The following is a 72089-nucleotide window of genomic DNA, read 5'->3' as shown; positions in this document are numbered from 1 at the left end:
AATTACCCCTTGATTTTTCTTTGTGACGCGGTTATTTTCCAAGTGTTTTGTTTGAACTGGGTGGAGCTAGTTTAATTTTTTTTAGGAATATGAGCCATTGTGTTGTGTTTTGAATTGAAGCAATATCTCTTGACTTTGTTATGCCTTGAGAATAGTGAGTACTTTGGCTGTGACGCTTAGGCTCAGTTTTTGACTCTTGTAGAAGTACCTTAAATTGTATGATCTTAACTTTGCTTAACTGCTTTGACTAGAGTATCTTGATGAGTCCAATCCTGAGTGAGTTATGTGCCATGTGTGTGTAAGATTTCATGTTATTCTATACGTTGCATTTTATGTCTAGAACTTATCCCGTGTGTTTGCAAAGTGAAATAGTAGTTCCGTTCAGTCTTGGAAGTGATATAGACGTTTCGTTTTTTAGCCATATATATATTTTACCCGCCTAATTATTATGTATCGTAGTTAACCCCTTTGAGCCTGTAACCCTGTTTCTTTGGCAACCACATTACAAGCCTTACCCAATTGTTTGAATTAACCATCTATTTGAACCTTTTCACCTCTAATGAAAACTTGAACTGTTATGAATTTTGTAAAAGTTTAAGTGTGAGGTGGTTGGTTCGGCTTTTGAGCGGAACTAATGAAATAAAGATAAATGTTCACTATTTTGAAAAAGTAAGAGCCACTTGAATTGAAAAATAAAGGGGGAAAATAGTTGTATTATTGTGAAAAATATTCTAGTGGTGACTCTTGATGTAATTGTGGTTAAAGAAGTAGGGAGTTAATATATATTGATGTCAAGGTGGAGTTATGGTTTGACATAAGTGTGGGGTTTTAAATGTTAGTGTATGTATTAAAGTGCTTAGGGAGGTATAGTCACTCTCATATCTAAATGTATCATACCCGTCCCGCAGCCTACATTACAACCAAATAAAGTCCTACTTGACCCTAGACTGAATGAGCTCGATTAATAGAGTAGTACACTACGGGCAAGACTATGGTGCATCTTTTGTGGCATATGAATGTTATTTCTGAGAGTGAGTGAATTCTTTCTATCGTGAGTTCCTAAGCGTTCTTAAATTTTATTGTGTGGAACTACTCTTTTTTGTTGTGTGAGGGCACTTGATTCATGAAGGAAAGGTAATGTCAGTGACCTCTATGTTAGAGCAAGTGAATGAGTTGTGAATAATGCATAGTACTTGTGAGTCAAATCTTGAGGTGAAGATGTTACGCTTTTGTGCTTAGTCTATTTTATATATTCTTGGTGTGATGAGTTAGGAGAATTGTGTAAAAAGGTCGTGTCTATATAAAGTGTAGTTTGATTACCCAAAGATGAGCAATGGTTTAACTGTAGGTGTTGATAATAGGCTATAATTACATATTTTAGTCGCTTATTACATTCTAATTTACTGCACTTTAATTGAGTTTAAACTTTAATCGCTTGTGTTTTGCACTAAATGTGTGTTTGATACCTTGTAGGAGTGATTCCGATCTATGTAGATGTTATTGAGTGAATTCAAGTTATTCTTGAGCTTTGAAGTCTGAGTAAAAGCCCAATGATTAAGTTGGGTTTGTGTTCGGGGATCAATGGATGATAGTGCACTTTAAGAACGAAACAAAGAATCGAGTAGGCATACTGCGCATTGTCCAAAAAAATGGACATAACTTTTTGTGCAGAAATCCGATTGGGATCCACAATATATCGTTGGAAAGCTATTTAAAAGGGATACAACTTTCATGTTTTACATTTTTTCAAATTTCCACAGCCGCGCTGCGTGGGGCGCCCGGTAGCGCATCGCAGCCGTGTAAATTGATGTTGCCCTCAAATTGCATGCTCTCTGAAGTTCCCCACAAGCACACCGCATGGCGCGTCGCCCCATGCGGCGCGCCTGTGCAAATTTTACGGAGCTAGAGTACTATTTCGTGCAGGAAAAGTGTTTTGTCTGGGCCCGACCCTACTTGGTATAAATACATGTAAAAATATTATTTTGAGGACTTTTAACACACTTTGGACCTAAGGAGGGAAGAACACATTAGGAGCAAAGTGGAGAATTCTTCTACGAGTTTTTTACTCTCTTCTTCATATTTTCATTATTGTTTATGAATTCTAGTATTGTAGTTATGCATACTATTATGAATAGCTAATTTGTTATATAGAGTTTTGATAGAACCTTTTGTAAGATAAATTCTTGTTATATTTTTATATAGTTGAGCCGTTGGATTTCTCTACTTGTTCAACTGCGTGTTTATTGTTATTGATTGAATGGCCATCAATTGACTGTGTCTATTTAGTATGTATTTCTTGGAAAATGGTACATATTTTGGTAGTTGTTGAACAACATCATTCCTAACGTATGTGGGGAATCATTACGAAGGGTTTAAAGGTGGGATTAGGAATAACGAAACATTGGTGCAATCTTAGTGAGCGGTAAACTAGTGCAGTTAGCATAATTCGGAAGAATATGTCTAGTAAATTGTGGTAGTTGCTCGGAAGAGAATTATGACACCCGAAGTACTCACGATCGGTAGAGAATACTTAGGCGAAATTATAGAAGGCATAGCGGGAATGATTCCGATAATTGGGGAAATTATAACTCTAGACCTCCTTAGTCTTGTCTCAAATTTCATCCTTGTTAGTTGATAATTTTATTGCTTTATAATATCTGTTAGTTAATTAGTTAGAAATAAATATTATAATCTCTATAATTAGTAAATTATTTGGATTTGTGTTTCTTAGCAATATTGAACAATTGTAGCTAAGCCTTAGTTCAATGTGAGATTCGACTCCGGACTTGTAAACTGGATTATTTGCAACAACCGCTAAATTTTTTTTATAAGGCATAATTGGGCGTGATCAAATTTTGGCATCGTTGCCAGAAAAAAGACAGGTTCAAGTACGAAAGCACCGACACAATAAGCATTGTGATGCGAAGAGCTTTACTAGCTTCCAGAATTCAATGGAATCTTCGTAAAGTCAAACATTACGAGTGTTACGGTTCATTCGATTGGCATGTCTGATAAATACAAACACTTTAGTATATTAAAAAATATTTCACCTCTTTATAACTTTTGTCTGCTCCACAAGATATTCAATATGTTTATTATAGTAAAATCATGTAACGATTTTATCTGTACGATCCGCACAATTCAATCACAAGCAATTGAGAATTGAGCTAAAGTGACTAGGGGTGTCAATGGATATTCGAAAATCGACTAAATTGACCGAACCGTACCGCACCGAATCGATTTTTAGGTTTCTTTTTAAGAAACCGTAGATTTTTATATAAATATATAACCGCACCGATAATTAGAGTAGGTTTTTTATTTTATAAAAATAAACCGAAAAAATACCGAACCGAACCGAATAAATTTTACATGTAGAAATTATATTTATTTAGTAAGTTTAAAAATAATAATGCATTAAATTTTCTTTGAGCCTTGGAATTATGAAAACTATTACAAGCCAACAAATAATTAAACTCAAAATACTAATTCCTAAAACCTATTATGCTACTTCTACTTAAACTAAGTTATTTCAAGTATCTTTATTAGCAAGACACAAAGTATTCTAGCGATTATGAGTAGCAAACTACAATGTATTGAATATGTTTCCTTTCATATAATTTAGATTTATCTTTTTGAATATTTAATCTTCGATTGACTTTATTCTTGAGTCCCAGCTTGGTATATCTTTCAACTCGTGTGATTAATATTTTCTTTGCCTTTGTTTGATTTCTTTTACGCTGTTGTAGAATAGTTGATGGATCTATACTCTAGTCATCTTTTTTTTTAATTCATCACCTTTTAAACAGTAAAAATGTCTAGAGAGTTTTGCTAAGTCCTATAAAAGAACGTATGTTATTGAAATTCTACTTCTACTGGTGATTTTTATATGATATTAAAAAATTACCGAAAATTAACCGAACCGTACCGATACCGAAGAGAAACCGACATGATTGGGACGGTTTCGAAAAGTCTAATTTTGGTTATACATAATAGAATAACCGAAAAATTGGTATGGTACAAATTTTATAAAATAACCGGCCGAACCGAACCATTGACACCCCTAAAAGTGACTATTGACTTATCATTTTTTTAAGATCACGTAATTGACATAAGTGTCATTACATTTTTATTTGCTTATTGTTAATTTTCTCTTGGTATTATCTATCAGTTGCTCTAAATATTGTAGAAAGAATTTATGCGAATCCGGATGCATGCACCAAACTATGTTAATCTACTATGATTGAGTGATAAATTAAAGTATGAATACATATATAAGTTTACCATGGCTTAGTGATAAACTTTACAGAAACATATTTGCTTGGCATATACATCGAATGCAAATACATTTCTACATATTTATAATTCTGAATTCAGCATTATAAGAAAGTGTTTAAATTAAAAAAAAATAATTAAGAGATAAATTCAAGATTACTTATGTTTTATCTCATATTTTCATATGCAACATAACTTTCATTTTCAAAATGTTTAGATATTGATAATTATTATTTTCTTTAGTTTATTATTGCCTCATGCCAAGTATTATTTTTTTTCCACACATGCTAATAAACCAAGTACGAAATTGAATAAAGTTGTATTATAGACCAACTAGTTAAATTACGCTGTTATAAACAACTAGTTAAATTACACTGCAATTATTATAAACAACTAGATCAATCATTCTTTCTTTCGCCTTAATTTTTTTCCTTGTTGGCCTTCACGTATAAAATTGTTTGTTGGGAACAATAATAACAACCTTCCGTTATCGTCCAGCGGTTAGGATATCTGGCTTTCACCCAGGAGACCCGGGTTCGATTCCCGGTAACGGAATTATTTTCCTTTTCGCTTTTTCCCTTCTCAAATAGTATTTTACTCTTTGTTTATTTATCCGATTAAAAGGGCATGTTTCCCAGTATGTTATACAGAGTATATACTTTTATAATTATTATTATATACTTTATCTCCAAATCATGTGAACAACGAACAACAACATGCCCAGTGATAGACCCTCAGCATGTGAGGAACGAAACATCTAAAAATAGAATAATCCAACAATAATTGTCACTGTATATAATTCTGCATTATAATCCATACAAAACTTGCCTGTGAACCAAACGATCTCTAACAGTTAATAATCAGTTTACATAAAAGGATAGTGGAAGTGTAGACGGTACAATAATATAATGTACAATATCAGGTAACCAGGACCAATTTAGTTACGTTTTCATATTTGCAGCACGTGAATCCTCCAAACAAAGGCTGAAAACTACCTCAACATCACCAAAAGGAATGAACTTAAGAGCACACCAAGAATAAGAAAATTGCATTTGACAGAAAGCCTCTTTCGCTCTCTCTTCTTTATATCGTAAGTTTCATAGACTGCACTTCTGAACTAGACACAACCTTGTCAATTCTCGCTTATTGCCTTTTCGATATCAGCCTGCAACAAAAATCAAGCAAGATTTTTTACTTAGCTGTCAACGCCATTTAGGAATGTACATGGACCAACTACAGGAACAAGCAATTAGTTCTCCAATTGGATATCATCAGACCCAAAAATATATGACATGAAAAACTTGAAGTATTAGACAAAATATAAAGACGGACTAGTTCATGATCTCTACATGAGATACCTGAAATGTAAACAAGTTGAAGACTCCTCAATCTACTTGGCACTAATATATGGTCTTTATTCCCTCATTCCACAACTTGACAACATCCCAAGGCGAATAAGAGATTCAGATGTAGAAGCTAATAAGAAGGGGAGCCTTGGAGCAACGATCAAATTGTCTCCGTGTGACCTATAGGTCACAGGTTCGAGCCGTGGAATCAGTCACTCACTGATACTTGCATTAGGGTAGGTTGTCTACATCACACCTCCTTGGGGTGCAGCCCTTCCCTGGATGTTGCGTGAACATGGGATGCTTTGTGCACCGGGCTGCCCTTTTTAGATATAGAAGCTAACAAGGTGGGGTTTCGGGAATCATTAGTATGCCTATATATCATAATCTCTGAAAGAAATTAAATGTATGCAAAGAAGAGATAGAACAACAACAACAACAACCCAGTAAAATCCCACTAGTGGGGTCTGGGGAGGGTAGTATGTACACAGACCTTACCCCTACCCCGAAGGAGTAGAGAAGTTGTTTCCGACAGACCCTCGGCTCAAGAAGACAAACGGCAAAAGGAGACAATATCACTACCACCACAGAAATCATAGGAAAAATAGAAACAGCATGAAATCCAGAAGAGATGCAAAGCAAAAGCGATAGCTAGTAAATAGGCCCGGCACTATGAAAAACGAAATAGTAAGACACAACAATGCCACTAGCGATCTTATACAAAAACCCTGCCAGACTAGTCTTACAAAGGTACGAAGTAAGGCAAGACTCAACTACCTCCTAACCTACAATCCTAATACTCGACCTCCACATCTTCCTATCAAGTGTCATGTCCTCGGAAATCTGAAGTCTCGCTATGTCCTGCCTAATCACCTCTCTCTAATACTTCTTAGGTCGCCCTCTACCTCTTCTCGTGCCCTCTACAACCAGCCACTCACACCTCCTTACCGGAGTATCTGGGCTTCTCCTCTGTACATGCCCGAACCATCTGAGTCTCGCTTCCCGCATCTTGTCATCAATGTGAGCCACACGCACCTTCTCCCAGATATTATCATTCCTAATCTTATCCACAAGAGATAGAACAAATGTCTTATATTTCTGTTCAAAACGGAAATTTATTAAGCTCTATAGTCGTTGTTCCTTTTTCCTAAAAAATGTGATACTGTTACTTTATCAACTATAGCATACTCTCGAGTTCAGTAAAATTCTTCTGAACAAACACTACTATCAGTTCATGGGCAGTTCTCTTCTTTTTTGTTCATTTCCTACAACTTCCCCACATCCCACTGTATGAAACTATAACTTGTGTTATCCTGCACGAGAAGATCCCAAAATATTTATGCCATGGTAACCAGGGCAAACTTAGGTTTTATAAGAAAGACAAAAACAACCATAGCCTGAGGAGTGGAATGGTCTAAAAGGCCAACGAAAATAAGATGGCTCTGCATAAATTTATCCAATCCTACTATGCTATACTTCAACCATGGCCACTTTATCAAAAAACTATCAACTATGGCCTCTGGACTAAAAGGAATGGTGACTGAGGGAACAACCAACATTTAGGTTTATTAGAGAACAAGTATACAGGATAATCAAAGAGGTTTCTCAGAGTTCTTGAGGAGAAGTGATAAGGTGTATTTACTCAAAACCACTGCAACAGCATTAAGGGCAAGAGAAGGATAACCAGACAAACTTCAGCATCAGAGAGAGAGACCTTGATTGATAATGGTGGAGTAGTTGAGCCATAGCGGCGGATAACTTTCCCGTCCTTATCAACCAAGAACTTGGTGAAATTCCACTTAATCCTGGAACCTAAAAAACCACCTTTGCTTGCTTTAAGGAATTTGTAGACTGGTGCTGTATCCGGCCCATTAACTCGCACCTGAGCATCAAATAGTTTGTGATTCCAGTTTGTTACCAAAACCTCTGTGTTTCAATCAAACAACAATACAAACTTTATTCATAGATTTGTTCAAAATCTTAATTAACAAGATTGAATGACATATAGTATGCAGAATGTTATCCCCCGCAAGAGGCTGCTTCCAGATTAGGGCAGAAAGACAAGAATATGTTCATGATAACTAGAAAACTTGATCTCTTCGATTAAAAATGAAATAACCTCCAAGCCTAAATTTCACCCTGGGTAAAATAAGAGCTTAATAGAGATATGACAGTTTTAAAGTTATTTCAGGTAGGATGTGAAAAGATATAAAATTGGACTCTTTAAGACTATAAGAATCAAAGCTTAATGAGACAACAACTCATTCTCTCCACTAATGTGGGACAATTAACAATATAAAACCACAACTACATCAACATAAGAACAAGGGACAATTTCAATCCAAACAGTGCAAGACCATCCTTGCTGAGGGAAACTAAATGCGGTTAGTAAATAATCAAAATATTTTAAGCATTTCAATATGTTGATGTACACTAGTGCTGAAGATATAACAATCTTGTGCTCGCTATAATAGTTTAAACTTTTAGAGAAGACGGTCACACATTTCAACATGGTACCAGAGTAGGCAGAAGTCCTGGGATCGAGTCACACGGCTACCCATTATCAAATTGAATTTTCACGTACTTGGCCCAAAAAAATCAGGCTCGCACGTGAGGAGGCGTGTTGAAAATATAATTAAACAAACAAAAGTGTACTCTCCCTAACAGCTTAAGTTTTTAAATAAGATGATCACATACCTCAAAATGAGCAACACACAAAGTCACATATATTTTAAAATTAATATCAATTGTTCACTTTAAGTATAATGTTGCCAAAAGTTAAAGTGAAATAACTCTAGAAAAAATTATTCAAGCAATATTTATTCAGAGAAGGAAAAAGAAAAAGGAAGGAGGGGGGGGGGGGGTGGCCTAAAAAGTAGGCTATCCAGAGAGGATGAAGCAATTATGGTCTGATATTTATGTCAAGAGATTTAAGCAGAGCCAGCCTAACTTTATAGTCTATATCATACAATAGTAAAGTGCATGGTGATAACGTATAGAGGTATTTAAACGATTACAACTACCGCTGCCATTTCCCAACACATATTGATCAGCTTATTGGTCGTTAACAAGATAACCAACGCTTTCTTCACTAGGCTCTTAACAGACATTTTACCTTGATCACTTTGCTCTTTTTTCTTAAATGATTCAGTAGTAAACCACCAAGATCCAAATATTATGCATAACTTATGGCAGAAGAGAATAATAAGCAAATAAACAGAAATCAGAACTAGGGGCGGAGCTAGTGTTGTGGCTACGGGTTCGGCGAACCAGTAGCTTTAGTTCAAATTTTGTACTTGTCTTGAAAAATTTGTTGATTAGTACAAATCGTTAATTTAGAACCCAATAAATTAAAAGGCTTAAAATTCTGAACCCATAAGCTTGAAACTCTAGCTCCGTTTCTGGTCAGAACTTCTAGTCATGATAGTACGTTAAGCTCGAGGAGTATGCAGCCTTTGGCAATTATGACAGCGTGTCACAATTGTCACTTTACGATTTGCTCCAAGTTTAATCTTTACTTTATATATTAGCCCTCCTCGCAAGTTGTTACCAGTGATGTCAACATGAGGTCACGATCATTGTAATCACCTATGCCTATAAGTTGATCTTTCGGTGCATTATAATATGCAGGATCAAAATGAATTACGCATCTTCCCATTTGACTTTTTCTTCGCCTTTTCAGTTTTCCCCTCTCCTTAGCTTTGCAAATACCGAAATTCTTTTTATGTTCCTTTGATTTGAAAAGGAGTTGTGATTACTTTGTCGAGGCAAAAACACTTATTTGCTAAAAGATTTAAGCAACGTGCGTTTGCCTTATGTTGCTAAAAAGTAAATTCCCGATACTAAAAAGGGCAGCTCGGTGCACTAAGCTCCCGCTATGAGCAGGGTCCAGGGAAGGGCCGGACCACAAGGGCCCATTGTACGCAGTCGTACCCTGTATTTTTGCAAGAGGTTGTTTTCACGGCTCGAACGCGTGACCTCCTAGTCATATGACAGCAACTTTACCAGTTGTGCCAAGGCTCCCCTTCAAATTCCTGATACTACTTTACAGAAATGTCACTCCAATATAAAGGTAAAGTGTGGCGGGCTGAATAATGGAGAGTATGCAGCTTCAATCTTAGGTGGGCATTTAAGAATTTTAAGCTATACAACAAAAACTTAGATTGGTGCGCTGCTTGCCTCAATTGCAAATGATGTTAAAAGATGGTTTAAGAATGTGACATTTGTTAGAAGAGCAAGGCTGAGAATGTAGATAATTCAATGCTTCTGCAGTCATACCTATCCCAAATAAAGCTTGGGAATACATAGCCATTGACATTATTGAGAGCCTACCCAGATCTTAAGGAAAGAAGTGGTCATGGTCATCATGGCCGTACAAGCAAATATGCACAATTTTAATCCAGACTTATCCATTCACTTCTATAAAAGTAGCAAAGGCATTCTCAGTTAAAAGCTTCATAGGCAGAGACAAATCTTTTTCTTTGCCTCATTCAGAAGGATTTAAAAAATAATGCAGGTTAACTTGTAGTTGAGCTCAGACTAAATAGATGGGCAAACTGAGAAGCTCAATAGGTATCCTGAAACTAACCTCAGATGTGTGATTGGTCATCAGACTATAAAGTGGAACAAATGGCTCTCTTTGGCTGAATATTGGTAAAAATTATGAATTGCCACTAAGCATAGCAGATAACACTATTTAATTCTCTATGAGTTTTGATCACCACAACTGTCTTTCAACTTGGTATCTTAGTCCAAGTTGACCTTAGTAGATCAACTCTTAAAGCAATAGCTTATGGGATAAGGTGTAGCGAAACAATTTACAAAAAGCACAAAGGGATACAAATGCAGGTGAAGGGTATTTTGCAATTAGCGATGAGATCTATATAAAGTTACAAAGTTATGTGTTAGAATATTCCACATTGATTGAGGGAAAGGAGTTTGTCTCCTTATGTGGTCTTGGCCGATTTTCACTTCATAAGCCAGTTTTTGAGATTGAGTTGGTTCCAATGTCCATTTTCTTTACATATTAGAGTCAGACACATCCCTATAGTTAGTTATTTTAACATGGGGAACCCATGTTATCTTGGCCACTCTCCAAATGGCCAACCTGGACGTGAGAGGGGTATTAGAATGTCTCATATTGATTTATGGAGTAGATCGTTTTCTCCTTATATGGTTTTAGTAAATCCTCACTTCATAAGCTATCTTCTCGGGTAAAGTTAGCCCCAAAGTCCATTTTCTCTACACTATAGGCAATCCTCAGTATCTATTAACAAGAACTCGAAGTTGTCCTCTGAATATTTTGGGTAATACCATATCATTCAAATATTGGAAGCAACCATCCAAATTTTTATTAACTGCTAGTACATTAAGAAATTCATCAGTATTCCATGTCTCACAGCTGAAGAAGAAGGTTGAGAGAATGCAACTCATTCGACTAATTTACCAGTTTGACAACCCTTATTCGAAGCAATGGCTATACTTGAACAGAGAGCGATAGTAAAGGGAACATAACAATTAATCAATTATTAGTTCAATAAGTGAATCTTTTAACAGAAGCCCACATGAGATAATTTTACTTCACTCGCAATTTCCAGAGTTCAAACTTGTTTGAAAGAGAAAGAAATGCATAGTACTTTATGGTTGAGAAAGAAGAAGAGAACATTTGGCAGCTAGAACTGCATTTCAAACTTTTGAACTTTCACTTTAGTGCCAGGTCACACATTATTTTTTATACTAGCTCTCATTGCAAGCTCTTACTAGAGTCTTCAGTCTGAGGTTGGGATCTTTATAACTACCTAAGCCTATAAATTGATGCTTTTGTATTCTAATGGCGGGAATGGGATTGAATTAAGCATCTTCTATTTGACCTTTTTTTCTCTCTTACAGATTTCATTCAGTTTCCTTCTCTTTTCTTTGCAAAATTGGCAGATCTTTTGGTTCCTTTGGTTTGAATTAGAGCTCTCATTACAGAGTTGCATGTTTCTACATTCACTACTTTCTAGTTCACTTGTTTTACTATCATGCCCAAATAGTTTCGAGTGATAACCAAAAGTTCGAATTGTGGATAAACACTTTAGAAAGTAAGTTTGTTTTAGTATAAGAAAAAGATAAAAAGTATATACGCAGCAGACAGCATAAATAGAGTGAAATTGAGGTGAGATTAGACGGGATTAAAGTATGTAAATTTAGAGAGTTCAGATATCTAGGCTTGATATTCATGGAGAATGGTACAACAGATGCAGATGTAACACATTGAATTAAATTGGATGGTTTAAATGGAAAACTGTTACCAGAATGTTATGGTATAGAAGGATACTTATCAAAGTGAAAGCAAGTTCTATTGAACGGTAGCAAAACGTCAAATGTTACATTACAGTTGATGTTAGGCCTCTGAGGCCCGAGATGAGTATATAATAGAAAATTGCACGTAAAGGATAAAACAAGAAAAGTTGGCAGTGGCTTGAGATGATTTCACCATGTCCAATGTAGGCTTTTAGATGCACTGGTATATAGGTGTGAACGCGTGAAATTGAAGGTGTTAAAAGAGACAGGATAGACCTAAAAACCACATCGAAGGATGTTATCTAGGTAGATTTACTGAAAAAAAGACTCTAAATTATTGAATATTGGATACAAGTTCAAATGAAGTAAAATAGATAGTGACGATTCATATTGAACATTCAAACAAGCTTGGAATTTAGGTGTAAGTTATTGTTCTTTACAAACTGTTTCCACAGCCAGCAGAGAATATGCTTATGACTTGTGTAAGCCAAAGCACATGTATGAGGATTATTCAGAGTGTAACAAGAAATAGTGCAAGTCATTGCGATATAGGGACAGGGCCATAAACTTCAAAATTTCTACCAGGCATACCTTTTGGAAAATGGGATATTCAGCCTGAAATCTTGTGCATGCAAATTCTTGAGCTTCCTGACTCGTACCAGGCTCTTGCTTCAAAAATTGGTTGCAAGGGAAGGCCAAGACCTCAAAACCTGAAAACTCAATTAAAATATATACATTAAGAGTCTGTACAGAGGCACCAATATATTTCTAGCAAGAGTGAGCAAACCTGCGAGAAACAAAATGCTGAAAGAACATAAGAGCACAAAAAGAAACAGACCAAGACATTAAACAGACCACCCACCTTTATCCTTGTATTGGTTATAGAGTTGAGTCAATTGAGTATAATTGGTACTTGTGAACCCACTGTTTCAGCCAATAAGAAGAAAAAACACTGTCACCATATGGACAAGTAGTACCATAAAAATTGTCATGGCAAAGAAACAGAGAACCAGTGGAAAATAGCTTAAAGTTGAACATTTGATTTGAATTGAAAAATGGAAAGAATAGTAGTCGAGGTATGCGGCCCAGACACTAGATGATTTCTTTCTCATCTGTCCAAGTCTTTTTGGTGGACAGAATTACCGGATACCTGTGTTGGTGAGAGGTAGCAGCTACCAAGGAATTAGTCAACGTGCAGGCAAGCTGGACGGGGTTATCAAAAAAATAGAAAAAGAACAAGAACTGAACAAGAGAAGAGAAGGAGAAAGAACCATTTGGAGGCAACATTAACGACAAGAAGCACTTTGCCTTTGTACATGCTAAGGTCTACATCTTTCCCTTTAATGTCCTGGAATATAGGATAACAAATAAAACACAAACCATCAAAAATAGAGCAAAATTATAAGAAAAGAGGCTTAACATAGAAGAAACCATTATAAAGGGTGACCTTGACAGTGAATTCGTGGATTGATTTCTGCGGAACTGATTTAGAAGCACCCATTTTTTTATAAGTCTACTGGAGAAATGGATTTAGGAATGGGCAAAGATGACATAGTAATAAAGAGGGGTTAATTCAAAAGATAACAGCTTTTGGCTAAAGGGATTGAAAATGGGTATCTCATATCTGGATTTCTCGAATGTGAATGCGGTTGGGAGTTGGGACCTTCACTTCATTTGCCACCTAATCTTTCGCGGTGTTATCACTTTTGCCCAAATCAGCAGTTATACCCCAAACGCGTGGCTCTCCCACTCAACTTGACAAACTTTCTCGGACCAATTTATGTTTGACCGAATTTTATGTGATTTATTTATGTCTGATCCTCTTTTTGCTTGTTGCAATTAATTTTTCAAGTTAAATTTGTATAGGTCAAAATCAGACCGGGGATTAAGTCGTGCAGAGTTGCACGAGGAGAGTGATTTGGAAAGTGTTGAGTGTGGCGTGGTCGTGGTCGGTCAGAAATCTCATGCGTCGAGTAGCTCGACAACTGGTCGTGGTCGTGATCGTGGTCGAGGTCGAGACGCAGAGCGAGAAATAATGGCTAATTTATATCGGAGTCCACAAGAGGGAATATTTCAGTGAATATTCTATCTATTTGTACTTTAGGGTTCCTAGGAAGAAAGAGGGGAAGAGGGAAAGATTCCACATGATAAGAACACTTGTAAAAGGATAAGCTCTCAGATATAATACAAAGAACTACTTTTCATTAAGATTGATCCCGTTGGTGAACTATTCTATTGTCTTTTCCATCAGATCCATGAAAGTGCATAATATTCTATCTCACTCATGTCATTCATCCTTGTCAGAGGAAGGAATCATTCACCCTCTTCAATGTTGGGCGAATCTTCCCATCTATTTACGTTTACTGCCATTTAATATTATTTATTGCTTGCTCTTTCTACATAGCATAACACTTGGTTACATTTATTACCCACATCTCATTTTGAGTACACTGTTATTCACATCATCCGTTGTAGATCTAGAATTATTAGCTTTATTTAGGATTGTCCCATCTTGATAAATCATTAATTAGTTTAACCAAGGATTAACTCATTTTTGGTCAAATAATTTGGCGTCGTATGTGGGGATTTTTTAGTCAAAGTCTTAGTTTTTCTAGATCTAAAAAAGAAGCCCAACACAAAAATTTCTTTTTCCTGCGTGCACATTCTAACATGAGAGATAATGGAGAGGAAAGATTGAAGGCGGTGGCAGGCCTTACTGCTAACCTCCTAAACCCCATCAACGACGTTGATGGAACAGACGAGGAGAGTGTGAACCAAATGCTTCCCCTAGACAAAGTGGTTCACCCCTCCCTCACGGCAGCGAACCTCCCATGGAAAGGGGCCTCTACGTCCACAACGGAAAAGGCACCACCAGCAGTTAAAAAGCTACTAGAAGCATGGCTAACGAGTACACTAACCAGCATACTCGACAAACCCGCCCAAAAGGCGAAAAAGAAGGATGTATGAGTCGGCATCACATTAGAGACTGATGAGCGGCACGACCCTCCTCCTGTGACAAGTATCACTCACCTGTTAATGATGCAGGTAATAACACCCTTACAGCCTATCTGAAGAAAATGGAGGAGATGGAGAACGAGAACAAAGCGCTCCGCGATCAAATGAAGGAGCACCAAGAAAGATTAGACAAGATACCGGGCGCCCCAAAGTTGTTACCAAAACGGGACGTTGACAGGTTCGGGGAACAATCGTATAGTGACGAAGCTGAGCCACACCTTATACCTAAAACATTCAAAATGTCGTCATACTTGAAGATGTATGACGGCACGATGGAACCTGAGGATCATGTCACCCAATACGTCACCGCCATGAAAGGCAACGACCTCGCCAAAGAACAAGTATCATCCATATCGCTAAAGAAGTTCGATTAAACACTAATTGGGGGAGCATTGACATGGTACTCACAATTACCTGCGCGGTCCATAAAAACATTTGAGGAAATGGCCGACAAATTCGTCACCGCCCATGCCGGGGCTAAGAAAGCAGAGGCAAGGGTAAATGATATTTTCGCTATTAAACAGTCACTCGACGAGGGACTCAGAGACTTCCTCGCCCGATTCAACCGTGTTAGAATGACACTTCAAAATGTGTCGGAGGGAATGACGGTAGTAGCTTTCCAAAATGGGATGAACATGAGCGGTTCGCGAGCGACTAGGAAATTGTTGAGCCATCTAATGAAATATCCCCTACCATTTGGGACGAGATACACAATGCCTATTGTGCCGAGGTGCAAGCTGACGAGGACGACCTCAGTAGACCAACCCAACAGTTGACATCAGTCTAAATAGAGTTGAGAAAAGATCGCAGAAATGATAACAGAAGGGACCATGCAGGTCCGCGCCTCAACCGTGAAAGACACCAACCATATATCAAAACTGCCATCATACCACCCTCCCGCCATGGCGATGGTCCATCTAGGTCGCAGACAGGGACTCACCGAAAGAGGTATGCCTCCACTACTATCTGCTCACAATTTTTGTGTTTCCCCTTTAGAGATAGTCTACGCCCTAGAGAAGCTCGGCCCAAAGGTGAAATGGCCACAAAATATGAAGTCAGATCCAAATACCAGAAAGTCCAATGCCCTCTGCAAATTATACCAGGAACGAGGTCACAAGACCGAAGAAAACATCGCCTTAAGGCAAGAGGTAGTGAACATGCTCCACCAAGGGCATTTGAGAGAACTGATGAGCGGCCGAGGAAGGGCGAACTTCACTCGAGGACAAGAACAACATCAAGGCCCCCCGAAGCCACCCTCTCTAGCCTACACCATCCAAATGATCATCGGTGGAGGCGGCGATGAGACAATCAACAACATAAAGTTCACAACCACCCATAAGTTGAAGCAATCAATCACCCATGAATGGTATGACGACCTCGAAGAAAGTATCATCTTCGACGATTCGAATACCCACAGTTTGACTTTTCCTCACTATGATGCTTTTGTTATTACTTTGCGTATTTCAGATACCGATGTAAAATGAATTATGGTAGACGGAAAGCGACGCGTGCATTATCCACCCTAGAGTTCTCACACAAATGAGGCTCGAAGATAGGATAGTGCCACGCTGTATCACACTAACAAGTTTTAACAATTTAGTTGAGCGGACTTTCTGGGAAATCACACTACCTGTTTTGGCCGGTGGTATCACTCTCGAAACTATGTTCCACATTATGGATCAAGATACGGCGTACAACGCCATCATAGGACGGCCTTGGATACACGCCATGAGGGCCATCCCATCCAGCTTATATCATATCATCAAGTTTCTCACCCCGTGGAGAGTATTCAGCATTTGCGGAGAATAGCGCACGGCCCAAGAATGCTACCGCATTGCCCAAGACTGCACATACACTCAACAGTTAAAGGGAAAAGGTGCAGAAGCATAGCAATTACCGAGGTCGAGGTCTGACGGTGATGAAGGGAAAGATGTCATCAAGGACCCCAAAGTTGAGGAGACTATGGGATCAACTGTGGAAGACCCCGACCCCATTCAGCTCGATAAAAGTGACCACAACAAAAAGGCATATATAGGCCACAAACTCCAAGAACCAGGTAAATTCCATCAAATTTTAGCTAACAATGCAGATTTGTTTGCTTTTTCTCATCCAGAAATGTCGGGCATCCGAAGGAATAGCAACACATATATTGAATGTCGACCCATTCCACCCCCCAGTACGGCAAGTTAGAAGAAAATTCAATGTCGCGATAAATGATGTTGTTCGTGAAGAGGTGGAGAAATTACTTGAAAACGGCTCTATCAGAGAGTCAAAATACCCTCAATGGGTCGCCAACGTGGTCAGGGTGAAAAATAAAAATGGGAAATGGCGGATGTGCGTGGACTTCACAGATCTAAACAAGGCATGCCCGAAAGACTCATTCTCACTGCCTTACATTGATTAGCTTATCGACGCAACATTAGAGCACAAGCTGTTAAGTTTCTTGGATGCCTATTCGGGTTATAACTAGATCCTCATGGAGGAAGAAAATCAGGAAAGAACTACTTTCATCACACACCAAGGGACGTACTATTACAGAGTTATGTCGTTCCGATTTAAAAATGCAGGGGCGACATACCAGAGGTTGGTAACCAAAATGTTCAAAGAATATCTCGGCAAAACCATGGAAGTATATATAGACGACATGTTGGTCAAGTCGAAAAGAAAGGAAGACCACATCGACCATTTGAAAGAAGCCTTCGACATACTCGGGCGAGACGGAATGAAATTAAACCCCGAGAAATGCGCCTTCGCAGTAACCTCGGGAAAGTTCCTCGGCTTCTTAGTATCGCAACGAGGCATTGAGGTCAACCCTGACCAAATCAAGGCTATAGAGGAATGTCAGAACACTTGACCAGCAAGAAATAGGTGCAAAAACTGACTGACCATATAGCCGCCCTGTCAAGATTCATCTCACAGTCCTCTAATAGGTGCCATAAATTTTTTGGCGTACTCAAAAAGCAAGATGGACTCCAATGGAATTCTAAGTGTGTCGACGCCTTAAAAAATTGAAGGCATACCTGTCTTCGCCTCCGTTGCTCGCTAAAGAGGAGCTCGGGGAACGTCTCCTCGTCAACCTGGCCTTGTCTGATGTCGCATTAAGTGCAGTCCTGGTACGAGAAAATAAAGGTACGCAGTCTCCCATCTACTACATTAGCAAAACTTTGGTCGACGCTGAAACGAGGTACCCCCACCTCGAGAAGCTAGCCCTAGCGTTGGTAGTAGTTTCACGAAAGCTTAGACCTTATTTCCAATGCCACCCCATCTTAGTGGTCACGACCTTTCCACTAAGGAATATCCTACATAAACCCGAACTATCAGGTAGATTGGCCAAATGGGCCATAGATCTAAGCTAGCACGATATAACCTATCAGCCGCGAACGACAATAAAGTCGCAAGTACTTGCCGACTTCGTCGCCGATTGTAGTGCAAAAATAATGTCCGAAGTCGAAAGGGAAGACACCAGTACTTTCACCAAAATGCACGACCAATGGGTTCTGTACACCGATGGCACTTCTAACGCGTCAGGATCTGGACCGGGACTCGTGCTCGAGGTCCCAACAGGCGAAATAATTTGCCAGTCCATACGGTGCCCTAATATGACTAACAATGAGGCTGAGTATGAGGTCGTGATTGTAGAATTGGCACTCATGTACGGAGCATGACGAGTAGTACTACGATGTGACTTGCAACTCGTCGTCAATTAAGTCACAAGGACTTTCTAAATTAAGGAGCAATGGATACACAAATACCAGCTCGAAATTTGCAAATTGTTATCCGATTTTGACAAATGCCAGCTCAATCAAATACCTCGAGCGCAGAACATCGAAGCGGACGGTCTCGCCAAACTGGTAGCGACCACTAAAAGCATAACCAAGAAGGAACATAGTCACTCTCCTCTATTCATCGATCGAACAAATCGAGGTACGGACTATAAACTTGACTTGGAACTGGCACAATCGTATTGTCTCATATTTGCAGGAAGGGGTGCTCTCAGACGATAAAAAAGAAGCCAAGAAACTTCGAATGCAGGCGGCCAGGTATAACGTCATCAATAACAACGTGTACAAAAGAACATATGTCGGCCCCCTAGCAAAATTGTTAGGCCCAAATCAGACGCGGCACATCCTCGAGGAAGTATACGAAGGTCACTACGGAGCTCATACTGGCAATCGAGCTCTCGTCAGATGCTTCATACGAGTAGGCTACTACTGCCCCATGATGAAAAAAGAGGCCGCCAACTTCATAAAAAATGTGAGCAATGCCAAAAGTACGCCCCCATGATCCACAAAGCGGGCAAGTACCTCCACTCAGTCACCTCACCCTGGACTTTCATCAAATGGGGAATGGACATCGTCGGACCCCTCCCAGTGGTATAAGGTAATGTACCATTTCTTTTGGTTTTAACTGACTATTTTTCCAAGTAGGTGGAAACAGTTTCATTCGCCCAAATACGCAAGCAAGAAGTTATCATATTCATATGGAGGAACATCATATGCCGCTTCGGCATTCCAAAGAAATCAGTTGTGACAACGGGCCCCAATTCATTAGGAAAAAGATCGTTGACTTCTTTGAATAATGGCACATCAAAAGAATACTCTCCTTACATATCACCCAGCGAGCAACGGTCAAACGGAGTCCTCCAACAAGCAAATATTGAACATCATGAAAAAGAAGCTCAAGAACGTCAAGGGACTGTGGCCGAAATTGCTACCGGAAGTGCTATGGGCATATCGCACAATGCCGAAAATGAGCACAGGAGAAACACCATACTCGCTAGTCTATGGGACTGATGAAATGATACTGGTCGAGGTCGGAGAACCAAGCCTGGGATATTCATACGAGAGCGGACCGACTAACGACGAAAGTAGGAGGCAAGACCTCAACGAGTTCGAATAGCGAAGAGACATGGATTACATAAGGATGGTCCCTCAGAAACAACAAGCAGAGCGATATTACAACCAAAAAGCCAAGGTCAGACCGCTCAAAGTAGGGGATTACGTACTCAAAGCCAAAACACATGCGAGTAAAGACCCACGAGAAGGAAAACTAGGGCCTAATTGGGACGGCCCATACAAGATCACGGCAGCAGTAAGCAAAGGGTCATTCCAACTAGAAACAATGGAGGGGAAGTTATTACCAAACAACTGGAACATCGCCCACCTCAAGTACTTTAACTTCTAAGAAAAAATGTTCTCCCGACTATACTCTTTTTCCCCCACACAAGTTTTGTCCCAACTGGGTTTTCTCGGGGAGGTTTTTAACGAGGCGACAAGGAGGACATCTCGAAGTTTAAGGTTCGAGCAGGGTAGATTACAAGTTGGCAAGTTCATTGTTTGTCCCCTCGAATACTTCTCCAGGCTGAACAATAAAGGGACTAGATAGACTAGGACTAGAATACCAGCTCGAAAAACATGTAAACTTTTATATATAAATGAAAGCAAAACATACGAACATATGATGCTCGCTTGTCTCCACCAAGTTTTAACTCCATGCTAACCAATGCACCACATTCGACCTCGTTCAAATCAACTAAGAGTCAATATTCGACCTTGATCGAATCGACTCATATTCGACCTCATTTGAATCAACTAAGAGTCAACATTCGACCTCACTCAAATCGACTCACATTCGACCTCATTCGAATCAACTAAGAGTCAATATTCGACCTCGCTCGAATCAACTCACATTTGACCTTATTCGAATCAACTAAGAGTCAACATTCAACCTCGCTCGAATCGACTCATATTCAACCTCGTTCGAATCAACTAAGAGTCAACATTCAACCTCGCTCGAATCGACTCACATTTGACCTTGTTCAAATCAACTAAGAGTCAACATTCGACCTCGCTCGAATCGACTCAAATTCGATCTCGTTCGAATCAACTAAGAGTCAACATTCAACCTCTCTCGAATTGACTCACATTTGACCTTGTTCGAATCAACTAAGAGTCAACATTCTACCTCGCTCGAATCGACTCACATTCGATCTCGTTCGAATCAACTAAGAGTCAATATTTGACCTTGCTCGAATTGATTGAGTTAGCATTCTCGCCCAAATCGACTCACATCCGACCCTCGTTCAAATTACCTAAACATTCGACCTCGTTCGAATTAACTCACATTCGATCTCGTTCGAATTAGTGCGTTCGACCTCATTCGAATTAGTAAAGAATCATATTCGACCACACTCGAATTCAACTCACACTCAACCTTACTTGAGTTTGATTTACAACTTCTTCTTGAGTTAAGTATGACGACATGCAACTTCACCCAAACTCAATCAATGATACACTCGTCCATGTTCGAAATAGCGCATACCAATACAATTCTTTTGAAGAAAAACATTCGAAGAAAAATAAGAAGGCCCAATAATATACAGCAAAAGGTTATGATCATTCCCTTCCAAAAAAAGGATATATCTTACAAAGGTCCAGAAAGACGCCCCCACACACAAAAACAAAAAGAAGAAAAACACAAAAGTTAAGTACAAAACACTACTCCATGTCGTCCCCACCTTCACCATCCTGCCCGGTAGTGCTATTTCCATCATCGCCCCCGTCATCGAAATACTTGCCATCATACCATGCATCTGATGCAAGAATCTTTTTCGCCATCGTCGGTCCCCGGCATAGCAGGATCATAACCGCAGGCAATCCTAGCATCTCACACCTTAACACGGGCATCCTCAAAATCGGCCTTAGAAACCCTCCCCGCCGTCATCAAATTCCTATATATGTCCAGTTGAGCCTCGGCGTGGATCCATATCTCGTATAAGTGCCAAGGAACGTCCGGGAAACCAGAAGTATCAGAGGAGGACGGTCGGGCCAACGGCCGCGCCTTCTCGACCTCAAGAGCGACAACTTGATCACTAAGGCTCGAAACATCTCTCTCGAGCCCACCAACTCGCTCATCAAGCCGTGGCTCTCTCAACACGGCCGTTTCCGCTTCACTCACCTGTTCAGATCTAAGCATGCGAATGCCCTCCTCCAATGCCGCCACCTTCATCAAAGCTGTCATCTTGGCCTCCTTGGTCTTTTCCAACTCTGCCACTTTCTCGATCAATTTGTCATTCAAGCCATTAGCTCTAATCGAGATCTGTTCAAGCTCAGCCCGCAAAGACGCCACTTGAGCTTGAAGGTCGACACACTCAGCCACGACCCCTTTGCTCACCTCGAGCTCATCCTCCTTTACTCTTATATATCCCTCGAGCTCACTACATCTGTCGATGAACCTCACGAGCTCATCATCCTTCTGCCCCAACTCATCTCTAAGGGAGTGGAAATTACCATCCGCACCAAATCGGGCACGCATCATACGGTACTTTTCACGATACCGACGATACTTCAAAACTATCTTCTTGAAAACCGCCTTCCGCTTCTCCTATCAGTGGGCACTCTCGATCTCCAAATAAGAGTCTAAAAAGAAAAATAGTCGAAAAGAGTCAGTAAGAATAAAAGGAGAAGAGACAAGGAACAAAAATAAGGATACCAACTCACCCGCAAAGCCATTCCAGACACGTTCAACGACAGATCAGCATCCTTAAATGATTGTAGAGTCCTGTTATTAGTACCAGAGCAAAGAGGGACCAAATAGGGGATCACGCTCTCCGTGTTGGCTAGCAGGTTACAGTCCAGAGGAATGACTATCGAATGAGAAGATCTATCTGTTCTCACCTCGATCCGAGTGAACCCCTCATCAAACATTATCTCCTCTTCGGGGTCGACGTCAGAACTGGATTCATCATCGTCTACGGCTACAGCTCTCTTCTTCTCTTCGGCGTAGGAAGAAACACCAACTCGCTCTGACGTTGATAGTTCGCTCCCCAGAATGACCTCGTTCACCTCTGTTCGCCCTTATCCTTCCACGGCGATCTCCGATAAAAAAAACCACCACATTTGAAGGGGACACAGTCTCCACGTCCAAAATCGTGCCGCCCTCAGGCACAACCGTGGCCAGCCCGGGATTAGCCCTTATTGGCCCTTCGTTCTCAGTTGTTTTGCTGTCAACCTCTATTCTTCGCCTTTTTAACGGAGCCTATTCCTCCTCGCCCTGCGATAACTCATCCACTAAATGAAACACTAAGGAAGCTAGAATCTCCACTAGTAGTGCACCAGCCTGACAGCTAGGTATATACGAGGCCGAGGTCCGAGAAGGAACAACAGTCTGAATGGATTCACCTACAGTCACGACGAGTAGAGGCCTAGTCGAAGCACCTAACTGACAAAAACCGGGAGTATGAGCCCTCGCCCTCCTCGGAGCCCTCCAACCTATCAACAAAGAAAGACGTAAAAAAAGGGGGGGAAGAGAAAAGACGATACTAAGGTCGAAGAAATTGAGGTCGAAACAAGATGACTCACTGGTCAAAGAAGGCTTACGACCGAACTTTTTGTTGAACTGCGACCACTCACGAATCCCCACCATACAAGGCAAAATCTGGCTCACCCTATCTCGAATATTGGCAACCAACATAAGAGGCTCCCTTTTGTCTGCACAAAAGAAAATGAAGATCAGTAAGATCGTCGACGAAACCAAATGAAACAAAGAGAATGGTTGATAAAAGTGTTAGTTTATATGACTCCACCAAACTATAGAGTACCTGGTCATCACTGTTGTCATCCTTGAAATTTACCTCATTGTTGTCATCATCTTCATCATCATCTGATTGAGCCATCAAAGCAAATATTGAATCATATTCATTTTCCTCACTTTCAACTACCATCATGGAGCTGTCACCTGCATCAGTTTCATCTTCAGACTCACTAGAGGAGTCTCTCTATGCTGCAAGAGCCTGTTTCACCACATTGTCAGTAGATCTCTTCCTCTTGAGGTCCTTGTCAGGAACCGGGTTCCTCTTGGTTGCTTTCTCAGGGTTGTACTTGGAGTACTCTTGCTTGAGAAGAGGACAGTCTTTGATGAAGTGCCCAGGCTTTCTACACTTATGGTAGAGATCATAGTTCTTTGGTTTGCTAGAGCTGCCCCTTTTCAGTATTCCTCCATTTCTTCTGATCATCTTCTGAAATCTTTTGGTTAAGTAAGTCATGTCACTGTCCTCCTCACTCGAGTCATTGCTATCAGCTTTGAGTACCAGGTTCTTTTCTTTCTTTGGTTCTCTTCTTTCACTGTCTATCTTCCTCTTCATCTCGTAGGTCTTCAGATTTCCAACCAGCTCGTCTATGGTCAGCTCGTGCAAGTCCTTTGCTTCAGTAATAGCATTCACCTTGCTTTCCTAAGAACTGGGCAGGATACCGAGAATTTTCCTCACTAGCTTGTTCCTAGGAATGGTTTCACCAAGTGAGTGTAACTCATTTATGATGGAGGTGAATCTTGTGTGCATATCTTGAATAGATTCATCGTCCTTCATCCTAAAGAGTTCATACTCGGTAGTGAGCATATCAATCTTAGATTGCTTTACTTTAGTGGTTCCTTCATGTGCTGTTTGCAGAGCTTCCCATATCTCCTTTGCAGTTTCACTAGCAGAAATTCTATTGTATTCATCAGGTCCTATTCCACATACCAAAATCTTTTTGGCACGAAAAGTTTTCTCCACAGCTTTCTTGTCTGCGTCGGTGTATTCATTTCTGTTTTTTGGCATTGAGAATGGAAGTTATGCAAGTGCCTTTGTTGGGATGTAGGACCATCACATATGACATCCCACCACTCAGAACCTTCAGCCATGATAAAATCATGCATTTTTGTCTTCCACCACCCATAGTATTGCCCATTGAACCTGGGTGGTCTGTACTTAGATTGACCTTCTTCAAAATTTGGTAGAGCAGCCATACGAACCCTTCATAGGTGTTAGCCTGATAGGAGGAACCCGTTCTGATACCAATTGTTAGTTTATATGAGTCCACCAAACTATAGAATACATGGTCCTCTATGAGTTTCCACTGAGAATACTAATGAAACAGTAAGTAAATAAGACACAGGATTTTTACGTGGAAAAATTCCACTCAAGGGGACAAAAACCACGACCTACACTTATAGGCTTTCAACTTCACTAACTTGTAAACACTCTATTACAAGACACTTTGTAATGACTCTATTACAAAGACTTCAACTCAACTAACTTGTGATACACTTACCACAAGCCACTTTGTCACTCACTAGTTACAAAGACTTTAACTTATGACTAACTCTAGTCGCAACACAAACTCAAAAAGTTTCTGATTTTACAAAAGGGTTCTTAAGCAACGCTTCTAGCTAAGCAATTTAGGAATTACAATAAGAAAAATCACAAAGTTACAACTCAACTAAGGACAACAAAATACTAGATTTAGGAACTGGTCCATAGTAGCGTTTAACTTTGTTCTTCAAGCTCTTGAGAATTAAGTTCACTATTTGCAGAAGACTTGAATGCTTGAAGTGAGTTCTCAAGTGTTCAAGTGATGTTTTGTTATAATGATCTTGTTAATACACCTTTGATGACATTACTTGAATGATGTAAGCACTTGGTAAGTCAAAGGCAAGTGACTGCAAAACTGTGCACTGTGTGCACTATTTCTGTGGCAGTCACTTTCCAGCTTTGCACAATTGACTTTCGTACTGCTATCAGGGAAACACAAGGGATCAGGTCCTTGTCTTGTTTCTCTATTTTCTACACTTACAACAGTTCACATTAGCTGGAGTCTAGGCTGGAATCTGTTCATTTGTAATGTGTAACAAGTGTGCCAGGTTCCCTATCTGGTTCTTGACAGTAAGTTTGTTAGATCATCAAAACATAAGACAAAGACATTAAAAACCCATCAAAAAGTATTCACGAGCAAAATTCCACTCCTCGGGAAATCCACTGGGATTCACCACCACGTGTTCGATCTTGACGTAGAAGAAGTGGAAATTGAAAGGATATTGGCTTTATCGTCCATCTTCACGACCAGCCCCTTGGTCCCACGATGTCGAAGATGCAGCATCGTACCTCTGAGGAAGTTTGGCGCGAAGAGGTGTAGCAAGTGACGAAGTTAAACCCCATGGTTGGCCAATTCGGCCTATTTCGCCAGCATCAGAAAAATCTTCTAGATATACGGGGAAATTTGAGCTGGGCAGACCTGGTAATACGGCAGAACTCCTCCGCCAGTGGAGGAAGAAGAAGAGAGTAGCCTATACGGAATGGGTACGTGTAGAAGGCGCAATACCCCGGTCGATGAACTTGAACCACGTCTCCTTCGGCCGGAATTAGGTCAATTTGGGCAGGAATTTCGTGTTTGACCCTTAGTTCGTCTAATCCGGCCTCGTCTAGTTCGAAGTGTACCGATTCAGGGTCTTCCGTCGGCGTTTTCGAAAAATTCGACCTGGATTTATCCTTACGAGGGATAATCTCGTCTACAGTAGGAAAGTTGTCGTTGTCATCAACGGTAGCCATATAGTCCTCATGAGGAGGCACCCTCACTGAAAGCGATATTGGATCAGACGAGACGTCAGAAACATGAGAGGAGGTTGCCATCTTCTGTTAAATGAAGGTATCAAGAATGTGGCCTCAAGGAGAAGGAGGAATTGCAGAAATCTATCGCAAAATCAACAACAAGGTGAAATTGGAATGCAGAAGGGAAAAGAGAATGATGGGAAGCAAAAGCTAGGAAATTGAGAGTGTGTAAAGTGTAACTCAAGGGGTTATCCTCTAGTATTTATAAGAGAACAGGCGCCTGAACCGAAACGCTAACCGTCGGTTGCACAAAAATCGAAATGTCAGAAGCACAGCAAACGATGCGGCGCGTTGGGAAGGCGCATAATGATGATGCCTACAGTAATGATGTCATCATAGGCTGACGTCACAACGAGTTGTGGTTCTCGAAGTGCCACATTGTCACCCCGTACAAACTCCTTTCCCACTCAATCTCGTCCCCCTAAATCTCTCAAGCACGACCAGTGATGTCCGCTCAACGAGACCGACCAAAGGACGACCTCGCTAAGCGGAGGGACTAAACTGTATGGGTCAAAATCAGACTGAGGATTAAGTCGTGCAGAGTTGGGCGAGGAGAGTGATCTGGAAATCGTTGAGTGTGGCGTGGTCGTGGTCAGTCAGAAACCTCATGCGTCGAGTAGCTCGATAACTGGTCGTGGTCGAGGTCGAGCAGCAGAGTCAGAAATAACGGCTAAATTATATCAGAATCCACAAGATGGAATATTTCAGTGAATATTCTCTCTGTTTGTACTTTAGGGTTCCTAGGGAATATCCCATATAAATAGAAAGAAAGAGGGGGAAAAGGAGGAGATTCCATATGATAAGAACACTTGTAAAAGGATAAGCTCTCAGATATAATACAAAGAACTACTTTTCATTAAGATTGATCCTGTTGGTGAACTATTCTATTGTCTTTTCCATCAGATCCAAGAAAATGCATAATATTCTATTTCACTCGTGTCATTCATCCTTGTCAGAGGAAGCAATCCTTCACCCTCTTCAATATTGGGCAAATCTCCACCTATATTTATTGTACTGCCCTTTATTGTTATTTATTGCTTGCTTTTTCTACATAGCATAACACTTGGTTACATTTATTACCCACATCTCATTTTGAATACACTGTTATTCACATCATCCGCTGTAGATCTAGAATTATTAGCTTTAATTAGGTTTGTCCCATCTTGATAAATCATTAATTAGTTTAACCAAGTATTAACTCATTTTTGGTCAAACAAAATTAAGTTAATTTAATTTAATTTAAACTAAAATTTATATGCATCTTTCTTTTAAACTTTTGCACATTTCTTGTAAAAAAAAAAATTAGCAACATTAATCATAAAAGTATTTGTTTAAAGTATCTTTTCTATTCATTGATATTTGTTACCCGTGGACAAAAAAAAAATGTTCCGACCATTAGTCATTATGTAATTCCATTACCACTGAACATGGTAAGTGATATTTATTTCCCAATTGGCTAACACTGACGTTTTTTCCTTTAATTTCCTGAGCCTTGTTTTTAGAATGAAACATCACCAACCTTTAAGTTTGATCCATTTTCTGTTTTTTTTTTTCTTGATTTAATCTAATCTGAAAAGTCAAAATTTATGAAACACGTTCACAAGTTTTAATTGGCTACCCTAAACTTGGTAGTAAAATATACTACTCCACTTTCAAGAGTAATACCAAAAATAACCAAACCGCATAAACCCAAACCAAAAAGTGAATCCGAACCATGCCGAATTTTTCGGTATGGTATTGGTATAACATTTTCTCAAAACAGAGTACCAAACTGCTATAACAATGGGTGAACCGTACACATAATGAGGGGTAGCCTGAAATGCCCTAACAATGCCAAAATGATGTTGACAAATCTCTAACAAGAGACTAGGAGAGGAGAGACCATATACCGATAAAGAAGGGAAGAAAAACACAATATAATAAATATACAAAACTTAGCTGCCTAGGAACATGCTACAGAGCTCTTTAGACAATGGACTATCCCCTGTGCAGTTGGAAAAGAACTCTAAAATACATATATACAAGCATGAACTTGCTGTTCTCTGCTTCAGCGCACCTCAGCGTACAAACTACTCTCGGATTTAGTATAAACAAGCCGCACTACCTGCAAGAACAGGTGAGGTATAAGAATGAATGCCTGAAAAAATGACATGAAACCACTGCCTAAACTGTTAAATTTGTCGGCAAAGTAGCAGTACCAGCAGCTATAGCTTCCTCTCTTGGGTCATCATCTTGGTCTCCAAAAGCCGGGACCTGCACAGCAAAATGACTGAGTTTTGCATAAATATTTCTTTAGAAGAAGAAAATCTTGTTGTTTACTTGCATTGAAAATAAAATAAAAAACAAGCTATAAATAGAAAAGCAACCAACAAAAAAAAAAAAATTGACACACCACTCCTCACACTTCTCTTTGGTCAGAACCTTCACTTGTTTATTATTGTTCAATTCCACAGAGAGAGGTCATATGCTAATTCGAGCCACAATGCTTATATGTTCGTGTTTTCACCATCAACTTCACCCTACCAACTTTATCAGTAAGCTACACTGTAAATGGGTTTTTTGGCTATTTGACTGCAAATGTAGTAAATAAAGTACTTAAGCAGGTGTAAAATCAAGGCCTGCCGCTTAATCTGCCACTTACATCAGTAGTTAGAATAAAGACTTCCTGTTAAGTTTCTGCCAAAGCTTCAAAAGAGAAAATTGATGCAGCGTGCAAGTTATGAACCCCAATGCCCCATCTACCAACTTAAAAGTGACTCACAGTTCCATTGGCAGGTTTGGAGAAAAATTAAATCTGATTGGTCAAAATCACTTAAAACGTGTAGGGTACTTCAAAACAGCATAGCACATGTTTACCAAGATCAGATGACAGTAGTACATTGGAAATAGCGCAATGGTATATTTAGTTTCCACATGGATAAAAGTATTCAACCTCTAGACGTAACCGGAATCGTGCGGTCGGGCGGCGGTCTGTGAGTAAAGAATTCCCTCCGATTCATACCCCGGGGAGGGTAACCCCACCTGTGGCTTGGTAAAGGCGGTTCATGTGGTACAGGGTATGGTTCAGCCGCATAGTGACCTCTGGAGCCATCTGGGTAGCATGGACCTGAAAGAGACAAGCAACAGTGAAACCAGAAGAAATAAAGACAATTCAAATACTTGGCATTCATTGCATGGTGGCAAAGGCCTCACCGGAATAATGGGATGGTGTCATCCAGCTCTCTCCAATTTCACGTTGAGCTGACTTCATTCTATTATGATCCCTCGAAAAACTTCTATTATCTGCATTCTGCATATGGAATACATTGGAATAAGGGGTTGCTGTATCCCTCCGCTGATCAGCCTGAACATAAGAGAACTGATTTGAAGGAGCGGGGTGAGGTGGGCGCAAATGGAAACCCTTGCTAGAAGCCCCATCAGGTGGCGGTACTCCATTTGACAAGCAGAATGGTGGGTGGGAAACAGCTCCATTGCTGGAAGGACGTGAACTAGCAGAGTCAAGCACCTTCAAAGGTCCCTCGGCATGAATCTCTCTGCCATCAGAGGGTTGACAATGAATAGCATCTGAGACTATCGGATGAATTTGAGGAGCTTCACACTGCTGAAAAACAGTTTCCTGCAAGTTGTCTTTAATGTTCTGCAGACCATGAACATTCAATCAGATTCCTGCATCTACAACGCACTAGCTTGATCTAACCAATACGGATTCACTAGAAAATTATTCATAACCAAAGAAAGGACCAAAACAAATGTACCTGTGAACCCACAGAATACTTTGACTGAGCACAACCAGGGTTGGAATTCGATATAGAAGATGAAAGTGGAAAAGAAGATAGTGCAGGCGCAACTGAGGCCGGAGGTGGTGGAGGAGGAGGGGATGTTGGCAAAGGAGGAGATGAGGGGGGGCCATCCCTCGGAAGTGGAGGATGAAAGGAGGCTCCAAGACAGCTCCCATCACCAGGACGTGAAATCCGAGCAGGATTCGTTCCGACACTGTAACTGACAGAAGCAGTTTCACTTTCACACACTGGAGACACATCTTCCATTTCAAGTTCACCATCAACATCTTCCAGGATATGTTTGCGCTTCTCAATAGCCAGGTTGGCCTCCTCTCCGTTGGGTTTTCCAGCAGGGTGTTCTGGAGTGACAGCCTCAAAACTCTCACCATCAGAATCACTTGCTTCTTCATCCTTGAGCATTGCAGGCATACGAAAACCAGGAAGTTGAAAACTTGAATTGCTGATGAAATACAATAAAGTTCAATACAACGATTCCAGACATCTCAAGCGGGAAAAGCCGAAATCATAAAGTATCTTCTTCTACTTTTACCAATAACATCTTCAAAGGGTACTAAAAAACTTACCTTCCATATTCATCAACCAGCATACCCTCCATTTGTCTAATTGGATCATCAAAAGATCTTTCTGTCCTTTCTGTCCTCGTGGGACGGCGAGAGAATGCACGACTCGATGATAAACCACAGAAGGATTCAAGTTCTCGTATGTGGGGTCGAATAACAGACTCTGGAAGAATCTTCCTTTCCTGCCAAACTCTCAAAACCTATCAAGAAACAAGTAAGACAATGAGATCTATGTTTGACCCAACGTTGAAATTTGGGTGTGCAAAAAAAGGAATAAAAAGGGAAACTCTTACTTTCAAACACTGCCTTCGATTTTCCTGAGAACTACTTCCAGGAGGAGCAGTTGCTACTACTAGACGTGGCAATACTCCCTGAATTGCGGAAGGATATATGCCACCAATGTGACCTACAATTACAAATACAAGCAGGGAATAACAGCCTACCAGGAAGAAATGAAGCATACAAGTGCAACGCCACAAAGCAGAAAATACTCATATAATTACCTTTCAATCCTCTGGAAAACTGTGCAATAGAATCAACAAGAAAAAAAAGATCCACCTTTTTATGCAAGCTTGATTCATTTTCTAAGTTTTGCGCAATGATCTCTACAACCTGAATCCATTCAACGCCAAAAGAAAGAGTTAGATTAACTTCATGAAACAGGACAACCATGCATATTAGGAAATAAAAGATACAAATTCCAATATTTCCCAATCCGTCAATAAAAACTCAAAACTTCAAATTCCAAATTCTATTTCCCTTCTTCCAGGACAGGGGGTGGGGGGTGGGGGTGGGGGTAGAGGTAAGGACTTGATCAAATACAGCTAAACTTAGGGCATCAAAACCGAAAATCCCCCCTATTCTGACAACTTACGTCAAGATGAAAGAAAAAAAGAAGCAATTGACCTTAGTTAAAACTAGGAAATTACATTGAACATACATCTAGGAATCCAAATTAGTTCAATATTTGCAGGAAAACGCAGGATACGAATGTTACCCAGGTTCAGGATTATCCTCACCTTACACTACCAGTAGATTTTAGTTTATTTTTCTCAGAAAGGACACATTAAAAACTTTTGATTGCATTTCTCAAATTCTGTCTATACAATATATCACTTGTTAAACTTGAATCACCTTAAACATCTATATTAATCAAACTTCAGCCAGCAAAACAACATAAATGGTCGTCGAATAAATACCATACAATCCTCTTAACTTCATAAACAACCTCCTCTCAGTCCTCACTGTTACTGCATAAACACCACCTCCCCTCCTTGAAGGGAATAAACATAGACCTCCTAGTCTCTTAGGAAAAATAGAACAAAATTATTCTTTCTGCATACTGAGGAGGTGACCTGAAAGCTCATAACTAACACAATAAACGGACAGGATCAAAGCTCAGCAAATTCATATCAATAACACTCTTTCTAGCAGAAGATAAACAACCAAGCAACAAACTTCCTTTTCTGTCAGACCACCTTTTTCCTCACCTGGTGAATCAAGCAGAAAGCCAGATAAACACTAAACAAACAAGCTGACAACTTGTAAACTGCCCAAAACATAGGGAACAAACACATAACGAGCTTGTGAAAGTAGACAAGGGTAGGTTCAAGGAAAACACCATTTTTATTCATCTGAGCTACAGACAGTTATAAGAAGCAGTACAGGGGGAAAAAGGGAACAAATCAAGAAGATTCAGCACATCAGATAACACACCCTAACAAACTATTAAAAACAAAAGTTGTGACGAAAAGTATGTAACACTACCTTAGAAGCAAAACCAAATTTAGCACAGTCTAAAGCAACGCGTGTGGCTCGACCAATGCTTTCTTTTGTCCTTGTTAGTATCCCAAGAGTGGCCTCAAAGGAACCTAAAGCAACATTGGCTTCTCCTCTGCTGCTCAATTTTCCAACAGTCCTTGGCTTGTCATGTAGCTGATGGGACAAGGGACTAAAGCATCCATTACTTACATACACACTACTATCTACAGTAGACATGTTGCAAGTTAAAGTATTGGGTGTAGAAACCCTAGCAAAGGAGTCCATCCCATCAGTAAGAGAGGATGACGAAAGGGTGGCTGAGACAGCTTTATCGCCCAACTGATCATCAGATACAGAGCTCAAACCAGACATGTGCAACTCCTTGAGTGACACGTCCCCAACTTTTTCAGGACTTGAAGATGAGGTCGCACTAATATTCTTTGATGCCGATCCAGCTTCTTTCATATTCATGGACCTAACATGAGGCATGCAAGACAAAATAAACACAAAACCAGCGGATATAGGAACAGAAAAGGAGATACAAAAAAAGAAATGTAGGCTTGACCTGAAAACACCAGGTTCAACAGATTAGGGACCATGAGCAAATAAGATGGAAATTAATAAAAACAAAATTGAGATGGAATGACAGAGATAAATAATTTATGATGGGAAAATACGAAAATAACTTACTCTTCATTGTCTAGACTGCACCCACCTAATGAAACTTGGCATAAACTGTTATTTTTACCACATTCAGCCTCCGCACTACCGAAACCCATAATGTCACCTTTTCCCGGTGAACTTGTTATTACCTCATCATTAGATCCACAATCAGCAGATTTCCCTGAAACTTCAGAAATTGGATCTTCTAAATGTCTTTCTAAATCAGCAACTTCATTTTCACAATTTTCATCAGATGGCATGACTGGCCCTGGTATGGAATGTTGACATTTGAAGGTATCCTGCAACTCGCTATCTGACTTGGCACTAGCAGAATGTGCAAGAAAAGCGCTAGAAGGGCAGTCATTTGATGACTTCACTCTTTCAGGTGTCCGTATAGCAGCGTCCAAGACTTCACATTTATCTTCACAGGACACCTTTGCTGCGCTGTCATCCAAACCTAAAGGGGTAATAATAGCTGGCACCTCTGATAAATGTTCCAGGCCTTCCCCAGCTACCAATGCTTTAGCACTCACCATAAATTGAGTAGCATCTTCATGTACAGCACTAGCTGGGCTCCCCATTCCACCCACATCAGAGTTGTTCTCAAGTTTAATCCCTTCAGACAGCTCAGAGTAAACCTCCTTGGAACTCGAGCAACATCCATTCATAGATGTCTTCATTCCACAAAGCCCATCCACATCTTTTTTGTCATCATCAGCAGCATAAGCTGACATGGCCTCCAAGGCACGATGAAGTCGTTTTGATGGGGGTAAAGCAGATTCACCATCCAGCGAACCACCAAACTGTTTCCGAATTTCCCAAAATGGTGGTCTCATTGGAGAACATTTCTTAGACGGGGATGAATCATATGCATCACTTTTAACAGAATTAGAGGTCTGAAGGAAAAAACCATCTCCCCCAGGTACCTGTTCCGAAGACTTGTCAGAGGCTCCTGGCGATTTCGCCTCACTCCGCACCTCATTATCTAACACCTCCCCTTCAGGTGCTGATCTACCCATACGCGCCCTGGCTCTCTTAAGCGGCGGTAAGTGCTCATCACCATCTTCTTTCAATTCCTTGGAATTTTTTTCATCAGATCTCACAGGGTCACTTGGCAAGACATGTGCAGTTCTAGTCGTCAGTGTCTCAGGAGCTGTTTCTTTGTCTAAACCAACAGTGGACTCGGTTAAATCTGTGCGCAGTCTCTTTCTGTTTGGCTTCCGTTTCTTCTTGAGTATTACGGCACTACTTTGGAACTCAAGTCTCTGACTCAACTCAACCTCCGATTCACACTGCACAGCACACCTATACACAGGTTTACAACCAGATTCCACACTGCTGCCTTCATTTAAGCTCAAGCTGCCAGAGTCAACAGTAGCAATTTCAGAATCACTCTCTTCCATGCTGCCATTAGAAACAAAAGCAGGTTGTTCCATATCGTTCCTATCTAAACAATTTGATGGCTTTTCATCCATTTTATTCCTTCTCACAGATCTATCCCTTACTGTATTAGCACCATATCCTGCATGGAAAGAGGGAAATGCACGATTTTGAATTATTTCAGGATCGGTTCTCAAAGAACTTCTCAACCTACGTTTAGGTGGAGCCCTTCTCTCTATATCACCATTTCTTAACCTTTCACCAACAGTTTTCCTCCGGGTAGAATAAGTCTTTGCAGCTGGCATATCCATTACCTCCACATTTGAAAAAGGATCAACTGACATCATTTCACCATCCTGGGAGGCATCGTCCTCGTCCTTTGCAGCAACTGCACCAACCTCATTTTCAGAGTCTGGTTCACTTTCATCTCCAAGGTTCTCTTTTGAAGAAGATTCAAGCGTGTTAAGAGCTTCACCCTCGAAATGAGTTTTGGTCAATTCAACAACCATGGTGTCACTCCTAACAGCAGCTTCATTGGTAGAATTACAGTTGACAGGTTGCTCCTTTTTCAGCTTCTCAAAGCAATCAATAATCTCATTCACAGCACGAACAAAATCAGCACCTTTTCCACGACGTTTAACAAAAAGAGATTGTTTCTTCTCTTCGGTAAATGCTTCGACATCCACAGGATTGCAGAAGGCTCTGAATTCAGAAAATAATTACCAAATATCAAAGCCATGGAATCAAAGACTAGAAAATAAATGATGTCACACATGCAAAGTTTTCAGACAAACCAGAATTAAAAGGCAACACTGCTCCAACAGTAAGGGAATATAAAAGAAACATATGCTATTACTTTCATATGGTAAAAAAAATGGGGATAGTCGTCGAAAAACCTCAGTTTTATTCTAGCTCCTTAGCTAAAAATAGAGTTAGATTATTGTCAGTAAAAACTATCTCCTAACATATTTAGCTCCCAATACACCAAAAAGAGCAATGAATCAAGAATTGTACTAAGTGGTGTATCTGTAAGATAATACCATCCTCGAATTCCTGACATACAGTAGACATCCACAAAACATTATTTTTCTTAATTTCAAGGTATATATTCTTAATTCTAAAGTGTGCTTCAACAGTGAATGCATCTAGTGATGATCACTATCTTACCAAAAACATAGATAATACAAACTTAAGCAAGGAGACTTGATTAAAAAAAAATCTTAGCAAGGAGACAACTTCATTCAATCAAGTTAGTAGATGAAAGAGGTTCAACCACACAGAAGTGACCAAGGATTAGAAGAAAAAATAACATTTCACGGTAAAGAAATAGAGCACTCACATTTGTTGGGTTCCAAAAAAGTAAACTAACACTTTCTTCCGGTCTCTCGAGTAACCCCACTTCTCTGGCTCACTCACCTGTCATAAGCAACAAAAGCATGTTTAGGCTTCTTTTTCCCGTTCTCACATCTGTTAATCAAATGACGGGCTTCTTTTTCCCGTTCTCACATCTGTTAGTCAAAAGCATGTTTAGGCTTCTTTTTCCCGTTCTCACATCTGTTAGTCAAATGACGGGCAAAGAAAATAGATAGAAAGCGGCAAGGTGCTTCCAGCCATCATGTGAAAACACATAATTAAGATGAATCTTATAAAAGAACACTTCTTTGGATAAGTAACTTATTAAACAGAGGTCTTTTATAACTGAGAAATCACCAAGGCCAGGGCACACGGATAGAAACTCAGTGGATTAAGGGCCCGCCCTCTATCCTTCTCCAATAAATACCGAGCTTCTGCCTATGGCAGGATTCAAACCCGTGAACTTACTAAACAGAACATTAACTAGTCTGTTTGCAACGTCAAGAGAAAATGTAAGGACAAAATTATTCGTTATATATGTCTTACAGAAAAAGCCCATAAATTGAGCTTAATCGATGATATTCGTGCAACATAGGATATTAATTCCTGCATTACTTACAAGACAGTCCCAGTTATTGCTAGAAAGTATACACTAACAGATGTTGCTAGTAATATTAAAGGTAACCTCTTGACTATCTAGTCCTCTGGCATTGAAATGTTTATTAGAGTTTAAGTTGCAATTTATAAAAACAAAACAAAAGAAAAAAGTAACATAAACCAATGAATAAACAGATTATTCCATAAATAGACAGTCTTTCACTAGATAGGCCACTATATGTGCTTGTTAAACTTACTTGATGGCAGCATTCCCAAGGGTGTGGCCTAGTGGCCAACCAAGTACGTGCATACCTTGAAAATAAAGGATCATTCCAAGTGGAGACTGAGAAGAGACATAAAACACTAGGTGATATTTTTTAATCTACCTAACCTTAGTGGCCAGAGTTACTCAATACATGTACTAGTAGAAGGCAGCATTAACAGGTGGAATCGTTAAGGTGTGCCCTAGATGGGCCAGGTACCACCGTTATAAAAAAAAAAAAAAAAAGGAAAACAAATTAACATGATGGTTGTGCAGTTTTTCTTTCTTCTCTTTTCTTTTTCCCCTTTTGTTTGAGGGGTAATTACGACATTTTACACTTACTAAAAGTGTGTATACAAGCATTTGCTGTTAAAAGCACAATTACGCCCAAAAACTATTGTGTCAAACATACTTTTGTTGTTACTAAATACTCCCTAGCTCCAGTTCATAATTATTTCCTTATTAGTTTAGCTTGTTCAATAAAAACGACATATTTCTATAATTAAGAATAGCTTAACTTTAAACTTCTCATTTTACCTTAATGAAATGTTGTTGAGCCAAACAAACGTTAAAGTATGCTGAAGACCACAAGTTATGGCATATTAAAGACCACAAGTTTTAAAACTTGTTAACTTCTCTTTTCTTAAACTCTGTAAGAGCCAAACTCACATAAAAGTTTTACAAGATACTTTTAAGTTTTAGCAATACTGATCAGGTAAATTTTCGATCGGAGCTTTATTTTCAAAGCATAGACCAATCAATATGGGAAACTACTAGTGAGCTAATATGTCTCCAGATGACAATGTACACACCCTACTTGACTATTTTAGACGATAAATTGCACACAGATGAGTAAACTCTATGATGTACCATACTACAGTAACCTGTTAAAAAGAAAATTCTATGCTATAGTACTGTGGTCAAAGATTAAAAAATCTGCGAAGCGACATCAGAAGCACCTTTTAGTTAAGTAGCTAGGAGATTAGTTCTTATTTGCAATAACAGTGGCATTTGGGGCACCTTGTGGCACCTCCACCATATACCTGTTATATTTTACCAACACAAATTCGGATAACTTCACTGACCACGACTTACATAACATATATCAAGTAAAAATTCATCAATCAAGCTTAAAAGCTTTCAAACTTTTATTATTCAGATGCAAAAATGAAAATTTAAGTTCCCATTCAAAAACCAATTGCCAATTTTCTTATGCTATATTTCAATTTCCCACACTCTATACCAAAAATGTTCATCAATAACATTTTCTTAACCATTATAGTACCGTTTGCTAATCACACTTAGTGTTCGGTGACAATTTAGAAAGACAGACTCTACGTGCGCCGTAGCGTGTGCACAAAATCGACACCTAAATGAGGCAAAACACCGCCTGCTTTTCACCAAACTACAGGGTGTATTCAAGCCTCAAAAATGCCTTGAACAACGAATGGTCGACATTCTCCTACCCTCGCTACTTCACCCAATGACTCTAATAAATATTCACCCTAATTTTGCTTGTAGAGATTTAGTGCCTATGCAAGCATATGTACTACCTCTGGTTCAATGTTTTAGAGGCTAAGCTAAGGGGAGAAGTGTACTGTATCTCCAATGAGGCATGCAATTTTTCACCATGAGGAACAACTTCAAACCCCTACGACTTAGCATACATAAGTTTTTTTACTTTTGGCCCTCGACTTTGAAAAGGGGCTCAATTTATAAGGAATAATAGAGTTCACAATCACCTATTTCAGTTTCTTCGTTGATATGAGGTAACAAAAGTCATTGTCGTTTCACAGCTATAGAGAGGATAATGTAAGTTAAGACTGTCTAGACCAAATAAGCCAAAAATGGAAGAGCTTAAATCTAATACACTTACAAATGGTTCATTTGATTTCATCACTTTTTTACTGGAGTCTTACCCGAAAAAAGACTTTCGAGGCCACTATTCTTAGGAAATGATGCAAAGTTTAAGCACTCCTAATGGTAATTATCTATAAAGAGACACAACCACAATGTCTCAAACCAGCAACGAATATAACCTGATGCTTAAAAGAAATTTTCATCCACATAGCAAATCAAGCCTCCGTGCTCTTTATTTCACAATTCTACTCATAATGATCATAGGTAAATTCATTACCTTAGTATTGCTTTTGTGTATCTTTTACATTCCACTACTAATGTCATTAATATCTTGAAAGTTCTACAACCAAGAGAACTAGAGATTGGCCAATTATGACAACACGTGTGCCCCATGAAATCAGGATACTAGCTCTCTAAAACAATTCAACAAATGCACCAAAATAAAGAGACAGCAAGAACGAGAAATGAAACCAAATTAATCAGTCACCCCCAAACCAATTAAGCAAACATGATTTAATTTATAGTCAGATACGTTTTTTTAGCTAATTCATATTAAGATCATTTGAATGAGCAAATAATATATCAGTCTACATAAAGGTTGGCTCACGGCGCACTTAAGCCCTTTTGCTACGTGCATAACAGGTTGAGCGGTTCGGAAAACAAGATTAATTCGCGCGTCAGTGCAGTCACCCGTGTGCAGGGCATAAACCTCAAAACCAATGGGTAGTTCAGAACTATCGCCGATTTCAGTTTCCTCGTTGAATGTTTGATAATAAAAATCATTATCATTCATTGCTTTAGAGATGGTAATGTAAGTCAGGACTTTCTACACCGGCTAGCCAAAAATGAATGAACATAAATCAAATACACCTAAAACTGATCTGTTTCGATAACATAATTTTTTTTTACTCGAGTCTCATTCGAAAGAAAACTTCCAAGGCCACCTACTTTTTGGAAACAATGCAAGTCCAAGCACGTCAAATGATAATTATCTATATCTATAAAGAGACAAGCGCAAGCAGTGTTATAAAAAGCACAAAAAAATTCTAAGGTTTGTTGGGGATTTAAGCGCAAAGCACGAATAAAGCGTGGACTTTAATGAAAAAAGGCGCAATTGGAGAAAAAGTAAAAATATATGTAGTCCAAGACTAATAATTATAAGCATGAACAACAAATATATGGACAAAGAAATTTAAAAAAAATTACAATAAAGTGAAATATCTATTGTTTAATGTCGCCTTTTCAGGATTACACTCACTAACAAGGAAAAGTATGCCTTAGAGCCTTGATGCGACATTAAAGCGCGCTTATGCGACACTAAAATGCCCACAAGGCGAGGCGAAGCGCTCAACATATTCCGCTTCAGGGCTTAAGCGCGCTTTAAGCGCGCCTTTGACAATACGGGCGCAATGTCTCAAAACAACAGCAACTATAACCTGCTGCTCTAAACAACTTTTCATCCACATAATACAAGATTGCTTAAGCAAATCAATGTCTTTTTCCTTTCACATTTCTACTTAACGGTCTAAGGTAAATTCATCATCTTAGTAATCTTTTTGTGTATCTTTTACCTCTAATTAATAATGTCATCAACAACCAAGAGGCTTTGACATTAGCGAATTATATTGTCAACATGTGTGCCCCATGTAATTACCTTTTCCTTGGATACTAGAACTCCAAAAGAATTCAACAAATACACCAAAAGAAACGAGATAATAAGAATGAGAAATGAGGCTAACTAAACAACCATCATCAAAGCAATTGAGCAAAAAACAAGTTAATTTAGAAGTTTTTTTGCTTCCTGCATCCTTATTAGTAAAAAAGGGGCTCTTCAACCAAGAAGGCATTCTGGTAGGAAGGCCGACCACTACATAAGTCTCCATCCGTCCAAGAGAACTCTACCCCAGCCTCACTCAGACAGCGTACTATCCTAGACCTCTGTCTATCTAGACATTGATAGAAATTCATAGTTCTAGTACTTGCATTGAGGGAGTGGTAAATTGAATTTTCGTAATTAAGGACCTATCTATTGTTTTTGGTGAATATTTGGTGCATACACAATGGGCATATTAGTCCATATGATTAGATGGTATCCGTAGACAGTGTACTATCCTAGACCTCTGTATATCCCTGTATATCCGCACATTGATAGAAATTCATAGTTCCAGTACTTGCATTGAGGGAGTGGTAAATTGAATTTTCGTAATTAAGGACATATCTATTGTTTTTGGTGAATATTTGGTGTACACAATGAGCATATTAGTCCATGTGATTAGATGGCATCCATAGCAAACCATTTTTTGCATAAATTGTCTGCCTTTTTCCTATACTACTTGTATGATAGTATTTCCTCGCAACATCATTACATTATTTCTTTTCAAAGAATGACAATCTAAATTCTATTCCACTTGAATGCCAGTGCTGTCAGAGGCTCATTTGAGATGCGCTTGAGACATGAAGCTCAGATAAGCTCGGGATAGGCGCTTCGCCTCACATAGGTTACACCTCAGTGTAGGCAAGGCACTAAGGCATGTGCCTCATTGCCCATAAGCTCTATCTTGAATAGGCTAGTACTAAATAATGAATGTGATTTGCAAAAACACATTAGTTGTTAAGAAAATCATTATGAGTAAAGTTGTTACTTATTCTTGCATTACATATATGTTTTTATTTTTTCTTCATCGAGCCTTTTTTAACTAAAGCCCACACTTCAATTTCCCTTTACGCTTAAAGCCCCATAGACCCGGAGAGCTTTTTAACGCTTTCGCCTTTACCAACACTGTTGAACGCCTTGTACTTTAATACTTGGTCGTTTGTTCCTAGATCCTTCCCACTCTTATGTCATTCAAAGCAAGGGTCAGGGACAAAGTGGAACAACAAGCATCATTTTCACCAAAAAGTCTTGATGCACCGTATGGAAAATAGAGGCAATCATGCAATATAACTAGATTGGTGACTTACTACCCAAAGGCTACGTAATACTTGTTATATTTCTCAGTCGGTGAAAATGTACAATAAATGCCCTTTGTAAACACTATACAACTCTTTTCTTTTTTCCTTCTCAAATTCACAATAGGGCAGGATAAGAGAATTAAACTTTTTAATGCTTTTAACTTGTTAAATAGCAAATGATTCATTTTCTCGATTAGATTAGAGAACAAATTTTGCGATTACATAATCGTCTAACAAGGATAATTTGACTAGTTCACCCCTTAATTCCCAACTAAAAGAAAAAGATAGCAACCTCAACTTATTTAAAGTGAATCATCACTTCCAAATACTAATTATTGAAATTTTCATAACCTCTGAATTATTCTATGTGCACTAGTCTCAGTTTTGCCTATGTTATTCTAAGAGCACTAAATTCAGCTTCGCCTTGTGTTATCCGAAAGTTGATATTGAACTCCTTTTGGTTGGGTACATCTACACCTAAATGATAAGATCAGTAAATGCAAAAGGATTCATTTTAACAATCAAAAGAAAGATCTATAAATGCAAAAGAAGAATGCCAAATACAACTGCAACAACCACTTAATATATGAGAAAGCAAAGTCAATAACGACATTAATCTAGGCTATTTTATAATCATCTCAATCTTTATTTGGCATAGTCCAGATAGGTACATGCACCATACAAGCTTTTGCACTAAACCAGCCAAATTCTTCATTTCTGCTACTTCACTGATTTTGCATATTTATTTAGGAATGATAGCATGTAAGTGAGAGCAACTATTGTATGACTTATTGGTGTAGGTTCCTATAAAAAGTGAGAGTTTATTACCATATAAAGGCACATTTCCACTTTAAGTCCACTAATCTCATAAATAAAAACCATAGTTCCTAAGATTCAGCAAAATTATGATTAAAATGTAAGTTCAAAATCAATTTAAATTCCTGACTCAAATGCAAACGTGTAGTTTTAAGTGTAAATTCAAGTTTTGCGGCCATCTTCCCTATACTAGATTTCTAATTTCTTATCACCAATAGCAACACACTAATTATAATTACGATGATTGGTTAAGACTTAATACATATTTTTCCAGCTATACTAACAACTAATGCACGGGTTTGAGTCAACCGCAACTAGGCAACCGCAAGAAAACACGAGTATATGACAAATGACAACTAGTACGAACGAATACATAGGACAAATTAGGATAAAAGACAGGTATGCAATGATCAACTTAAATTTCTTATTCAAGTACAAATATGCAGTTTTAACTTTCAAATTCAAGTACCGGCTTTCAGATATGAATTCTACTTTCCTCCTACAGTCCTACTAGTTTTAAAGAATCAAAGATAAACCGTTGATTAAGATAGGCAAAACCAGTGTTATTGGAAGTCATCAGTTATCGCTTAAGGCGATGAAGCAATGTGAAGCGAAGAGTGCTTGCTACAGAGGCGAATCAATGGGCTTCAAAGAAGTTTGCTCTTCATATAATGGCACACAGTTCTCCCAATGAGATGCGCACAATTCTTTAAATATCAACTTTAAGGAGTTGGATTAATATCAGTGTTGTAATATATTGGATGGATTGTGAATTTATTTATTTTAATTGAAATTTGAATATTATAGTACTAAATTCACATATGTTTGGTATTTTTTAATCTGTTACAAAATTGTGCATTTCACTTTATTAAGAACTCGCTTTTCGTTTCAAGCTTCGTAGATATTGTCACTCTGGACGAAACTTCCCACTTGCACCAGGGTTTTCTCACTTTTTATTTGTTTCATCTCTTCATCTTTTCTGACCCGTCTCTCTTTATCAAGCAATGTACCCATCCTTGCTGGATTTGGCACAAATCCCATATCATAATGCAATACGGTATAACTCAAAAGAAGGTGAAGCTATGCAACACATGTTTTATTCAATTAAACCTTCAAGCTAGCGTGCTTAAGTTCAAGTGGTAAAAATAGGTAGTGTTGGTGCAGTCCAAAGAAGAAGCAAGACCGTAGTAAAGGAAAAACGTAGAAGAGGGTCAGAGAGGAAACAAACAAGAGATATAAAGAGAAAGAAAGACGGTTCAAGGAATCAATATAGCTCAATCAAGAAAAAAATATTCATTTATTCATGAACATTGGAACACTTAGAAAACACCTATGCAAATGGAAATAGACTAGACAAAACTTGAGACCCTGAAATGAGATAATTTCCAAATTAAATTTCACAAATATCAAACTGACTTACAGCCAACCGTATTAGATTTCACAGTTATCGCTTAAGGCGATGAAGCAATGTGAAGCGAAGAGTGCTTGCTACAGAGGCGAATCAATGGGCTTCAAAGAAGAGTGCTTCACAGTTATCGCTTAAGGCGATGAAGCAATGTGAAGCGAAGAGTGCTTGCTACAGAGGCGAATCAATGGGCTTCAGAGAGGAAACAAACAAGAGATATAAAGAGAAAGAAAGACGGTTCAAGGAATCAATATAGCTCAATCAAGAAAAAAATATTCATTTATTCATGAACATTGGAACACTTAGAAAACACCTATGCAAATGGAAATAGACTAGACAAAACTTGAGACCCTGAAATGAGATAATTTCCAAATTAAATTTCACAAATATCAAACTGACTTACAGCCAACCGTATTAAATTTCACAGTTATCGCTTAAGGCGATGAAGCAATGTGAAGCGAAGAGTGCTTGCTACAGAGGCGAATCAATGGGCTTCAAAGAAGTTTGCTCTTCATATAATGGCACACAGTTCTCCCAATGAGATGCGCACAATTCTTTAAATATCAACTTTAAGGAGTTGGATTAATATCAGTGTTGTAATATATTGGATGGATTGTGAATTTATTTATTTTAATTGAAATTTGAATATTATAGTACTAAATTCACATATGTTTGGTATTTTTTAATCTGTTACAAAATTGTGCATTTCACTTTATTAAGAACTCGCTTTTCGTTTCAAGCTTCGTAGATATTGTCACTCTGGACGAAACTTCCCACTTGCACCAGGGTTTTCTCACTTTTTATTTGTTTCATCTCTTCATCTTTTCTGACCCGTCTCTCTTTATCAAGCAATGTACCCATCCTTGCTGGATTTGGCACAAATCCCATATCATAATGCAATACGGTATAACTCAAAAGAAGGTGAAGCTATGCAACACATGTTTTATTCAATTAAACCTTCAAGCTAGCGTGCTTAAGTTCAAGTGGTAAAAATAGGTAGTGTTGGTGCAGTCCAAAGAAGAAGCAAGACCGTAGTAAAGGAAAAACGTAGAAGAGGGTCAGAGAGGAAACAAACAAGAGATATAAAGAGAAAGAAAGACGGTTCAAGGAATCAATATAGCTCAATCAAGAAAAAAATATTCATTTATTCATGAACATTGGAACACTTAGAAAACACCTATGCAAATGGAAATAGACTAGACAAAACTTGAGACCCTGAAATGAGATAATTTCCAAATTAAATTTCACAAATATCAAACTGACTTACAGCCAACCGTATTAGATTTCACAGTTATCGCTTAAGGCGATGAAGCAATGTGAAGCGAAGAGTGCTTGCTACAGAGGCGAATCAATGGGCTTCAAAGAAGAGTGCTTCACAGTTATCGCTTAAGGCGATGAAGCAATGTGAAGCGAAGAGTGCTTGCTACAGAGGCGAATCAATGGGCTTCAGAGAGGAAACAAACAAGAGATATAAAGAGAAAGAAAGACGGTTCAAGGAATCAATATAGCTCAATCAAGAAAAAAATATTCATTTATTCATGAACATTGGAACACTTAGAAAACACCTATGCAAATGGAAATAGACTAGACAAAACTTGAGACCCTGAAATGAGATAATTTCCAAATTAAATTTCACAAATATCAAACTGACTTACAGCCAACCGTATTAAATTTCACAGTTATCGCTTAAGGCGATGAAGCAATGTGAAGCGAAGAGTGCTTGCTACAGAGGCGAATCAATGGGCTTCAAAGAAGTTTGCTCTTCATATAATGGCACACAGTTCTCCCAATGAGATGCGCACAATTCTTTAAATATCAACTTTAAGGAGTTGGATTAATATCAGTGTTGTAATATATTGGATGGATTGTGAATTTATTTATTTTAATTGAAATTTGAATATTATAGTACTAAATTCACATATGTTTGGTATTTTTTAATCTGTTACAAAATTGTGCATTTCACTTTATTAAGAACTCGCTTTTCGTTTCAAGCTTCGTAGATATTGTCACTCTGGACGAAACTTCCCACTTGCACCAGGGTTTTCTCACTTTTTATTTGTTTCATCTCTTCATCTTTTCTGACCCATCTCTCTTTATCAAGCAATTTACCCATCCTTGCTGGATTTGGCACAAATCCCATATCATAATGCAATACGGTATAACTCAAAAGAAGGTGAAGCTATGCAACACATGTTTTATTCAATTAAACCTTCAAGCTAGCGTGCTTAAGTTCAAGTGGTAAAAATAGGTAGTGTTGGTGCAGTCCAAAGAAGAAGCAAGACCGTAGTAAAGGAAAAACGTAGAAGAGGGTCAGAGAGGAAACAAACAAGAGATATAAAGAGAAAGAAAGACGGTTCAAGGAATCAATATAGCTCAATCAAGAAAAAAATATTCATTTATTCATGAACATTGGAACACTTAGAAAACACCTATGCAAATGGAAATAGACTAGACAAAACTTGAGACCCTGAAATGAGATAATTTCCAAATTAAATTTCACAAATATCAAACTGACTTACAGCCAACCGTATTAGACACACTAGCAAATTAGCTGCTCACTCTCTCTTAAGGCTGTAAGACTATTAATACACTCCACCTCAAAAGACAGTGTGGAGAAATAAGAACATATTCGAACAGCCGAAACTCACTACAACAAGATAGGAGGAGCAACAAAAGGTAGGATTAGGAAGTCTTAGGTCAAGTTCCCTGCTCCCCTGCTTTTGACACATCATGTCAGACATCATCTTACAAGATCTTCACATGTAGATCAGCCAATGCATCATAAACTGGTGGTTCAAAAAAATGTATATTTTCACATCAAAACGAGTTTTCTGTTGCTATATCATTCCAGAGATCCCAATAGAAACATATTCTAGCTAAAATTCAACTTAGCGAAGCTGTCTAAATCCTCATGGAGCTCTAATGCCAATCTAACTACCAAAGAAACTCACTTTACTTGAAAGAATTGAGATATTAGATTGTGAGATTAGATAGTTATTAGATATGACTAATAGAGGAGATTTTTATGAAAACAATACTTATCTTTTTAATTCAAAAATTACTTTATGATTTTTTAGTTGAGCCCATCAAACTTGACAAACTAGGCAAACTTATTTCTTGATCCTTTTCTTGCTCTGAATTGTTCTGAATTTTTCATTCAAACCGCAGAAAGAGGAACAAAAAGGAGGAACAGAAAACATAATCCCCCTCCGTTTCAATTTATGTATCTTACTTCCAAAAAAACTGTCACATTTCTAAAATCAGTAAGTTTTTTATTCTTACATTCCCATTTAACCTTAATGACACACTTATAGGAATGACATGACACAATTAAGACTACAAGATTCAAAAGGTACTTCTGATATGTTATACACACCTTTGGTTTAAGGCTACAAAATTCAAAAATCTTCTTTACATGCTTAAATTTCGTACCACGTCAAACTAAGACACAAAACGAGGTGGAGGAAGTAACATTTATCAGTGCTGTCTGGCTAGAACAGACCGCAAAGGGGATAATTCAGCAAATATTTTTACCCCGAACTGATTCGACAGACATATAATTTCAAAAAATATCTCTCCGCAGAATTTATAAAAGGATAGAATAATACAAAATTTCCACAGAACACCTGTTACTGATCCCAAAAAAGACACAAATATTGCCAAGGAAATTATAAGATAAACTCAAATTCAAGCTTCCAACTCCAATAGTGTGATATACAAGCCAATATCAAGAATTCACTACCTAAAGCAATAATTCTAACGGAGCGAAGAATCAGAGTTTAACAAGAAAAGGCAGATCAAAATTTACGGGATATTTAACTTCTGGTTCAGGGAATATCAACATGATAAACTAAGCATACGGCCAAATAGTGAACTCACAAAATTTCAACCCAAGACTTCTTATTTTGATGAAGGTGGTGTCTGTGCCAGCTTGCACAAACCTAGACATTCCATCGGACTCCCACAAACACACGTACCAAGTAACTCTGGGCACCAATGCTCAGGTGTATAGGGAACAAATCAATTAATATTTTTTCCCTCAGCTGGGATTTAAACCTCATTTTTACCATTTTTAACTACAGTGTTTTTTATGAATCATTTTTAACTACAGTGTTTTCGCATTTTCCATAGCTTGAATACCCTAATCTAGTAAGAAAATGTGCATTTTTTTATAAAACCATCAGATCCACGACTTACAACTGTTATAAAGAGACCCAAGCACTAATCTCATGAAAACAAAGAAAGAACAACAAATACCAAAAGTGCCTACCCACAAAAGTAAGGGAAAAGAAAATGGAAAGTAAAAAAGGAGAAAAACATTCACATACCGTAGCAGGCCATGCCGGAAAGCCTTTAACCTTAGCAAGCACAAGATCACCGACTTTCCACTGACGGCAAGCGGCAGCGGCAGCCGCTGCTTTACTTGTACCTTTTCTTCGACTGGGCGCCATAGAAAGCTAACCAATCAAAGCAGCGAAGGAGCAAATTTTCAAGGGATTCCTGAACGTAAAGGAACCAAAACCACCCACTTGTCCACACAATTTGATAAGTAGATTCCGAGGCATTGATTGATAGGTCATACACAATTTAATAACAGAAAATTCACGAATTGAGAAAACCCTAACCCTACTGCTACAGACGAGAGAAGCAAAGGGTAGAAGAAAGAGAGTGTGGAATTAGCGGTGGGCTTTAAAACCCTAACCCTAATGTTACAGAGAGGAGAGAGGAGAGAGGGGGACAAAGGGGTAGAGAGTTTTATGGCGAAAGGAACACACATGAAAAAAAAGGAAGTGTAAAAAGAAACAGATACGAACGGTGGTATTTGGGGGGGGTTGCTAAAGTGCGCCGAAGGGGTGGGTGTCAGTTAAGACTTTGAAAACGTATATTGGCTATCGTGCACGTGGTGGTGATATTTGCATTCTGCTTTAGATACGTGTAGGAGCACGTGACTTACCAACTTCTTCTTGACACCTGGGCTGGATGTGACAGATGCTCAGTAAAACTGTGATGGGCTTAGAGCCCATATATTTGGGTCTGAACTTAAGTTCTAAGAGAATCACACAGTCTCCATTTTCTCGCTAAGGCCATTTTTATATTCCTACGTTATATATTAAACTATATTATCATTCATACTTAACTTTTAATATAATTATTTTTTATATATCTAATTACTATTTATGTATATTTTAGGAGTTTTAATGATATTAATTAATCTCCTAATTTAACTCTACCGTATATTCACATTCCCCCAAGTTTCTCTCTCCAAATCTCACCCTCTTACCCACGTATCAAACCACACCCCACAATTTCTTCTTCAATCACCCACTATTTCCTCTTCTAAAACCAGCGAAAATCTATAACCCCTCCACCATTGACAACCATTAAAAAGTTTTGAAGCTTTGAATTCGAATTTGGGTTTTCAAAAGACATTATTTGTTTGGATTGGAGTTGTTGCAAAGAATTGAGAATTCTCTCTACGTCTCTCTATCTCTCAATCCCAAATTTCAGTAATATAAAGCAAAGGAAAAGAGAACAACAATTCCACCATTGACTGCCATTAAAAAGTTTTGAAGCTTTGAATTCAAATTAGGGTTTTCAAAAATCATTATTTGTTTGGATTGGGTGTTGTTGCAAATAATTGGGAATATGGTTTGAATTTTCTATCTCAATTTTGAGGGGTTTTGTGAATATTAGACTTGGTTTTGGCTGAATTTCAGATTGAAACTCGAAGAAGAAGAAGAACAAGACATGACATACATTATATTGCAGAAATTGTAGAAAAATTGTATTCTGTTATTTATTTATTTTTCTTTTATTCATGTAACTATTGTATGAAAGTTGAACAATATTGTATAAAAATTATATTTAAGTAGTATTATATTGTAGTTGTATATAACTGAGTAGAAATAATGTACGAAAATTGTAGATAAGTTGTATAATATATAATTAGTTGTATGAAATTTGTTTTTACTATGTATAAATCAGATACAAAATATACAAAAGACATATTGTATAAAATTTGTATTTAAGTTGTATGTTATTGTAGTTATATTTAACTGGGTAGAAATAATATGTGAAAGTTGTAGATAAGTTGTAAATAAATTGTATAAAGAGAAGTTATGGTTCTCAACCCTCTAGGAACAGAAAATAGAGTGAGGGGACTTCTTCCTTTGAATTCTTCAAACAAAATTTTTATTTTTGTGATCATGTTATGTTTCCTCCTAACAAATTTTATGCTGCACTTTGTACGCAAACCTGTTATATAGGCCAACAAATTTTATGAAATACTTTTCTTATTCTTTTTTTTCCTTCAAACCTTATATTACGTTTGTTGCATTGTTGCATAGTACCATAATCTTTGGCTGATGCATTGACCGTCTCTTAGTAATTGTATATCTTTGAATGTTATCATATTCAGCTTGACGTGAGAGGGATGTTGGAGCTAATAATTGTACTCCAGATTCCAGTTCAACAACATTACTCGCAACTCTGGTACTAACAATTTGTTCACTCGCAACTTTGGTTATCACTAAAATGAGGGAGAAGCATATAGTACGATCTAGGATTGAGTGATAGTATTAAATTAGTTCATCGTTAATCACAATAAATGAACTTTGTTTACATGAGTATTATTCACAAACTATACTTCAAAAGCAAAATCTAAACCTGGTTTAGTATCAATTTCATTGTGCATTAATAGTTCATGGAAAAATGATAAGGAAAAAAAAGAGGTTCGTTGATATTGTTGCTATCGTTTCTGTAGTTTTTTTCCCAATCTAAGCTGCATTTATCTTACAGGGGATCTTGGTCAGAGTTTTGATTCAAATAGGACACTCACACATTATGAATTAAATCCAATCAAGGGGCAGACAGTGTTGTTTGTTGGTGACGTATCTCCCGAAGATATAGGGAGAAAGAGAGAATCTAGAGAGAAAGGGGGAGAGAAGAGAGGAAAAAAGGAAAAGGGTGTAACTAAAGGCATAAATAATGGATTGAGAGCCTTTTAAGGCGGAATGTATATATTTTGTAAACAAAACTTGTGTAGGCATGGTAATTTATTAAACATGAACATTTAGGGTAATAAAGTTTCCAATAGTGTATAGGAATGAAAAAATCTCTTCTCTCAATTGGAAGGGTCATTGGGTCTAGGCTCGGGCCGCGTGCTAGGGTAAAACGCCCTATTTGGTCCCCATTTTACCTGTACTTATTTTTTTTTTTTTAAAATAACTAATGCCCAAAGTTTAAATAACTTCACGCCTTTTTGTCCTCTTTCTTTTTCTCCTTCTTCGCGTGACAGTGATTTTATATGGTATTTGTGAATATATTTTAAGGTAGTTTATGATGTTTTACAATGGTGAGCTGTTGTGGCACTTTTTTTTACTATTGCTTAAAATTTATTCTTCTTCTTTTTCTTAATTGCAAAATGGCGTTAGATTTATTGTTGTTTTGACAAATTAATAATTGGGGTTTATTCTTCGTGATACTTGGAGGTTATGCTTCAAATTTGAGTTCATTTGGAGTAGATTTAGATGTTAAATCTCATATTGGATTGTTGAAATTCGAAGAACAAATTTTTGTTTCTGGGCAATTTGCACTTCATACCTATTTGGCCTTAAGTGCAAGAAAATATTGGTTGCACTTCAGACATATTTGGCCTTAAATGTATCTGAAATATAATCTTTTCACTTCATACTTATTTGGCCTTAAGTGCATGAAAACATTAGTTGCACTTTAACCTATTTGGCCTTAAATGTATCTGAAGTGTAATTTTTTTACTTCAGACTTACTTGAGCTTGAGTGCATGAAAATATTTATTGTACTTCAGACCTATTTGGTCTTAAGTGCATGTAAAGTGCAAAATTTTTTTGCACTTCATATTTAATTGGCCTTAAGTGCATTGCACTACAAATTATTTGTTTTTAACTTCAGACCCGACAAATCTGAAGTTGATCCTAAAATGGGTAGACTTACAATTGATTTTTTCAAAGTGGGTATAACTAATTGTGATTTCAAAATCGGGTATAGATGCAAATACCCCTTATTTCCCGACCTAGCAAGGGGTTTTTACATCTATACTTGATTTTGGGGTCACAATTGAAGCTACACTCACTTTGCAAAAACAAAAATTACTAGTCTACCTACTTTACGATCAACTTCTGATTTATCAGGTCTGAAGTTAAAAAAAAAAAAGTCTAAAGTGCAATGCACTTAAGGTCAATTTAGTTTAAAGTGCAAAAATTGTACCTAAAATGTACTTAAGGCCAAATAGATCTGAAGTGCAATAAATAATTTTATGCACTTAAGGTCAGAGAGGTCTGAAGTGAAAAAATTCCACTTTATATGCACTTAAGTATTCACTAAATAAGTTGGAGAAGTGAGGGAGAGGCCTAGTGTGAAGCAACATCATTGGTAGTATCGGTACTTACATCCACAATGCAGATGCAACGCTATTGAAAAAAGAGTGTGGATGCAATATAATATGCATTCAGTATGCATTTAGACTCCATCACACATAGAAAAGGGCATGGTGTAAAAAACCAATGTGAATTGAAGATGCAATTCAATTTTGAAATACCCATTGTTGTATTGGTAAAAATAAATATTACACGTGGATTTATATTTGTGGCTGATGTGGCAAGACACGTGGATCACTAAGAAAGCGACAGCTGGAGGGATGCATTAAAAGAGGCACGAGTCGTAATAGGTGCGAGCAAATCACCCACGAGATAAAAGGGGTATGGTCACTCGAGTTTGAATTGCTATGTGAAGAGACACAACATAATGAATCAAGACAGTAAAGAAGGAAGATTCATGAATCGTCAATTAATGTGCATGAATGATCATAGACGCTACAGAATCTTCATGAACAGTTACGATTGCCAATTATAATGTCTCATTAATGTTCATAATGATTCAGCCAAAAGGAAGAAACGTTGTACTTATAAATTTCTATATAAAGGAAGGGTATTTCACTTGTAAGGATATGTTCTGATTATTATTGGAATACAATTACTTTCTTTTGCTTTCTATTGATCACTTTGCTATTTCACATTCTAATTTCCTTTCTTATCACTGAGAATATTGAATTTATTGATTATCAGTAGCCCGAGTACTTCTTAAAAATAGGCTTTGACTGAGAATCTAATTCTTTGGTTAAACAAATTGGTTCTGTTACCGAGAATCTGATAATCTTTTCACTATCCAAATTCATTTTTCTGTCAAAAAATTATGTCGACCGCTAACGACAACAACCAACAAAACCAGCAAAATCAGTTGAACCAACTGAATCAACAAGAGAATGAAACTCCAATCCTTTCACCCCAAAATTCTCCTCAACATACCTGAGAAGGGTCACCAAACAGATCAACATCACATGTGAATGACCAATAAGGGAAAAATCAAACTGCTGAAGATGCATTGAAGCAACTAATTGCAGAACACATCAACAATGATCTTCAAGCTTTTGTTAGTGGGTTGCCAACTGTACCACCAACTCCACCTCCAAATAACATTGCAATCATAGATAATCCACGCTCGGGACTTGCTAATTCAGGCAGTGGAGGAACTCATGCAAATCTCGCGATGGAAGGTCAGGTATTCCAAATAATTTTGATTTACAAAGTTTAGTACTAACTTTGCAGAAACAACTCATAGAGCAGAATGATCGCATAGAGCAGATACTTGGTGTGCCACCCATGATTAAAGGAGTGGATATCGATAAATATTTTCAACAACCCTGGAAGCCAAGTGTCGCTCCCTTGCCTATTCCAAAAAATTTTAAGATGCCTGATATTCTTAAGTATGATGGGACAACTAACCCGTGAGATAATGTAACTGCATTTACAACCGGCGTGAAGGAAATGCCTTGACCAAACAAGAAATTGAGTTGGTGCTGGTAAAGCAATTTGGTGAAACACTCACAAAAGGAGCACTGACATGGTATTCTCTTTTACCAGAAAATTCTATTGATTCTTTTGCTGAGCTTGCAGATTCATTTATAAAAGCACACTCGGGAGCTCAAAAAGTTGAAAAGAGGATGGAAGACATCTTCAAAATAAAACAAGGAGATACGGAGCTACTCAAGGAATTTGTGGATAGATTCTAGTGTGAAAGAATGATATTACCATGTGTACCTGATAATTGGACGGCTATGGAGTTTGCAAGTAACCTAAATGAAAAAAGCTCAGAAGCCATGAGGAGACTCAAAGAAAGTTTACGAGAATTCCCTTCAACAACTTGGAATGATGTTTACAACAGGCATAGCACGAAGCTGCCGATAAAAGAAGATATTATCACTCAGTCACAAGGAGATGAAAGAACAAGTTCGAGGCGACCAGAAACCAAAAAAAGTTCCGGTAAGAACATGTACGAACCATACATGGGACCGGCAGGAAGGGATTCACGTTCAAAACAAGAGAACCCGAGGTACGGTTCCAGATCAAGGGACAGAGATGCGGGTTCGTCATCCAAGTTAGAATGGAGCAGGATACGCGAGACAACGACATTAGTTCAAAAGCAAAGATTGGTGATTACAGTTTTAATAATAGCACATCTGAATTAGTAGTTGTTTTAAGAAGTATGGGAGATAAGGTGTGTTGGCCAAAAGAAATGAGATCGAACCCTAGCAGAAGAAACCCAGATTTTTGGTGCGAGCTTCATAATGATCACGGTAACAAAACAGTGGAGTGCAGATTGCTACAAGGTGAAGTAGAGCAATTGTTAAAACCAAGTTATTTAACCGATTTGTTTAGTGAGAAGGGTAAGCAAGCATATATGAAGAATAGACAGGAGCCAAAACCTCCGTCACCGAAAAGAACGGTTAACGTGATAAGCGGAGGAGATGAGGTCAACGGTGTGATATATACGATTGCAAAAAAGGTGTCAAAAGTCACAGTTACCCACGAAAAGCGAGTTCGCCAAGTTTTGGAAGAAGACAGTATAACATTTGATGATGCAGACGCAGATGGCATGATAATCCCACCCAATGATGCACTGGTAATATCTTTACTTGTACATAATACTAATGTGAAATAAGTTTTGATTAATCCAGGTAGCTCTGTAAATATCATTCTTTTGAGAGTGGTAAATAAGATGCAAGCTGATGACAAATTGGTACCCAAAGCACCTTCCTTATCTTGATTTGACAATTCAAGAGTTGTTACAAAAGGGGAGATAGTGCTCACCACATTCATAGAAGGAGTAGTCAAAGATACGAAATTTTAAGTGGTAGATATGGACTTGGCGTACAATATGATCCTCGGCAGACCTTGGATTCACGAGATAGATGTTGTTCCATCTACTTTACATCAGGTTATTAAGTTCTCATCGTAATGGGGAATTAGACAAATCTATGGTGATCAACATACTTCTAGAAGTATTAATTCAGTGGCAGATTCAAGCATAAAAACGGCGTTGTAGACGAAAAATAGCAATTACAGAACTCAGTTGAGGATTTAACAACACAAACCTCAACTGGAGATGGACAAACGGATGTAGACTCAAGGTCTGATTCTATTCAAGAGCCAAAAGAGAACGAAAATATCAAAACAATAATTGAGGAACTTGAAGCTGTGGTACTATTTATATACTTGCCAGACAGAAAAGTTTACATCGGAACCAACCTGAGCCCAGAGATGAAAGGTAAATTAATTGAATTTTTAAAAGCTAACGCAGATTGCTTTGCTTGGTCGCATTTAGATATGATAGGTATACCACCGGAGGTGATGACCCATAAGCTGAATGAAGATCCAACATATCCACCTATCAAACAGAAGAAAAGGAAGCAAGGATCTTTCAAAAACCAGGTGATTCAGGATGAGGTACAAAAGCTTTTAAAAATTGGGTATATACGAGAGGTAAAATATCCTAATGGGCTAGTTAATACTGTAGTGGTGCCCAAAAAGAATGGTAAGTGGTGAGTTTGTGTAGATTATACTGACTTGAATAAAGCTTTCCCTAAAGATTCTTTCCCTTTACCATGCATAGATCAACTAATTGATGCTACTGCATGACAAGAATTATTGAGTTTTTTAGATGCCTATTCAGGATATAATTAAATAAAAATGGATCCTTTAGATGAGGAAAAAACTTTCTTTTATTACAGACAAGAGGACTTACTGTTATAAAGTCATGCCTTTCGGCCTAAAGAATGCTGGAGCCACGTACCTGAGGTTAGTAACGAAGATGTTTCAATAACATCTGGGAAAAAACATGGAAGTCTATATCGATGACATGTTAGTCAAGTTAACACATGCAGGGGATCATATCCAACATTTGTCAGATACATTTCAGATTCTCCGCAAATTCAATATGAAGTTAAATCCCAAAAAGTGTGCATTTGGCGTGTCTTTCAGGTAAGTTTTTAGGTTTCCTTGTTTCTAACCGAGGACTTGAAGTAAATACATCACAGATTAAAGCCATTGAAGAAATATCGGATATACTCACAAGCAAAAAAGAGGTATAGAGGTTGACAGATAGGATATAATCATTGGGAAGGTTTATTTCTAAATCTTCGGAGAAAAGTTTTAAGTTCTTTTCAGTGTTGAAAAAGCAAAGCCAATTTGAGCGGACTAAGGAATGCCAACAAATACTCAAAAATCTAAAAACATACTTGTCAAACCCACCGTTGCTGGCTAAACCGAAGGATGGAGAAAGGTTACTCATCTATCTCGCTGTGTCAGAAATGGCGGTAAGTGCAGTCTTAGTTCGAGAAGACAAAGGTAAACAATCTCCAAGTTATTATGTTAGCAAGTCCTTATTGAATGCTGAAACTTGATATCCTCATTTACAAAAACTTGCTTTAGCACTAATAATGACATCTAGAAAGTTGAGACCTTATTTTCAATGTCACCCTATCTTTGTAGTGACCGTTTACCCCCTATGAAATATATTGCAGAAGTAAGAATTATCGGGTAGATTAGCCGAGTGGGATATAGAACTAAGTAAATATGATATCACGTATCAACCTAGAACTGCGATAAAATCATAGGTTTTAGCAGATTTCGTGGCAGACTTTAGCTCAAGAATAGTAACAGAAGCAAAAAAGGAACAACAAGTATTCAACGGGTCTAATCCAGGTACTTAGACCCTATTTACTGATAGCTCTTCAAATGTTAAAGGAGCGGGTTTAGGCATTATTCTAATCCCACCTTCGGGAGAGACTATAAGGCAAGCCATAAAGTGTCATTCCATTACTAACAATGAAGCAGAATATGAAACTGTAATTGCAGGTCTAGAATTGGCATGAGAGATCGTAATAGAGCAGGTTGTAATCAAGAGTGACTCGCATCTTGTAATTAATCAAATGTAGGGGACTTATATAGCTAGAGAGGCAAGGATGCATCAATATTTGGAAAAGGCATGAGATTTAATCAGACAATTTCAATCTTGGAAAATCGTGCAAATTCACAGGGAGGAAAATGTTGAAGCAGACGCACTGACTAATCTTTCTTCCACTTGAAAAGTGATAAATGAAGAAAATGCTTCCATAATACATTTGTTTCATTCGGCACTCGATCAAGATAAAAATGAGGTAAATTTCAATAATTTAACTTGGGATTGGAGAAACGAGATCGTTAATTTTTTGCAGTACGGGATTCTACCTGAAGATTAAAAAAAAGGCTCGGGCACTTCGACAAAAAGCTGCTCGTTATTGTTTGGATCGAGGCAACTTATATCGAAAGATGTTCGGTGGACCTTAAGTAAGGTATCTTGGACCTTCTCAAATAGAGTATCTGATGAGAGAATGTCACGACCCGGATTTCCCACCCTTGGGAGTCGTGATGGCGCATACTAATGTGAGCTAGGAAAGCCAATTCTTTAACTACTTGCTTCTTTATCCAATTATTGCTTTTTAACAAATATAAGGCGGCAATGTGATAATAGCAGAAATCCAAATTTAAGCGGAAGACAACAATAAAATATATGAAATTTGTATCTATTACAGATACTTAAGCCTTAACCACCCAAAACCTGGTGTCACAGACAGTCTAAGATTGCTACATACAAAGTCTGAAGAAATAACAGTACACTGTTTCTGAATAAAAGGGAAATGAAACAGAAAATAAGGATAGAGGGAGATGCCAGGGCCTGCAGGACTACCTTGGGCCTCCTCATGAACAAGAATCAGCATTTCCACTGCGGTTCGGAGTGTACAACACTAGGTATGCACAAAAGAGTACAGAGTGTAGTATCAGCACAACCGACCCTGTCACACCTCCTTTTTACGCACCCGTGAGGGCGCAAGGGAGTTTTTTCCAATTAAAGGACAATCGAAAGGGATTTGTTAATTTATTTCAGAGTCGCCACTTGGGAGATTTAGGGTGTCCCAAGTCACCAATTTTAATCCCGAATCGAGGAAAAGAATGACTCCATATTACAGTCTGCGTACCAGAAATCCGGTTAAGGAATTCTGTTAACCCGGGAGAAGGGGTTAGGCATTCCCGAGTTCCGTGGTTCTAGCACGGTCGCTCAACTGTTATATTTGGCTTGATTATCTGGTTTTATACAAATATGAAGTTATGTGCAAATTTTAACTTTTTACCGCTTTATTATTATTATTTTCAAAAGAATGTGAACATCGCTTAAAACATGTCTTTGGACTGTGTCACATGAAATGCACCCACAATCCGGAACATATTTTATTTGATGTTTTGGGATTTGGATCTGGGTCGCATGAAATGCACACCCAAGTTTTAAGAAAGTAGATTATTAAATACGCACCCTAAGAGACTATCGTGTTATTATTTTGGGAAAAAGCCGTGAAATTCGCTAAACGGCACGTCCCGAATTGTGAATACTTTGATATATATACGTTTCTAGAGGGCCCCGCAGCTTTGTACATTTTGTTTGTCGAAGCTCGTCTCGTTCTATTTTTTAAAAGGAATTTGCGACGTCATGGACATGCATCTCGAACCACGTCACAATCAATGTACCCATGATTAGAAACACATTTCGAATCCGTCGAGATTTGGATTTGGGTCACATAAATGCGCACCCGAATTTAAGAAGGTAAAATTATTAAATACGCGCTTAAAGAGGCTATCGCGTTATTATTTCGGGAGGGCCGTGAGATTTGCTAAACGACCCACCTCAGGGACTGAATGCTTCAATATATACATTTAACGAGGGCCCCGCAATTTGTGCGTTTTTCTTTATTTTTGTCGAGGCTCATCTCGTCCTTATTTTAAAAGGATATCCTATAGCAACTACGTTTCTTGTCGCGTTTGTCTCTACTAATTGAAAACAGTAGATAGCCCTAGTTAGTTACATGCTTGCAGGCTTATTTATAGCAAGATTCAAAATGCTTTTACAGAATAATAAAAAAAACGTGATCACGCCCATGGACAACTAATCGAACATTATGGGCCCAAACCCAGCTCATGCGAGATGGGCCAGACTTGGGCCACTGTTTATCCGATACGAGCCTGCTTGGTCTGTTTCGATCTGGGCTCGACCTTCATGAGGTTGAGGCCCTGAACTGGTTCTTTGTTCTAAAAATGAGTTTATCAATTTATATGCGACAATTTGACAGAAGGGAGAGAACTTAACTAGTAGTGGATAGTTTTCATACTTGACCTACATTAGAGAATATACTACACAATCTAACTAAGTCTAAGATACGACTTATTGCAATGGGAATATTTTCATCTAACAGCATACATATATGAACTAGCATTCACTAACCTATATTGATATACTAGGCATGCAGGCTACTTCTATTGTCCAAACGAAAATGTAACTATTATATAATACATGACATTTAATACAACAGTCCATGTATATATAAAGACAATCTGCAGGTCTTCTCTTTTGCATTCATGCTCAAACTTTCAAGTTACATTGGTGGTATTAGTCGTGTACCTGGTAAGGAAAGGAAAGGAAGAAGGAGAGTAATCAGTTGAGTTAGTATGCAACAAGCAACAGCAACAACAACCAAACAGCAACAAACACAGCAGCAAACCAACAACCACAAATGTTCTCCGCAGTCCACAGACAAACAGCAACAGTTTCCAGAACAAAGAAAACCAACAGATGGTCGAGCACCAAACAAGTAATCCCAGAAAAGAGTAGTGAAACAAAAGAAATAACAGATTATTTGATGCAGCAACACCAGCAGTTCAACAATCACAAGCAGCTCAATCAGTGCAAACAGCAGAACTTGGCCAAGACAGCTCGACCAATATGAATTCTTCTGTAGTTTTCAGACAGTGTTTGGTTACAGTGTTTTCTGGAAATTTCCTTATGTTTTTCAGTTTTCTTTAAACTCACAAGACCTCTCCCTCAAGACTAAAATTTCCAGCCCCTTTTAAGTTCTGAAATGGCCTATTTATAAGCCAAACAACCAGTGCAGTCAAGCTGCCTGGATTCTGCCAATTTGCAGACTGCCCATACCCTTTAAACCCATGCCTAAGCATCTTTTGATGCCAGCCATTTGTTCCCCACGCCTGGCTTATTCTTTAATCAAGAGTTATGAGCTCATTTTAGTATTCATTTTAAACCCCATACTCTTGTGTCTTGTTCCCCATTGGTATTAGTTTAATCCCAAATTAGTACCCTACTTGTCAGCTCATTTAAACTAATCATTTTTGTTCTTTTCAAACCCCAGACTACCCCTGTTAAACCCTGATTATTACTGCCCTAAACCCATCGTAGCATCAGGGCATTTTGAACTTCTGAAAGTTCAATTTTAGAATTGCCCTAGCCTGATTCTTTTAATTGTTTACAATGCAGTTACAAACTAGCATTCACAGATAATGTCCAACATTCAATTTACAATACAGGTGAGCAGAATTTGCCATTTTGCCAACCTTCCCGTGGGCATAGGTTTCTGAAAGATATACTTCAATGGGTCCAAACGGGATATGAGATAAGTAGTATACGAAGACAGGTAGTGTTTCAACTTCTGAGCTACCCAAGTTAGGGCGCAACATGTTTTCTCGAGTTGAGTGTACTTGACCTCATGTACTGTGAATTTCTTGCTAAGATAGTAGATGGCCTGCTCCTTCCTTCCTGTGTCATCATGTTGCCCCAGTACACAACCAAATGAATTTTCCAAGACCGTCAGGTAAAGAATTAAGGGCTTCCCAGGCTTAGGCGGGACCAATACGGGTGGATTAGACAGATACCCTTTGATTTGGTCGAAGGCCTCCTGACACTCTGCCGTCCAACCTACCGCAACATCCTTTCTCAGCAGCCGGAATATGGGCTCACAAGTTGCGGTGAGTTGAGCGATGAACCTGCTGATGTAATTGAGTCTACCCAACAAACTCATTACCTCTGTTTTGTTCCTTGGCGGTGGCAAATCTCGGATGGATTCAATTTTGGATGGGTCTAACTCAATCCCCCGTCGACTGACGATGAATCCTAGCAGCTTTCCTGATGGAACCCCGAATGCGCATTTGGCCGGGTTAAGCTTGATATCATACCTCCGGAGTCTTTGGAAAAATCTCCTTAGGTCTGCTACATGGTCCTCCTGACGCCAAGATTTGATGATCACATCATCGACGTACACCTCGATTTCCTTGTGTATCATGTCATGAAACACAGCAGTCATTGCTCGCATGTACGTTGCCCCGGCGTTCTTTAACCCGAATGGCATTACCCGATAGCAGTAGGTTCCCCATGGCGTAATAAACGCTATCTTTTCTGCATCCTCCTCGTCCATTAGGATCTGATGATAACCCGCATAGCAATCTACAAAGGATCTGATCTCGCGCCCAGCGCAATTATCGATCAAGATATGGATGTTGGGCAATGGAAAATTGTCCTTGGGACTTGCTTTGTTGAGGTTGCGGTAGTCGACGCACACCCTGATTTTTCCATCCTTCTTTGGGACTGGTACCACATTGGCCAACCACTCGGGATATCGAGTGACCCGAATGACCTTTGCCTGCAACTGCTTAATCACCTCTTCTTTGATTTTTACACTCATTTCTGTTTTAAATTTCCTTAGTTTTTGCTTGACCGGAGGGTATGCCGGGTCAGTGGGCAATTTGTGAACCACTAAATTGGTGCTTAATCCAGGCATATCGTCATATGACCATGCAAAAACATCTTTGAATTCCATGAGGGTTTTGATCAATTCTTCCCTGACATTCGGCTCAATGTGGATGCTAATTTTGGTCTCTTGGACGTTATCAGCGTCTCCTAGATTCACAGCCTCAGTGTCATTTAGGTTAGGCTTGGGTTTCTCTTCAAATTGGCACAGTTCTCGGTTTATCTCTTCGAAGGCTTCACCTTCGTCACATTCAGATTCATCATCACAAACGACCTCTTGCATCATTGAGTCGGATTCAGATTGATTTATTAGACTAGGTCGAAGATCCGCTGTGCATGCCATGTCATTAGAACCAGTAAAAAGAGAACTGTTCAGAAAGAAAAAGAACAAAACAAAATTAAAATGGGACAAAAGAAAAGAACTTTATTAAACTTGCGGGATAAAAGGGTTCACACTTTTACAAAAACGAAAGTAAAATTTGGATTACACCCTTGAATAATCCGAACAAACAAACAAATAAAACATAAATCAAAGCCTACTACCAAGACTCCCCTCGGACAGGAAGAGGAATAACTGTCCAATTGTTGGTCTTGGCCTCAGGCCCCATAAACTGTATCTCTGTTCCGCTGGAACCTTCTCCCTCTTCCACCATACTGACATCAGCGAATAGCCTCTCAAAACTCTGATTCAGGTCCTCACTTATACCGATCAATGGTCCTAGAATCTTCGGGACCGGTGACCCCCTGACACTTGCTTTGACAAAAGACCTTGAGAGACGCGGCACTGGTTTAGGCAGAAACCAAACCCTCTTCTTCATTTTTCGCGCTTGCTTCCTATCTGCTGCGGTTGGTTTGAACCCCAATCCGAAAGTTTCCAGATTTTTAGGTAAGGTGACAGGTTGGACAATCCCCTGAAGCTCGATTCCCAGGCCTTTTCCTGGCACAAATCCATTACCCAGCATTTCCGAGACCATCATGACTGTTGCGGCAGCTACCCTAGGGTGCGGGATGATTTCTCCTTCAGAAATTTTGTTGGCCGACCCTGTGTCGAAAATCTGGTAGACCCAAGGACCTTTGTCATCAGCGGTCTCTATGAAAGGTACAATGGCTCCGCCCATGGTGCATGTTGTATCCTCGCCGTGTAACACGACCTCTTGTCTTTCCCACTCGAACTTCACCATCTGATGTAGGGTGGAGGGCATCGCTTTGGCTGCATGAATCCATGGTTGTCCCAACAGCATGTTGTAAGATACTGTGGCATCTAACACCTGGAATTCCATGGTAAACAGGACTGGACCAATGGTCAGTTCAAGCACAACATCCCCTACAGTGGCTGTTCCGTTTCCATCAAACCCTCGGACACAGATACTGTTCTTGTGGATCCTTCCGTGGTCGATCTTTAACTGGTTCAAGGTAGATAGTGGGCAAATATTGGCGCTTGAGCCGTTATCCACCAATACTCGAGTTACCACCGAGTCTTCACATTTGACAGCTAGGTATAGAGCTTTATTATGCTCCGTACCTTCCACCGGCAGGTCATCATCTGAGAATGTTACCCTGTTCACCTCGAAAATCTTGCTGGCAATGGTTTCCAGGTGGTTTACAGAAATCTCACTGGGTACATGAGCTTCGTTCAATATCTTCAACAGGGCCCGACGATGCTCCTCAGAATGGATCAGTAATGACAACAGTGAGATCTGGGCCGGTGTTTTTCTCAGCTGTTCGACCACAGAATAGTCTTGTACTTTCATCTTCCTCAGGAACTCTTCAGCCTCTTCTTCGGACACAGGTTTCTTGGTTGCAACTGGGTTGGTTCTTCTTAGCTCCACCGGAGCAAAACATCGACCTGATCGAGTCAGCCCTTGCGCTTCACAACTGACTTCTTCCACCTGTTTTCCTTTGTACATCACCACCGCCTTTTCATATTTCCAAGGCACAACCTTGCTATCAATCATTGGCAGCTGGACCACAGGCTTTATGGTTACCAGTTCTCTATATGCCCCCTTCAACACAACTGCAGGTGCGGGCGGAATCCCTGATATTACCAACTTGTTTGGTTCGGGTTTGCTTGTTATGGCGGATGGGCTCTTTCCCAATATCACTACTGGCTTGACGCTCTCTCCCTGTGACTGTACCCTCGTTCCCCCGCTGGTTGAGACTTCTTTCGGGGCGGCCTGGATCATCATCACTGTTTGTGAGGGTTTTCTCAACTCTCCTCCCTCATATACTAACTCAATCATGTGAGTCTCGTGGTGCGCTGGTAGTAGGTTCTGGTTGATGTTAGGAGCCTCCGACGTCTGGACCTCGATATTATTGGTGTCAATAAGATCCTGTATGGCATGCCTCAATTTCCAACACTTCTCGGTATCGTGCCCGAGCATCCCTGAGCAGTATTCACAACTTATTGATCGATCCAAATTCTGAGGTGGGGGATTTGGTTCTCGAGTCTGGACAGGACTAACCAAACCCAATTGCCTCAACTTGTGGAACAAAGCGGTGTAGGTTTCTCCCAACTCCGTGAATGTTCTCTGTTTCCGCAACCTGTCATTCCTAGCATCTGGATTTCCCCGAAAGCCTGCCCCTGAAGGGTTTCTATACGCCCTTGGTGGTGGATAGGTATTTTGTGGTGGTGCATATATGTTTTGGGGAGCCGGCGCGCGCCATTGCGGGCGAACCGGAGGCTGGGTGTATGCCTGGGCCTGGTGTACGGAACATTGTGGTTCTTGAGGTGGATAGAAATTTTGTGGTGGGTTGTATGGGTAGTTTGACCTGTGAGGTCTGGGTTGGTTGTAGTGTGGCCTGCCAGCCCTAGACCAACTGCCTGCCTCGATCGTGGCAACCTCTTTCTTTCTTTCTTCTCAGCGCACCTCCCGTGCCGCTTTGAATAGCCTGGGTTGTGGCCTTGAGTGCCGAATAGTTCAAGATTTTGTCAGACCTCAGACCCTCTTCTATCATGACCCCTATCTTGACCACCTCGTTGAAAGATTTTCCAACCGTTGTCACCAAGTGACCAAAGTAGGTTGGATCTAATGTTTGCAAGAAATAGTCCACCATCTCTCCCTCTCTCATGGGAGGATCGACTCTGGCCGCTTGTTCTCTCCAGCGGAAACCAAACTCACGAAAACTTTCCCCAGGCTTCTTTCCAGTCCTCAGCAATGTGAGACGGTCAGGGACTATCTCGAGATTGTACTGGAAATGACCTGCGAAAGCCTGCGCCAGATCATCCCAAGTATACCACCTACTGGAATCCTGCCTGGTATACCATTCTAGTGCAGATCCGCTCAGACTTTGGCCGAAATAAGCTATCAGCAACTCATCCTTGCCGCCTGCCCCTCTCATTTTGCTACAGAATCCCCGCAAATGTGCCATGGATCACCGTGCCCTTCATATAAATCAAACTTAGGCATCTTGAACCCAGCCGGGAGTTGGACGTCTGGGAAAGGGCACAGATCTTTGTATGCTACGCTGACTTGGTTGCCCTGTCCGTGCAAGTTCCTGAAGGACTGCTCCAGGCTTTTGAACTTTCTCAATACTTCATCCTCTTCAGGGGCCTTAGCCGGCTTTTCAATTTCTGCCGGCACTTCCAAATGTGGATTGTAAGTTTGTGGCTCGGGTGCATGGAATGTAGGCTCAGGGGGATAGTATTGTGTATCGTGAGCCTGAAACAATGGCTCACTGGTCGTTCTTTGCAAAGGGGCTGATGTTGGTCCCACAAAAATGGGAATATTGGGTGCTGGGAGAGGTTGATGGGGTGGTGGAGCTTGGGAATCATGAGGGCTTCTTTCTTGATGATAAAGGGGATTTGGGCGGCTTGTGGAAGGGCCGAAGTGAAGGTATTCTGGCATGTGTCCCAGTGTTTCAGGGCTCTTTTGTGTTTTGGCTATGGCTAGCTGCATTGCATTCATCTCTAGTCCCATCCTTTCAATCTTTTCCATCGCTTCTTTTAACAACTGGCTCATCGGCCTCTCTTCCTCATTACTATTCTCTGAAGTAGTCATGCTTGTTGCTATCGGTCCTTTGGATCTGGTTTGATAGGAGTGTGTTGCCAGAGTTCTTTAACAACTAACTTGTCTGGATCAGACAACAACAAACTTCGTTAGCGTTAGAGTTTAACAGATTTGATCATAACACATAGAGGATGCAATGCTCCTAGGCAGTTAACCGTTTCTACATGTTTTGCTTCAAACAACATGCGTCATCCCGGCTTGCTCATTTGTCCTCTTTTTAGTTATTTTTGTATTTTCTTTTCTTTCTTTATTAAAAGCGGTCGAATCTTATGGGGATTGCCTACGTATCACGTCCCCGCGCGAATCAGACCAGGCGTAGTTCTGCCATAAAGTAAAAGCAAACAACCTTTTATTGTTGAAAGGGCCTTTTACAAACTACATTTTGCGAACGAAAGAGCAAACTTTGAAAATAAGCCTAGACTCAAAAATAGACCAGAAATCACCCTAAAAAACAAGCAAAAAGTGCTAAGATACAGACTTTGACTTATGAGTACATTATGGTTTTGAAAATTGGTGTCCGCGAGGCGTCGTTCGGCCTTGCCGCGGTCCTAGGTGCGAGATCCCTCTCAAGTTGCTCCAGCTCATACATGGTCTGCTTGACATAACTCATCACTGCCGAGAGGACGGTAACGTTGGTCATGTTCTCACATCGTAGACATCGTCGGGTGATGGCATGGGCAATGGCCTTGATCTTATTTCTGGTTTGCTTCTTCTCTATAAGTAGGCATTTTATCTGATCGCTGCACATCTTGAATACCTGAGCATCCTGGATATGCTGATTCTTCAGTTGCCGTACTTCTAACTTCATTCGGGCCAACAAGTCGTACCAGTATCTGCTCTCAATTTGGAGATCCTTGGCCAGATTAGCTGCTTTGATTTCAAGCGTAGCCATCTCTCTCTTCATTTTAGCAACAATTTTCTCGTGGTCGCCTTCCAATTGATTCAGGTATCGGCGATGCTTATCTGCTCTTGTATCCCACTGTGCCCTAAGCTATGCTATGATGTTTTCGGATTTCTCCAAACCATCTTGCCATTCCCTGATTTCACTTTTTAGCCTTTTTATCAGCTGCTCGTCTGATCGACGCCTTAGCTGTTTATCCGCATCCTCTCTTATCTGTTTGATCTGGGCTTTGAGCATTTCGTTTTCCTGAATTAACCTGTTCCGCTCTCCCAGATTGGTAGCAACTTGCACATTGTGCTCATATTTCAAGCTTTCCACTTGTCGCTTCAACCTGCTGATTTCGGCGCAATAGCCTCTTTCCTTCGCTAACCAATCCCACTGCTTTTGCGATGATTCGGTGAAATTCCGGATGTGGGGTCTCTTAATCGGCCTTTCATGCTCAAATTCCCTTCTATACCATGCAAGGTAACCTGGTGCCGTCTCTTATTTGGCTCGATCCCGCACGCAAGTATCTGATTTCAAATATTGACACTCACTCCAGATTTGACGAATCTTTGCTTCTAGGAATTGTCCGTTAGGACTTATCCCAACTGCTTGAGTGCTAAGATCCTCCTCATGAGGTACTGTCTGGCATCTTCCGAACTGTCTCAAAACTCGGCAGGGTGCGTAAGGTTGAATGCTCTTAAGCCCCATCAGTAAGAAATGAGTTTTAGCTGCCGACATATATAGGATCTCATCAACAGGCAACCATCCTAGCGTCCATTGTATTTGGCTGGCAGTAAGAGCTTGAAAGAACGAGGTCCATGCCAGGACTCCTTTGGGCAAACTGATCTCTTTGGTTCTCGTGTAAAATTCTTCTATGCAAGTCTTTTCTGGGGAACCATGGCTCAAAATCTCGGAATGATGGCAGAGGTGCTCGGTCATCCATATTTGTAGGAGCAAGTTACAACCTTCGAAGAAATTTCCCCCAGCTTTACAAGCTGTAAGAGCTCGAAAGATGTCAGATACCACCATAGGTGCGAGAGTACTGTCATTTTGCGTGAGTAAAGTGCTGACGACCCCGGATATCTTCAAATCAATGTTTCCGTCTTTCCTTGGAAATACCAGAAGGCCCAGGAACATCATCATGAAAGCTACCCGTCTGTGTTTGTCCCACTTCTGACGAACACCTTTGCTGCACAGTTTGTTGATTGGATTATTGAATCCCCCCTCATGACCGTACCTATCATATATGAAGCATGGAGTACAAAATCCGGCTGCCAGATCCGGGTTGTGGACCGTTCTGGGTATCTTCAATGAATCTAGGAACCGATGTACCGTGACAACTCTTGGGGCGACCAAGTATTTTTGCCTCAACGGAAGTTCAGCATTCCCGATGTACCCGGCCATTTCTTCCAAAGTCGGGGTGAGTTCAAAATCAGAGAAATGGAAAACATTGTGCGCCGGGTCCCAGTAGGTAACCAAAGCTCTTATGATATCTCCCCGAGGCTGGATTTCCAACAAACCCACGAGACCTTTCAGATATTTCTTGACCTCATTTTGTCCTTCAACACCTAGATCATTCCACCATAGCCGTAACTTGACAGGGATTTTGGTCATTATTGAAAAATGTTCATTTTGCATCGTGCTCATCCTGCACATTTATTAAGGTGATTTTAACAAAATGACTTGACTCAAAAATATTTTACAAAGGGGATCAAGTTTTGAACACGGCCTTTAAACACTTCGGGGACGAAGATTTTAAGGCTGTGTGGGTCAACTGCTAAACAAGACCCAAAGGTGGCTGTTTATACAAAGTCAGCCTTCCGGCGTCCCTTTTCGGGAACATTCGGCTATTTATGACAAAACGGCATCACCTGACTTATTTATGACTCTTTTAAAATTTGACACATCTTTTTATTTATTTATTTATTCATTGATTTTGGCTATTTTAGCAAAAATGGGGTTGAACCCGACAAGGGTTGCCTACGTATCTCACATTCGGTGAGAATCAAACCGGCATAGTTCGGGATATCGTGAATAGAGAAAATCAAATAAACCTAGAAAACGAGAAAATATATTTTTATTATTTATTATTTTTTTTCTTTTGAAAAGAGATAAAGACTAAAGAAAATATTTATTTTTTAGGAAATATTTGGACTATTAGTCTGAATTTATAAAAGGGGTACTACGAAATAAACAACATTTTTGAATTATGAATTTTCCGTTTTTTTTTAACTTTTAAATAAATACCTTCTCTTTTTTTTTGATTTTGAAAGTGATAAAAAGAAAAATTTTATATTATTTTTTTTAAAATCCAACTAGAAGTAATTTTTATATTATTTTCGACACTACTCGGACATTGGTTTTTCCAAAAGAAGTAATTATCTCCCTACGCTGCTATTTTTCCCTTTTATTTTTAGAAATCGGTCAGCAATGCGGAACTGAAGCAAATAGATGCACAAAACAAATAGGATGCAGCAGGATGGTCTTTTCATCTCAGGTTGCTAGTCCTAGACGGACCCAACCCCTGTGTTGAGTCCCCTAAGTCAAATGCAACATGATGCAAATAAGCGTTCCTACTAGGGATCCGGCATGAAGTTTCGTTATACTAGGTTCACAACCTGGGTATTTGTTCTAGACTGTGTACCCGAGCGGACAACTCGAGTCGAGGAGGGGGCTACGTACCGGGGACCCGCGAGATCGTCCGGCTTTGTAACTTGTCCGACCTCTTTCTTATTTCAGGTATTGACACTAACAGAATAGGGAGTCTCGACCAGCGAGCTTCTCCCCGGAGGTAAGAAGAGAAGGGTTTCGGCACAGTTTATATACAGTTCAGATAATATCAAAGCGGTAAAAGACAGCATTTAGCACATTATGCAAAAACATGTAATAAAGATCAGATAATAAAGCCAAATATAACAATTATTCTAAGCTCGAATTCTTGAACCCTGAACCAGTGGTTCTGGGTCCATTAGTCCCCAGCAGAGTCGCCAGAGCTGTCACACCTCCTTTTTGCGCACCCGCGAGGGCGCAAGGGAGTTTTTTCCAATTAAAGGACAATCGAAAGGGATTTGTTAATTTATTTCAGAGTCGCCACTTGGGAGATTTAGGGTGTCCCAAGTCACCAATTTTAATCCCGAATCGAGGAAAAGAATGACTCCATATTACAGTCTGCGTAACAGAAATCCGGATAAGGAATTCTGTTAACCCGGGAGAAGGGGTTAGGCATTCCCGAGTTCCGTGGTTCTAGCACGGTCGCTCAACTGTTATATTTGGCTTGATTATCTGGTTTTATACAAATATGAATTTATGTGCAAATTTTAACTTTTTACCGCTTTATTATTATTATTTTCAAAAGAATGTGAACATCGCTTAAAACATGTCTTTGGACTGCGTCACATGAAATGCACCCGCAATCCGGAACATATTTTATTTGATGTTTTGGGATTTGGATCTGGGTCGCATGAAATGCACACCCAAGTTTTAAGAAAGTAGATTATTAAATACGCACCCTAAGAGACTATCGTGTTATTATTTTGGGAAAAAGCCGTGAAATTCGCTAAACGGCACGTCCCGAATTCTGAATACTTTGATATATATACGTTTCTAGAGGGCCCCGCAGCTTTGTACATTTTGTTTGTCGAAGCTCGTCTCGTTCTATTTTTAAAAGGAATTTGCGACGTCATGGACATGCATCTCGAACCACGTCACAATCAATGTACCCATGATTAGAAACACATTTCGAATCCGTCGAGATTTGGATTTGGGTCACATAAATGCGCACCCGAATTTAAGAAGGTAAAATTATTAAATACGCGCTTAAAGAGGCTATCGCGTTATTATTTTGGGAGGTCGTGAGATTTGCTAAACGACCCACCTCAGGGACTGAATGCTTCAATATATACATTTAACGAGGGCCCCGCAATTTGTGCGTTTTTCTTTATTTTTGTCGAGGCTCATCTCGTTCTTATTTTAAAAGGATATCCTATAGCAACTACGTTTCTTGTCGCGTTTGTCTCTACTAATTGAAAACAGTAGATAGCCCTAGTTAGTTACATGCTTGCAGGCTTATTTATAGCAAGATTCAAAATGCTTTTACAGAATAATAAAAAAACGTGATCACGCCCATGGACAACTAATCGAACATTATGGGCCCAAACCCAGCTCATGCGAGATGGGCCAGACTTGGGCCACTATTTATCCGATACGGGCCTGCTTGGTCTGTTTCGATCTGGGCTCGACCTTCATGAGGTTGAGGCCCTGAACTGGTTCTTTGTTCTAAAAATGAGTTTATCAATTTATATGCGACAATTTGACAGAAGGGAGAGAACTTAACTAGTAGTGGATAGTTTTCATACTTGACCTACATTAGAGAATATACTACACAATCAAACTAAGTCTAAGATACGACTTATTGCAATGGGAATATTTTCATCTAACAGCATACATATATGAACTAGCATTCACTAACCTACATTGATATACTAGGCATGCAGGCTACTTCTATTGTCCAAACGAAAATGTAACTATTATATAATACATGACATTTAATACAACAGTCCATGTATATATAAAGACAATCTGCAGGTCTTCTCTTTTGCATTCATGCTCAAACTTTCAAGTTACATTGGTGGTATTAGTCGTGTACCTGGTAAGGAAAGGAAAGGAAGAAGGAGAGTAATCAGTTGATTAGTATGCAACAAGCAACAACAACAACAACCAAACAGCAACAAACACAACAGCAAACCAACAACCACAAATGTTCTCCGCAGTCCACAGACAAACAGCAACAGTTTCCAGAACAAAGAAAACCAACAGATGGTCGAGCACCAAACAAGTAATCCCAGAAAAGAGTAGTGAAACAAAAGAAATAACAGAGTATTCGATGCAGCAACACCAGCAGTTCAACAATCACAAGCAGCTCAATCAGTGCAAACAACAGAACTTGGCCAAGACAGCTCGACCAATATGAATTCTTCTGTAGTTTTCAGACAGTGTTTGGTTACAGTGTTTTCTGGAAATTTCCTTATGTTTTTCAGTTTTCTTTAAACTCACAAGACCTCTCCCTCAAGACTAAAATTTCCAACCCCTTTTAAGTTCTGAAATGGCCTATTTATAAGCCAAACAACCAGTGCAGTCAAGCTGCCTGGATTCTGCCAATTTGCAGACTGCCCATACCCTTTAAACCCATGCCTAAGCATCTTTTGATGCCAGCCATTTGTTCCCCACGCCTGGCTTATTCTTTAATCAAGAGTTATGGGCTCATTTTAGTATTCATTTTAAACCCCATACTCTTGTGTCTTGTTCCCCATTGGTATTAGTTTAATCCCAAATTAGTACCCTACTTGTCAGCTCATTTAAACTAATCATTTTTGTTCTTTTCAAACCCCAGACTACCCCTGTTAAACCCTGATTATTACTGCCCTAAACCCATCGTAGCATCAGGGCATTTT

At 39.2% G+C, this 72089-nt stretch overlaps 2 protein-coding genes and 1 non-coding gene across 3 annotated transcripts; 1 reads left to right on the top strand and 2 right to left on the bottom strand.

The window, feature by feature from the left end:
• Positions 1 to 4755: 4755 nt before the first annotated feature.
• TRNAE-UUC (transfer RNA glutamic acid (anticodon UUC)) lies at positions 4756 to 4827 on the top strand. Its single transcript has one exon. It is a non-coding gene; the product is annotated as a tRNA-Glu (tRNA).
• A 214-nt stretch (positions 4828 to 5041) lies between these two features.
• On the bottom strand, positions 5042 to 13680 carry LOC104227728 (probable glutathione peroxidase 4). The gene is made up of 6 exons (XM_009780033.2): positions 13351 to 13680; positions 13175 to 13251; positions 12766 to 12827; positions 12495 to 12613; positions 7333 to 7500; positions 5042 to 5437 (listed from the first exon to the last, which is right to left on the bottom strand). The coding sequence occupies exons 1-6, from the start codon at positions 13402 to 13404 to the stop codon at positions 5405 to 5407; spliced, it is 513 nt and encodes a 170-aa protein (XP_009778335.1). The 5' UTR covers positions 13405 to 13680; the 3' UTR covers positions 5042 to 5404.
• A 14362-nt stretch (positions 13681 to 28042) lies between these two features.
• LOC104227729 (protein HUA2-LIKE 2-like) lies at positions 28043 to 48545 on the bottom strand. The gene is made up of 12 exons (XM_009780034.2): positions 48078 to 48545; positions 35844 to 35920; positions 33152 to 35206; positions 32468 to 32936; positions 31204 to 31312; positions 30994 to 31106; positions 30704 to 30900; positions 30096 to 30579; positions 29533 to 29977; positions 29273 to 29446; positions 28539 to 28593; positions 28043 to 28444 (listed from the first exon to the last, which is right to left on the bottom strand). Exons 1-11 carry the CDS (start codon positions 48198 to 48200, stop codon positions 28568 to 28570), a joined length of 4272 nt encoding a protein of 1423 aa, XP_009778336.1. The 5' UTR covers positions 48201 to 48545; the 3' UTR covers positions 28043 to 28444; positions 28539 to 28567.
• Between the last annotated feature and the right edge of the window lie 23544 nt (positions 48546 to 72089).

Source organism: Nicotiana sylvestris, chromosome 9 (assembly GCF_000393655.2).
Source record: "Nicotiana sylvestris chromosome 9, ASM39365v2, whole genome shotgun sequence".
Classification (NCBI taxonomy): domain Eukaryota; kingdom Viridiplantae; phylum Streptophyta; class Magnoliopsida; order Solanales; family Solanaceae; genus Nicotiana; species Nicotiana sylvestris.
The sequence above is the reverse complement of the archived record's forward strand: the minus strand, read 5'-3'. Positions and strand labels throughout refer to the sequence as shown.

Bases quoted from the DNA above. Each gene is read 5' to 3' on its own strand.
- LOC104227728 (XM_009780033.2), bottom strand. From the start codon at position 13,404: ATGGGTGCTTCTAAATCAGTTCCGCAGAAATCAATCCACGAATTCACT. The intron at 12,828-13,174 runs GTTCTTTCTCCT...TGGCTGAAACAG, and splicing joins GTTAATGTTGCCTCCAAATG to TGGGTTCACAAGTACCAATT. The intron at 7,501-12,494 runs GTATGCCTGGTA...TTTGATGCTCAG, and splicing joins AATATCCCATTTTCCAAAAG to GTGCGAGTTAATGGGCCGGA.
- LOC104227729 (XM_009780034.2), bottom strand. From the start codon at position 48,200: ATGGCGCCCAGTCGAAGAAAAGGTACAAGTAAAGCAGCGGCTGCCGCT. The intron at 31,107-31,203 runs GTAATTATATGA...TTGTAATTGTAG, and splicing joins GTTTTCCAGAGGATTGAAAG to GTCACATTGGTGGCATATAT. The intron at 30,580-30,703 runs GTAAGTTTTTTA...GTATTTCATCAG, and splicing joins CTGGTTGATGAATATGGAAG to CAATTCAAGTTTTCAACTTC.